The sequence below is a fragment of the Clarias gariepinus genome, chromosome 5, assembly GCF_024256425.1.
Source record: "Clarias gariepinus isolate MV-2021 ecotype Netherlands chromosome 5, CGAR_prim_01v2, whole genome shotgun sequence".
NCBI lineage: Eukaryota > Metazoa > Chordata > Actinopteri > Siluriformes > Clariidae > Clarias > Clarias gariepinus.
The window spans coordinates 3,911,355-3,974,173 of record NC_071104.1 but is presented as its reverse complement, the minus strand read 5'-3'; the positions used below and the strand labels follow the sequence as shown (position 1 = coordinate 3,974,173).

At 39.9% G+C, this 62,819-nt stretch overlaps 2 protein-coding genes and 1 long non-coding RNA gene across 4 annotated transcripts in view; 2 read left to right on the top strand and 1 right to left on the bottom strand.

Moving 5' to 3' along the window:
• Positions 1 to 2,223: 2,223 nt before the first annotated feature.
• On the bottom strand, positions 2,224 to 5,106 carry LOC128523914 (uncharacterized). Of its 2 annotated transcripts, XR_008360471.1 has the most exons (5): positions 5,050 to 5,106; positions 4,187 to 4,310; positions 3,386 to 3,469; positions 2,502 to 2,643; positions 2,224 to 2,322 (listed from the first exon to the last, which is right to left on the bottom strand). It is a non-coding gene; the product is annotated as an uncharacterized LOC128523914 (long non-coding RNA). The 2 variants fall into 2 exon arrangements; XR_008360472.1 differs by lacking the exon at positions 4,187 to 4,310.
• Positions 5,107 to 10,831: 5,725 nt separating this feature from the next.
• lcp1 (lymphocyte cytosolic protein 1 (L-plastin)) lies at positions 10,832 to 26,856 on the top strand. Its single transcript, XM_053496099.1, has 16 exons — positions 10,832 to 10,978; positions 15,903 to 15,968; positions 18,051 to 18,214; positions 18,988 to 19,111; positions 19,237 to 19,369; positions 19,667 to 19,748; positions 20,806 to 20,971; positions 21,205 to 21,347; positions 22,214 to 22,309; positions 22,437 to 22,632; positions 22,963 to 23,041; positions 23,138 to 23,252; positions 23,426 to 23,559; positions 25,457 to 25,577; positions 25,834 to 25,958; positions 26,378 to 26,856. Exons 2-16 carry the CDS (start codon positions 15,908 to 15,910, stop codon positions 26,508 to 26,510), a joined length of 1,872 nt encoding a protein of 623 aa, XP_053352074.1. The 5' UTR covers positions 10,832 to 10,978; positions 15,903 to 15,907; the 3' UTR covers positions 26,511 to 26,856.
• A 15,615-nt stretch (positions 26,857 to 42,471) lies between these two features.
• LOC128524461 (nuclear factor 7, brain-like) overlaps positions 42,472 to 62,819 on the top strand; it is a 561,325-nt gene continuing 540,977 nt past the window's right edge. The window contains exons 1-5 of the mRNA XM_053497039.1: positions 42,472 to 42,929; positions 60,617 to 60,712; positions 60,805 to 61,035; positions 61,164 to 61,186; positions 61,273 to 61,391. Of these exons, the coding sequence (XP_053353014.1) occupies positions 42,531 to 42,929; positions 60,617 to 60,712; positions 60,805 to 61,035; positions 61,164 to 61,186; positions 61,273 to 61,391 (868 nt within the window). The 5' untranslated portion in view covers positions 42,472 to 42,530. The remainder of the gene's footprint in view (positions 42,930 to 60,616; positions 60,713 to 60,804; positions 61,036 to 61,163; positions 61,187 to 61,272; positions 61,392 to 62,819) is intronic.

Genomic DNA, 62,819 nt, shown 5'->3' with positions numbered 1-62,819 from the left:
AGTCATTGAAAATGACTGTTCAGGTGAAACCGGGACTTGTGATGATTTTCTGGTGTATGAAGGTTTGAACCTCATAGATTGACATTTACAGAAGACTTCAAGCACAGTAGAGTTATGAGACTCTTAGCCGCAGTAAAACGTTTGAGTGGTTCAAGGCCGTATATCCATGAATGACGAACCCGGCTGAGGTGGATCAGAGCCCACTGCAGTCGTTCCTGGGATCAGTCAGGGTGTGGAACGGCTGATCACTGAAAATCAATGGATAATTTGGTTCCAACTTGAGAAAATAAGACACGCATCTGTCTGTGTGAACTCTACACACACTCCTTCATTAACATTACTCACACTTTACAGGAACTCGGCTGGGAGTAATTGACATTTCCACATGTTTGGGGTCATTAAAGGAGTTCCTGGGAGGCCGGCGTTTCAGACCGGCCTCAGTGTGATGTCAAAACAATACGTTAAATGTACTGTGCTGGCGATCACATACATCCTCCTAGGAGGAGTGATTGGTTGATATTACTAAATACTAAAAGTTTGATATGATTAACACCCAGAGTATAAATATCAATAAAAGGGGTGAAAGGGTTTAGTATTGGATTTTGAGCAAGTTTTGCTGTTACATGTGTTACACGAATGTTACAGGCTGCTTTAGATTACTGGACAGTAGTGATCTTCTCTCTGGCCTTTCGCCTTCAGAACTATTAAGTTTGGCAGTTAAAATGCCTAAAAGGGCTTTTTACGCAACAAAGATTAAAAAGAAGAGTTGTGAGCTACCAGAGCTGGTGATCTACAGTAACAATCAGCAACACAACGTTGTCAGAGAGCGTGATATGAAAATGTTGTGCCTGACTGTATTCAAATTAGAAGCAAAGTGGGATTACGGGACTGAGGTTAGGATCCATCTGAACTCCTCCACTGCACCATTAATAAACCCAATTTATTTATTGTTTCAGTAAAATATAACAGTATGACTGTGATGGATCGGAGTAGGCTCCAGGCTACACACATGGGTGAAAAAATGCTTTTCTGCTCACATTTCACACCAGGGCATCTACGCTTGAATTTAAATGTGTAAAAGGTGTCCCCGGCTGGTACCACAACCACGTCATCCCTGGGTAAATGTTTTACTGGTACAGTAGGGGGCGTTTGCTGAGGACCCCGGCGTGCTCACACAAGACAGAATCCAGTTTATTGCTCAATGTGTGGGAAGAGCTTCTTGTTCCTGTAATAAGTTTTATTTTTAGACATTTCTGTGACGACTCTCAGTTATCCAGGTGAGTTTATCTGGAAGATGAGTCATGTCAACAGGACTTCCTTTCATTTTATCTGGAAACGTGTTACTACTCATCTAAGTAGCTTCTTCAGTCTAAGGTATGTTGATAAGTTCCTCATATTTGACTCCTCCAAGATCAAAGGATCCTCTGCTGAGCGCAGGAGGGAGGGGCGTTAGAGAGAGTGGGCGGCAGACAGGGCTGAGTTTGTAATGAATTACATGTAATACATTTAGTGTATACGAGTTTCACTTTTTAAATGAAGTTACAAAAGAAAATTAAGTTTAGATATTCATGTTTTATGACTGTTTTTGGAACTGAACTGTACAGTACATTGCTATGCAACTTTAAAGAATAAAAGTGTTTGTTTCATTTATCTTCATTTGTTTGTCTATGTTTTATACCGTTATTTATACCGTATTATTTTACCCGTCTACTTGAGTGTGTCTCTCACGCCTATGCCCGTAAATTGCACTCAGTTATTTTTTTTTAAGGATATGAAGCTAAATTTGAATTCAATAAAATTCACGGTGTAACTCTTCAGTCAATAAGAGACTACTGGGAATATTCTTGCAGCTCCTGTCGAGGGGTTGACACATCGGACCACCAGATAAACCACACCATTCAGGTGAGGAGCCACGTCAGTGCAGGAGTAGGTTCATGCATGAGAGAAGCTCGCTTGTTGCTCAGAATACGGATGAAACATCAGTCATTCAACCGTATTAAAGAAGCACGGATGTGCCTCAACAACATCTAATATCGGTGTGCTAGATCAGGAAACATGATGTTCTTTATCGCGGCCCAAAAAAAAAAATGAGGTGCAGAAATCCTTACGATCAGTGCTTTCCTGCTACTGTGTATAAGCATTTGTTTATGGCCACAAGGGGGCACTATAAGAATGCACATGACTAGCATTGGTATACAATTATTATTTTATTATATATTTAAATTTCGGAGGAGAGAAACAAATTAAACACACTGTTAAAATGTAAATAAATTAATAGAGAAAGCTGGGCAGAGTGAGCGGCTACAGGCACACAGGGCATGTCTGAAACAGAGACGGAGGTTAAAGGTTACACAAAGGCAATGACCCACAAACAGGCACAGACATAATATAAGAAATTATAAAATCAATGTCTGACAGGTTACAAATGCAGCATTCGCATTTTTTTGCGTGTTTTATTGTGTACTTTATTGTGTACTGAATATGTGTGTGTGTTTGTGTACCTGGTGAGAGTGTGTGTTCTGCTGTGACAGCCGTGAGTGTGTTCCACCCATGTCTAGTTTTAGATGAGTGAGAGGGAGACGAAGCAGGCCAGCTGGTAGATCCGTCAACTGATTTCCCTGTATGTTTAAATATCGCAGTGATCTACACACACACACACACACACACACACACAAAAAAAAACATCTGTTCACTAACTGCTACAGGTTTTATCTTATATTATTATATATATAACTGTAAATGCACGCCACACCTTTAGAGACAGACCAAAAAGGACCTGCGACTATAATTACAGTAAAAGGTGCTTCTATAGAGTACTCATTTTCCTTCCACTTTACAGTTACTGTATGTGCCGCTGTGTGTTGGTCCGTCACATAAAATCTCAACACAATACGTTTCTGTTTGTGGCTGTTACATGACAAAATGTGGGAAAGTTCAACGGGTGTGAATACTTTTGCAAGGCACTGTATACTGCAGGTGTGTGTACCGTATGTAAGGAGACGTCTGACATGCACTACTATTTGTGGTATAACTAATTATCTTGATTTCTACTCAGAGGTCACCTCCACTAAAAAGACTCTCACTGGCCAGTTTATTAGGAACATGCAGTAGCAGTGGAACTGAAACCTGTGTGTGTGATTATGTGTTGGGGGTTTTGTTGGTGTTGCCATGAATAAACCAGGGGCTGGAGTTTATAAACAACCCTCAGGAGTCTCAGCCGAACCCGTGCTGTGGTCAGAACCTGACACTGATGCAAGCTGAAGGAGGATCAGCTGAACATGTGCAGTGAAACAGATGAGCTTTGGCTTCTAACTCTACAAGAATAAAAAGGAAGACGAGTGCAATAAATATCCAGAGCTTTCTTTTATCTGACTGTGTTTTCCACCTGAGGTTCCTGATGTCGTCACTCAGATGGCTAATGATGTTGTGTGAGATGTCCAGGTGCTGCAGCAAGGGCAGGTGGTATAACCTACAAAACACACACAATACTGTTATTTAAGAATTATGACGAATGTGCAAAGTGTGCATATTTTAAAAATGAATTAATGAGCTGATTATTTTTGACCCTGTTTACAGTGAAGAATGTAGAATTATTCTATTGTGGAGCGCAGTGCGGCAGTGTTCAGGGTGGACTACTGGAGCCAAGTGTATAATCCTTCACCAGGTTTATCATACAATGTTCTGTGTACTGCACGTAGATTGATGTAGTTGTCAGAAATGCACACAAGTGTTAAAAAGATCGAAGTATTTAATTTAATTTTACTTTATTTTGATACTTTCTCTCATAGGTTCAAGCCTTTTAGTGCTTTTTTCCCCATAGTCGGTGTGGGAACTTTTAATCTGTACAAACTGTTCCTTACAAATTTTGGCAGAGGACAATCTTTAAAACAGCACACACAGAGTTGTATTTGTATTAGTTAAATAATGTACAGTGTTACCTCTGCATACGAGTTGAATCCGTTCCGGAGGCGAGTTCTTAAGGTGAAATTTTGCACTGTGAAACACATTGTCTCATAGAAAATAATGTAAATGCAGATAATCCGTTCCAGCCACCCAAAAACATTAACAATTTGACCAATTTCCAACACTATAATCATATTTTTGCATATAAAAACAATCAAAACATTGAGAGTAGACATGTACATTATTAAAATCTGAAATAAGTAAATATTAAACCTCACTTAACCTTAATTTATGATTCCTCTCGGCACCGGATGCTTTGAAAACCAAACCGAAAGCGGCTCCCTTTTCTTCTTGCTACCGTCCTTAATAACATTCTTGGGACCCATGGTGCTACGTCTTCACTTAGTCTTACACAAAATGCAAAAAAAAAAAACAGAAAAAATGATGTAAACTTGCTATGCTTGGCTTTCCACCAGCTCCTAGATATACTGTAGGCGTAACTGCAGTTCAGCTCAGCTCAGTCGCGTATGTAGAAAATGCTTCGGATGCTGAGGGAAATTTCTTGAAAAGTTCTTAAGGCAAAAATTTGCAAGGCGCGGTGTTTGTATGCCGAAGTACCGCCGTTATGGTATTTGCTTTAAACTCAAATATGGACAGTGGTGTACAGTGTATATTTCATATAGGCTGTTTAAAAGCTAAACTTCATGTATTCATTAATTGTCTACAGCGCTGATCCTGTACAGGGTCACTGGAACCTCGGAGCTAACCCCTGAGTTGGGACACGAGGTGAAATTCTGCTTCTTGGACCCTTGATTTTTGAGGTGATACTTTATTCTTAAAATCAGAGGAGAGATGGAATTCCATGTTCATGCTTTTATCATTTCTCTTGCTTGTAATAACAGGTTCATTATAGGGTGACAGCGGTGATATTTATTTCTCCTTCTGCCAACCTCGCTCATCTTCTCCTGCTTCAAGCTTACATTGCACTTTAACCATGTCTTCTCTGTCGTGTCTCTTCACCACTGATTCTCAGGATCCATATTTTAAAATGGCATCATAGATGTAGCACTTGATCAGTTTACTTCCGTTTTCATATTTACTGTAAATGTGTGTATATTTATGTATGTGCGTGTGTGTTGCGATTACTGAGACGGCAGAGCAGTGAGTTTGCAGAATGAGATCACCAGCGTCTTGAGGTGGATCTCGGCTGGGATTTCCTCAATCGGGTTGTCTCTCAGCTTCAGCACCTCCAGTTTCATCAGCTCACACACCTGACACACCGCGGGGAAGGAAACGAGAGCGGGAATGGAACAAAGAGGCCAGCGTAAAGGGACGATGGAGCCAACATGACAAAAAAAATATTTTTAATATATTTTGTTATTGTTATGTACGTCCTCTTCACACTGCATATATTAATGCATTCTCGCAGAAAGATAAACAATTTTTTTTCGTCTAAAAAATCTGACTCACCTTTACAGGAAACAAACTGAAATCATTAAAGGAAAGGTTTAGGTAGCACAGAGTCGCAATAAGAGGAGACAGGTCAGGTAGCTGGTGTATAAAATGAGCCTGCGGGAGCACACACAAACACACACACACACACACATGACGTGAGGAAACAATCAACAATGTGTCTTTAAACCCGTCTCGGATCATTAAACACATGGATACGTCCAATTCTCCACGCAAACAAAAGGGCTAAAGACAGACTCTCGTTGTTGGTGTGAGAGTGAAGTGAAAGCAGAGCGTGCAGAAGTGCTGCACTTCCTCTATTTCTCTTCATTTCCCAAAACAGAGATGGAGCTCGCTGATACACGGCACTGAAGTACAATGAACTAAAGCAGACCTGAGCACCGACCGGACGCAACAGGAAGGAGCTTTCCTATCTCTCCTTCACACACACACACACCTTGAGGTTGAGGTTGGAGCCGCCTTTCTTGAGGCACTCCCCCACCGCATGTTCAGATGGGCTGATGGGAGCGAGGGAAGGGGAGTGTGACCGACACACACCACCCTGGAAGCTCAGGACAACTGAGGAAGAGACACGAGAGACCAGACTTCATAACGTTCACATGACATTAACTGACACTTTGTAACTTAAAACTTTATTTATTGTCTAATAAAAAGACACCAGACACATTGCATGCCTGGAGTGTTTGCACTGACTGTGTGTGTGTATGCGTGTGTGCATGCGTGTGTGTGTGTGTGTGAGTGTTCGTGTCTTGCCTGGGTCCGTGTCAGCTTGTGTCTCATCCGCTGTATACAAAAGTTTGTCATCTCTCTGATGCCTCACACACAGCCGTACCCTATCCGCTGCGGCCGACTCTGGATGGACACACACACACACACACACATACACACACACACACACACACACACACACACACACACACACACAGAGCCACCAGCTGTTTGTGTTCCTCCTTTTGTCAGTATTCTAGTGTATTCTGCGTGTGTGTGTGTGTGTGTGTGTGTGTGTGTGTGTGTTACCGCACACACTCTGCCACTGCGGGACCCTGCGCTCTACCTGCAGCAGCTGCTCACACCTCAGAACCTGTCTCGCCACCTCTCTCTGCCTTCCGTCATGCAGCTCAGACAGGAAGTGGTCCACGAACTTCCTGTAGTTGCACCGTGACAGGTACTGGACCCCCTGCGTTTCTGATTGGCTGGTCTGGCCTGGACCACTCTCTGACCCTGTGGGAAGCAGGAAGTCCGGGGGAGGCCGTGTGTAACGAGGGTCGTCTGTCAGAAAATCTAAAGTGAGGGATTTGTGGTTGACTTTTGGAGGTCGGGAAGGGAAGGAGTTGATGATTTGGTAAGGCATGATGGGAAATTCAACAGGGAGGAAATCCCGGAGTGAAGACAGAAGGCTATTATAGTGTGGAGGAGCGTTGTCATGGTTACCACACTCATTTTCCTCTTCTTGGAGTTGTGAAGGAATAGTATTCGCTCTTGTACCTGTGAGGAGCACAAGAAACATCTAAGATGACAGATTATCTACATCCCTTTCTTATGTTCATTCATTCATTCATTCATTGAATATACTGCTTGTCCTGTATACAGGGTTGCGGGGGTCCTGGAGCCAATCCCAGGAGTGGATGGGGTGCCAATCCATCACAGGGTGGGCACACACACACACACACAATTTGGAAACTCCAATCAGTCACCTGCATGTCTTTGCAGGAAACTCACCAAGCATGGGGAGAACATGCAAACTCCATGCATGCACGCCCGAGGTGGGAATCGAACCCAGACCCTGGAGGAGCAAGGTGACAGTGCTAGCCACTCTTATGTCCTCAAGTGCAGTTGACTGCATCGACTTAACATGACTGTAGAGTTCTTTAGGTCTTGAGGTGGTTTTGAAGGACACTTCAGAACATCTGCACTATGAAGCTCCATCTAGTGGGTTTTGAAACATGCGGCTGCAGATTATTAAGCAATTTGTACAAGTCCATTAGCAGAGGAGCTTTACCAAGCTGATGCTGTTCACTCGCTTCAGGATAAGGAAGAACATGAACATGATTCATCACTATCATTTTAATCACTGCTGGGGTTTTTTGCTCTACATTTAGCTACATTACTACACCTTATGTTTCAAAAGAAAGTAATAATCTATTTCACAGTATCTTTAAGCCTTTAAAGTGTTAAGGCTAGAGAGGACGATGCAGATTGAGCACTATTCAGGTCAAAGAAAAACATCACTCAAGCTGAGAAAGTCCCTGAGCAACCCTCAAGACGGGAACTTTGGGTGGATTACAAGGGGAACTCAAAGAAGGAGCATTTTAATAAATGTGAGATTGAGCAGTGATGTGATAATAGACGTGTCTAATGAAAATAAACACTGCTGGTAACTCGCAGTGTGAATCATTATTAATGACTTTTATTTATATTTTTATTTAATGCCATGAATAACCCATAAGCAAGCTAACTCCACTCATTTTTCTTTTTTAAACAACACTTGTTTTTTAATCAGATTCTGTAAATCTCCGTAAGAGAATTAATAATACAGTAGTATAATTAAACTAGGGTTAATCATTGCTGACATTCTGACCAATCAGATACGAGAATTTAACAGCGCTGCGGTGTATTTGTGACTTGGACGTATCTAATGCTGTGTTTATGATGAATTCATTAATAAGCATTTCTCATATCAGCTTCCGTTAACTGTTACATCCTGAACTGGACTTCAGAAGATTTCTGAAATCTCATACACATTACCAGCGCAGGGTTACGACCCTATAACGTCTGTACGTGTCTGATGAACATAAACACTGCTGATAACTTACAGTATCTCTTTAGGAGGGCGTGGTCTCTGATAACTCACAGTATGAAGGCGTGTCTTTGGGAGGGCGTGGTCTCTGATAACTCACAGTGTGAAGGCGTGTCTTTGGGAGGGCGTGGTCTCTGATAACTCACAGTGTGAAGGCGTGTCTTTAGGGGGGCGTGGTCTCTGATAACTCACAGTGTGAAGGCGTGTCTTTGGGAGGGCGTGGTCTCTGATAACTCACAGTGTGAAGGCGTGTCTTTAGGGGGGCGTGGTCTCTGATAACTCACAGTGTGAAGGCGTGTCTTTAGGGGGTGTGGTGTCTGATAACTCACAGTGTGAAGGTGTGTCTTTGGGAGGGCGTGGTCTCTGATAACTCACAGTGTGAAGGCGTGTCTTTAGGGGGGCGTGGCCTCTGATAACTCACAGTGTGAAGGCGTGTCTTTAGGGGGGCGTGGCCTCTGATAACTCACAGTGTGAAAGCGTGTCTTTAGGGGGGCGTGGTGTCTGATAACTCACAGTGTGAAAGCGTGTCTTTAGGGGGGCGTGGCCTCTGATAACTCACAGTGTGAAAGCGTGTCTTTAGGGGGGCGTGGTGTCTGATAACTCACAGTGTGAAGGTGTGTCTTTAGGGGGGCGTGGTCTCCTCAGAAGCTGGACGTCTCAAGAAGACATTCTCTGGTTCCTGAAGGATGAATAAAATGCACATAACCTGATTAATGGTAATAAGGATAACATATCTATACTAATTATTGTAATATAAACAGTTATATCTTATAATATAGGAATTATTGGAATGGAAATAATTATTTATTAAATAATAATATTAACTAAGTAATTAATTCAATAATACTAGAAAGGAACTTAATTTTGGACAGTTGTCTTGTGTTTTGTTTAGTTTTGTTCTTTTCTCCACCTGACACTGATCCACACCCTGGACACTGAGAGACTGACACTGACTTCCGGGTTTGTTTCCGGAAGCCATAGCAACCGTTGCCAAGTGTCTTCAGAAGCGCTTTATAGAGTTGTGTTACACCTCTTATTTATTCCAAATTGAATTTAAAAAGTTACTCCTTTATTTTTATCATTAATTTCTTTATGGTCTTGTGGATGAGACTCGCTCTGTTTAAAGTTAAACCTGAAATAAACGGAACGATGTATAACGGGTTGCCAGATTGGCCTCAATTCACTCCTGTTTCTCTGAAACTTTTCTGTACAGACAGGATCTAATATTTTTATAAACTCAGTTTGTATTATATTAAGTATTGTAATTTATTGTTGTATTGTAAAGTTTCAGCCGCCCAAAATTATTACCAATTTCCAACATCATATTTTTCATATAAAACAATCAGAACATTGAGAAAAGAGATGTAACTGAGGTAAAATATAAAATAAATAAACATTAAACCTCACTTAACCTTTAATTATGATTCCTCTTGGCACCAGATGCTTTAAAACCCAAAGTGAAAGCGGCTCCCTTTTCCTCTTGCTACACGCGGTGCTGTATGATCAATAACTTATGTATGTAAACTTAACTCCACTAAAACAGGTAACTTTAGCCAGGGTTCGGTTCGTTCGGCCGTATGCAAAAAATGCCTCATATGGTGAGGCGAATTTCTCGCAAAATTTCAGTTCTTAACCTAAAACCTTGAGGCGAGGCGTTTGTACCACTGTATACGTGTTTCTCGTTACTTGTTCTGGATCTAAACTTTCTAAAACAAACTCCATCACTTTGTTAAGAAGCATGACGTTGGAGCGGAGAAAACATCTAACCTATTCAAGGGCAGAGGGAGTATTAGACCTAACACAAGAAACACTCTGTTTTCAATTTGTTATAATTTTTTTTTTTTTTAAATAATCACGCAGTGGTGTGGTGTTATAGGAAAATAATCAAGGACAAGATGCCAATGATTATAATCTGAATACTGTACATTCAATTATTAATAAATAGTTAAAGTGTCTTAAGAAGTGTTCTGAATATTGTCATTTAAAGCCATGGATAACCCATAACCAAGCTAACTCCTGAAGTCTTCTGTCTTTTTTTTTTTTTTTTTTATAGTTAAATGACACGCTTTAAAATCAGCTATAGAATGTGTGAATTCCTGTATGAGAGTTACTAATACAGTATTAAAATGAGTGCCTTAATATAAACCTATGGTTAATCATTTCTGATAGTCTGACCAATCAGATACGAGAATTCAACAGCGCTGCGGTACATTTGTGACTCAGATGTGTCTAATGCTGTGTTTATAATAATGAATCCAGCACACATTAATAAATGCTTCTCATATCAGCTGGTGTTGGCTGTTATGTCCTTCTGAGAGCAGAAGATTCCTTAAATCTCATACACACCGTCTGCACAGGAATAGGACCTTTATAACGTCCATCTGTGTGTGTAACGTCTGTGTATGGAGGCTTGGCCTGTAGTTCTCGTTTTAAAGCAAGTCACATGGCAAATACAGAATTTCAAAAAATTTTTACTCCAAAGCAGTTTTTTAAATGAATCTTTTGTTGAACAAAAAGAAACCTCGTAGCCTTCTAAGGTAAGGTCTTGTGAAGCATTACCGCCCATCATGAGGGCCTTCGTCCAGAGGCCCTGACTTAAAGCGGTGACATTTTTTGAAAGTCCTTTACCTTTGCCTTGCAGATTGCCTTATAAAGCCATGACGAGCAACGTTCCTGTTTTCGCTCGATTGTCACTTCCTTCCTCTCTCATTTGAATAGATCTGTCGTTCCTCGCTGCTCTGCACACTGCTCGTGTATAGCAGAGAGAGAAAGAGCGAGAAAGAGACTCACGCTTACCTTTCTCAGGTAAGAATTGAATTACATCTAAATTAACGTTTGTGTGTATCTATGTATGTAACTACGCATGTATGTATATACGCATATAGGTGTTGGGTGTGTGTGTGATCAGGGAAATCTTGAGAGACCATGCATAGGTCAGTAACGGTGCATGGATTATCAACCACTGAGTGTGTTTTTAACTTTCTCTCCGTTATGTCGTCAGAGTCGTCGTATTATACAGCTGATTTTATTTCTCTTTTTTACAATGAACGTTTACATCAGTCTGACTTCATGCAAAGGTCATAAAGGCCTCGGCCTCATCAATTATATTTGGTAATGAGCACATGTAAGATACACACACACACACACACACACACACACACACACACACACACAATCGATTATTTAATACTTCTTGACAACATATTGTGTGTGTGTGTGTGTGTGTGTGTGTGTGTGTGTGTGTGTGTGTGTGTGCCAATGAGCAGTATAAAGTAGAAGTTAAAGCTTTGCTGTGCAGTCAGAGTGCAACAGGAAGTTGTGGTTAAGCTCACTGCTCTCTCGACATGTATCTCCTCTACGTTCTTTATCAGAGCCATGAAGGCAGTGACGGCAATGAAGTTGATCATTGGCGCCGTCCTTTTGTCTCAGAGGTGGAATTGTATGAAAAAGTGTGAAACATCTAATAGAACAGCTTTTAATGTATAACTCTTCACAGTTAAATTATACACTTAATGTGTCATTACAGTGAAGTGTTATGCACTTTGTTAGAAGGCAGACTTAAGGTGTGATGTAGTGCTTGTAATTATCTTGAAGTAGGTTGTGAAGAAGACAGAACACTTAGGTATTCTGAACTGAGATATTAATGATAAGACCGGGCCGTCCTACAGCGCCTCGGTCCTCTGGAACTCGAGTTAATCTCTTTCAGGCTCTGTTAAACAGTGCTGCTCTTCTGCACAACATAACCCACAACTTTTCTTGCATTTCATTAAACGCAGTGAGCAGGATTAGGAAAATTGACTTTTATTAAGGTGACCTGATTGTAGGAGAAAAAAAGGGGAAAAAAGAAAAGCGCCATGGTGCCTCAGGTTTATCGAGTATACAGTATGCAAAATGTCTTCTTTTTTTAATCTGATCAGTTATGGATGAATACAAATGTGGTAATGAAAAGGAAGAAGATTTGCATATGAACACACAATAAGTGCTACAGCACTGGAATTAATCTCCATTTACAAATAAAGGAGGTCGGTCGCTAACAACTCTTTAAAAAGGCCCCATGAGGAGTTAACACGTTGCATGAACGGAAACAGGATGCAAATCTGGCAACCCGATATATTATTTGAAAATTATTTGTTTTTTACTGAACTTTCTGAACACCCTTTAAATAAGTCGACTATAACATAAATACGAACTTTGAGATCCTAAATGCTTTGTTTTTTTTATTGTAATGTGATATCACAACACTTCTAGTCAAACAGTTTTTAAGACGGTTGCTATGGAGTCCGGAAACGGAAATCACCCGGAAGTTCTTTAACTCAAACCAAACCAAGCATCAGGCATAAATTAAACCAAAAGAATGACACGTCACTTTAAGTTCATTAAACGTCTTAGTGTGTCTCCCTACAGTGCAAACTCTCTCTCTCTCTCTCTATACACACTACTTTAACAGCTGTGGCTAATGCTCTCCAAGTGAAATATCATTATGGCAGTAATGTGTAGTATTATGTTTCCTCTACAGATCTCAGTCTTTACACCATGTGACCATTAGAATATACTTTAAACTCTGATTATAGCCTGCAGTAATAAGTTTGTCTGAGCATCAACAGATGTCAAAAAAAGAAAATGACGTCACTAATGTTATAAATGCAGTGTGTTAGGACCAGTACGGTCTTCAGGCGAGTGTTTTTTTTTTTTTTTTGGAGAAGCAGTGGAGAAACAGAACCCCTAACTTTCGCTTCTGCTTTGGCACTCTGTGTGTGTGTGTGTGTGTGTGTGTGTGTGTGTGTGTGTGTGTGTGTGTGTGTGTGTGTGTGTGTGTGTGTGTGTGTGTGTGTGACATATTTTGCCACCTTCCTTAAAAGGGGATGAATCATGTTTAAAGGGAACCACAGAAACTGAGTTAGTGAATATCATGATCAGACTAGAACATGTCCGAGTTCTTGTTCCTTCCTGCGCCCAGTCCTTTAGCTTTCAAATGATGCCGTCCGTTTCTCTCCCATGCAAAGTAGTAGACTTCTCCTTCATGCTTGCTGAAGTTTGTTGTGGAGACCCCTCAGTGTGCACGGTTCTCTCGCAGCAGCAGGAGCTCATCGAGCAGAACCTCAATTATATGATTCTTCCTGTTCGTGCTCTTAGGATTTGAGCAGACATCCTCCTGCTGACTGCAAACGTTTCTGCAAAGCTGACAGGAACTTGTTAGGTGCAAAACTGCACAGTGGAAAAGTGCATTACTCATTGGTGATGAAGTGTTTGTCATTTGTCAACAGTTCTGTAAGAATCATCTAGATTATCCTCAAAACACTACAGGACTTGCACTCTTGTCTTCTAGTTAAAACAGTCTATAAACGACATAATACTTTTTCTATATTGAATCATAGGATTATTATTTTATTTATTTAATTATTTATTTTTTATAAATAATGCTAACATCTTTATTTAATAGAGTGTACATAAGTGTCAAAAGGTCATCTCTTCTGAGAAAGCGAAAGTGGCAAGCCACACCCTAAAAAAAAAAAGAACACCTGATCACAGGTAAAGTGCAAAAAATCTAGCCAGCGCTGCTACTGATATATAACAGAAATTGATAGGAATGGGCTGGTACATGAAGGCGTTTTATTATACACAGCAAAATTTAATGGACCTGGTTGGATTTCTATAGAGTTCATGGCTGTTTTATGGCACTCCTTACAGCTCTAATGGGGAATTTAAACTGTAGTTAGAGCTGTATAAAATTTTAAACCTAGAGGTTTATACACACACACAAACTTCAGGCAATTTGGAAACGTCAGTGCATGCGTTTGGAGGAAATGTACCGAGCATGAGGAGGACATGCACGCACACACACACACACACACAAAGTGGAGATGGAGGTGGCGGTGACAGAGCTAACCGCTAACCCACTATGTGTCTATTTATGTAGAACTGAGGTAATGTTAATAAGCTGGGTTGTGAGAAATCAGACTGAACTTGTCAGGCTACAACCCCCCAACACCCCCCCCCCCCCATCCGCTTCATCGGGGTGAGCGGGGGTGCATTTAGCAAAGTGTCAAATATGTGCATCATGTAAAAAAAGGTCCCTGTGCTGGCTGCTTTGAAATGTCGTGTAACGGGGTGTGAAACCGAAATGGTAATAGCACACAAACATAAATGAATAAATAAAAAATCTTTAGACTTAGACTTGAGTCTAAAGAAATTGCAACAACAATTGCTGTGATGAAACTGTAATTTTAATGAGTTATTTTAAACATTAACTTTGGGCATGTTGTTGGCCAACACTTTGTTCGAAGAATCCTAAAAACACGGCAAAAACAAACAAAAGTTTATTAAACTTACTTTTTAGACATTATTAGGCTTTAATATTCTTAATCTATTGCTACAAATAATTTGCTAAATGATCTGCTCATAGGATTATTCTACATATTTCAAGCCTGACATTCGTAACAATCAAGTTTATTAACCTCATATTTGGTTTATTCTAATCTTATTATAGAGATAGTATTCGACTATTCGACTATATTCGGTCACTTTTTTTGCATTAAAACACTCACAATCAGAAACTTCCAGGCATAGAAAGTCCAACATTTTTCCTACCACTTTAAACTTACACACTTTTATGATTACATTTAGTGTAGCATCTGAACAGTATGTAATATTGCATGAATATTATTATAATAATACGATTTTAACCTTTAACGATAACTCTAATCCAAATGCAGAACCGAAGAACGACACATATCAAGCAAAAAGAGAATAAATCAGAAATGAAACCAACATTAATGTTACACAGTTAAAGTCTCTTTAACTCCTGAGATTTACACTGAGCGACACTCTGGTCAGTAACACACGGCTCTAACAGTCAAGACGGAACTTCCTCAAACTGCTGAGCGGTTGTTGATCGCTGGGTAAGAAAGAAAAATTCCCCTGTGTGAAAATGAAACGCTTGCTGCATAGCTTGAGAAACCTATGTGCAAGAGCAGCGGAAGCACACACACACACACACACACACACACATTACTCATCGTCTCATGACTAACCACTAAACTTCTGCCTTGAATGATGGATTTACATCAGTGCTTTTTAGACTTTTATTTATGTTGCATGTTTAATCGTTCTTTAAGGCCAAAAGTATGTGCACCCCAACCATCACACACATTTTCTTTACTTCCCGCTTGGTTTTATAATGCGTTCCACTCCTCTCTTCTGAGAAGGCTTTGCATTAGATATTGGAGTCTGGCTGTGGGGATTTGTCTTCGTTCACCAATCTACAGGAGCGTCAGGTAGCTAAAGTCAGGATGAGGAGGAGGATGCGGATCCTCCAGTTTGTCTCAGAGTGGTTGTGTTCAGTCAGAGCTCTGTGCAAGACCCTTGAGCTATTCCACACCGACTTCAACCTCACACTGGTCTTGCTGGACAAGGGGTTTTGCTTTCTTAAGTTCTTAGAAACATTGTAATGGTACAGCATACAAACATATTCTGTGTAATTAAACCTTGTGGTTACAGTTTAGAGAAGAACCATACATGGTTGTGATGGTTTGTGGTGCACATACTCTGGTGATATATACAGTACCCTACAATTCTAGGATGAAGTCGTGTATAACAGCATTAACACCACAGAAGTCTTATTGGACCTCTCGTTGGTCAGAGTTACTCCATTATTCCTTTATTCTGTAACTCATAATGAGCATGTTGTAATGTTTTATAAAGTCATTGATGTGTTTAATGTGTTCAACAGAAAAGATGGCCGAAACAATTTCAAATGAAGAGATGGAGGATCTGCGGGAGGCCTTCAGCAAAGTCGGTAAGTCAGGAGATACCTGCAGTACACAGATACACAGTTACAGCTCAATCTGTTGAAGTGAAATGACTTCATAGTTGTTGGCAGAACATCTTTGGCTATGTGGCAGAATATAAAAGGAAACGGGAACTTCCAGCTATGGCACTTTTTAGGTTTCAGTTCTCAAAATACTGCGATGGATTGGCAAACTGTCCAGGGTGTACCCCGCCTCGTGCCCTAAGTCTCCTGGGATAAGCTCCAGGGCTCCGTGACCCTGAATACAGAATAAAGCGGTATAGACGATGAGTGAGTGAGTGAGTGAGTTCTTAAAATATAACATTAGTCAGTATACAGTACCGCAGTATCTGCTTTTACAAAATCTTTTACAGAAGACAAATGCAGCGTTATATGACAGGCAGGGTGATCAATCTGATCAGCTCCATCTATACATACTGTATTCTCCAAACACTAAATAATTTTTAAAGTATGTCCATAATTTTCCTTTGATTTTGTTAACATGACATCTGTTTGTGATGAACGCTAATAAACACGCTATTTAAATTTTAGAATTAGAATATTAGATATTTTAATTGAATTGAACCTGATTCTCCCATGACACTTACCTTTAGTAGCTTCAGTAGTAAAAACAAGGGAAACTAATGATTAATGACTAATTGATAAACTGCAATTAAGAATTACATTTTTAATTAAACATTTTCTTAATTCCTGAACACCGTGCACAGTATTTGTATTTTTAACAGCTTCACTTTTGCTTGAAGACAGAGAGAAGAGTCGTGTTTTCATCAGCATTATTTTTTGCTTTGACTTTATTCTAACTAATTTGCTAGAATTTGTGCTGCTAGTTTTATAAGAAACTTTACACAAAAAATCCCCGAAAAATATGCGTCTTGTAATCTTTAATTATCAATGAAAAATCAATTATTGATCATTAACTATTAATTATGAAACTTTTGCAGCCCCATTAGAACCCACACTTTCTCTCGTTACGACTTGTTTACTTGGAAATGTGTGTAACTAGTTCAGATGTAGAAATCACAGTATACAGTATTTCCTATAGATTTCTGTCCACCAGCCAGCTTTACCTTATTACACAACAGATAGATGTTGCAGAAGTTAAACAGATAGATGTTGACACGTGCTTCCCCCGAGTCACGTGACGCCTGACATCTGGATGTTTATGACCTGCTGTTCCTTCTGCACTCAGAGGAAACTGCTATCTGCCCTCTTCTGCATTACTGAGCACATAGAGACCCAGACTGAGAGAGAGAGAGAGAGAGAGAGAGAGAGAATATGCCCTGTAATATCTGTGGCCGCGACCTCATTCGTGTGGAATTTAATTGCACAGTCATAAGTGCGTATTAAAAAATGTACAGCGCCATCTGTTGAATTTTGAGATATTTTTTTAAGGTCGCTTTTGTATTTTTTAATGATATGACGGCATTTTCCATTTAAATTGCAAATTATCATATTTTATCAATTGCGATGAAACAAGGTCTATATGTTACCTCAAGCGTGACCAGATACACCTGTGAAATCCCCATTAAAATTCGTTCAGTAGTTGTTATGTGATGCTGCACAGACAAACTGACAAACACTCCAAAAACCATCTTGATGTGTCTCTATTACTCAGCTTACATCCCCCCAAAAATCTTTTGCAAATATCTTCATTGTACAGACAGGCTTTTAATATGTGGTGTAAAACTGATTATCACCTTCTAGTGTGACTTTGAATCACTTGCAGCTTGGTTGCGTTGGGGCCTAAACCCCATAACCCTGTGATCAGCAGCCCAGAGCATTAACGTTTTAGCCACAGACTGGTCCCCCTCATAAGCAGTGGTGGTCACCCGTTCAGAGGCCTCTGGGTTACTACAGATCAGGTCAGATGTTCTGCCCCAGCACCACCAAGCTTAGTATGTTTGGATCTTAAGTGTTTCTGCCCCCAAGACACCGTATCATATCTGACCTCGGCTTCACAACATGCTGGAATATGAGAAGAAACCAGTTCCACTGTGCTGTGATGTACTGTATGTATGAACAAACACTGATGATTTCTTCTACTTGTTGTTCTATGAACCTTTTATCCAGATCTGGACTCTAACGGCTACATCAGCACAGATGAACTGAACGAGCTGTTTAAAGTGGCTAATCTTCCTCTGCCTGGATACCGAATTCGTGAAATCATCCAGCAGCTCAGTCAGACCATGGACCAAGACAATGACGGCAAGATCACATTCGACGAGTTTGTAAAAGTAAATAAGAATGAGTTTAAACTTCTCCCTGTATGGCGTAGTTGTTTATAATGTCTCATCTTGTACAGAACATAAAAACACCTTTAGATTTAAATAAGAAAGTATTTAAGAACTTACAGACAGAATTCTGAGAAAGTAAGAGGATTTGGAAGTGATGGGCGTGTCAGGGTGAGAAGGGAAGGACATGAAGCGATGCTCCCATCATGCATAGTGTCCACTGTACAAGCCTCTAGAGACAGTGTTATGATCTGGGGTTGATCAGTTACTCAGGTCTGGACTCAGTAACGTTATGGGGCAATAAAATGACCTTAACAAAACTGAGTATTCAGGATGTGCAGAAGAGGGCTTTACAGAGCGGTTCGACTCTCCTGTCATGAATACATACAAAGCACCTTAGAGATCATATAGTAAAGAAATGATAGTAATAATCAGTCTGAATCCATGTGCATGGATTCTAACCTCTTTATATAAATATAATATAATTCATGTGACCAATAGGGGCCTCCATAAACACAAGATCCTGAACAGAGATTAAAGTAGCTCCGGACAAGATAAAGTGTGTTGTTGTATAAGGATTTTAAAATAGTGGAATTAGTGAATTCATGCTGAATGTAAAGCTAAAGTCGCTCCAACAAATATTAGTGTTTAAACTGTTTTTGTTGTTGACCAGCAAGTTTATACTTAGACTTGATTGATGAACAGTCAGAGAGCTGTTTTGACTTGTAAAGCTCATATTGTGCTCATTAGTTTGTTCATCTCATCCCTCGTTCCAGGTCTTCCATGGGCTGAAGAGCTCAGAGGTGGCCAAAACTTTCCGTAAAGCCATCAACAAGAAGGAGGGGATCTGTGCCATAGCAGGAACTTCAGAGCAATCGGGCACGCAGCACTCGTACTCAGGTGTGGGACACAAACAGCAGTGTAGGACAAGAGATCAGGATATGGGTGCTAATACTTGTGGAACTATGAACAATTTGTATTTAAGTATATGTTATTGATCTGTGTGTGTGTGTGTGTGTGTGCAGAGGAGGAGAAGGTGGCGTTTGTGAACTGGATCAACAAGGCCTTGGAGAAAGACCCCGACTGTAAACACGTCCTCCCCATGGACCCGAGCTCACACGACCTGTTCACAGCTGTGGGAGACGGCATTGTGCTCTGGTACACACACGCACACACACACACACACACACACACGCACACACACACACACACACACACAAACATATATATATATTTTAATTATAATGAATTCATTTGATCAGAAACACTAATCAGAGAAAAAAATCTATATCACATTCATGTAGAAAGTGGAGTGTGGGAATTTCCAAGAAGCTCGCTTTAGCTTTATTGTGTAATAATAATTATTAATTAATTAATTTATTTACTTATAATTAAACAGTAGTAGTAAAAGTAATTATTATTCTTATATTATTAATATATTGTTTTATTTTATGGTAAAATGATTAACTTGTCCGTCCCCGACACCATCAATGAGAGAACCATCAATAAGAGGAGGCTCACACCTTTCACCATCCAGGTACTAACACACACACACACACACACACACACACACACACACACACACACTCAGCCAATCAGGTCTCTCCAGACCCCCGGCTGCGAGAGGCTACAGCATCACCCGGGCTTCACCACTGCATCACCAGGTGTTTTTGTTTAGATTAGCATGTTTTAAGTGTTTGCTTGTCAATCTAAGATACACAGTTTCATTTTGACCAGGGGTCCATTCTTCGTACGTCGCTAACTCAGTTAGCTGGATTTGATTGTTGTGGATTTGTCCTGATCTTGGATTGTTTCGTTCTTCGATGCGCTTCTAGCATTTGTTGTCATAGCAACATATCCGTAAGCTTGAACCTGCTCGGGAGCAGGTTTATTTCATGTAAACAGGATTTAGCCTGCGCTCCTGCCAGGTTATTATTGGTTGAAATGGCGAGGTCACATCTGATTGGTTAAAAAGCACGACTGACTCACGTAAAAAAAGAAAAGTAAATGCCCCCTGCCATGGACCCCAACACACACACACATAATCGCTATCAAATATTATATATGAACATATTTCATATAACAGATTTCAGCGCATAACCATGTTACAAAAATAAGTTGAGCCGCTCTTTTTCCATTTCGTCAACCAATCAAAGGGTTTGTGATCAGGTGTTTCTACTGTCGATGCATATCGCCTTTTAAACCAACGCACGAACTCGCAATAATCCTAGACAACTCAGTCCAGCTATACTAATCATCAACAACAGGTGAGCTCGAAGAACCGAATTAGCAGGATCGTAATTAGCACGATGATCTCATCTTAGATGTGTCAGTTTATCTCGGATGTGTCAAGCGACGTACGAAGAACGGGCCCCAGATCATGTGCTCACACCAGAACTTTTATTTACAATCATCCTCACACTGAGTGTGACCTCCTTTGACCCTCTACACTGATATGATGTATAAACCAAATTTCTGGTGTAACACAGAAGAAAATTCCTTCTCTCACCTCTCTGACTTACTGATAAAGTCTAAATCTGTATCTGGACTTTTTATTGTGGCCATCGTTAAAACTTGAGCGTGTGTGTTTGTAGGAAAATCTAAACCTGGCCCTGAACTCCTCCTCGGCTATCGGTTGCCATGTTGTGAATATCGGAGCAGTGGACCTGAAGGAAGGCCGGCCACATCTGGTTCTCGGTCTCCTCTGGCAGGTCATCAAAATCGGCCTGTTAGCTGATATTGAGATCAGCAGGAACGAAGGTATGAACACACACACACACACACACACACACACACACTTGTTTAATTGTAATAAAGGTTTTTTTTGTCCATGTTCTACAAACTTTATTTGTGTGATAATCTGACAATCTAACTAACATGAGCTAGAATTTCTGTTAAAGATAATGAAAGGATGTTTACATGACTATGAGCACATGCCTATTTGTGTGTGTTTGTGTGTGTGTGTGTGTGTGTGTGTGTGTGTGTGTCTGTAGCCTTGATTGCTTTGCTGAGGGATGGTGAGAGTCTGGAGGATCTGATGAAGCTTTCCCCTGAAGAGCTGCTCCTGCGATGGGCCAACTACCACCTGGAGCAGGCCGGCTGCCAGAAAATCAACAATTTCAGCTCTGATATTAAGGTACAAACATGATGCATGTACTTTAAATATACACACTATGTATAGTGTGTGTGTGTGTTCCAAAAGATTTAGTATTGACACTAAAATTGGTGTAAGCTTCTAGAAGCGTATGACCTCTAAAATTATCGCTAAAATTAAAATATTTTGTGCAAAATTAATGACCCCCCCAAACAATCAAAAGTGTCAATTTTGCATTTTTATTAAAAAAAAGAAAAAAAAAAGAAACTTTTTTATGTTTATGTTTTTTATGTGAAATCTAAATTGGCCAAGTTTCATGGAAATTACAAGATTATTGTAAGATTTGAATAAAAAAAAGTTACAGACACTAAAGACATAAAAGGGCATGAAATTGTATGTAGCAAATGTGTTTCTTTTTATCTGATGAAAAAATATAAATGTCTATGCATGCTTACAAAAACGAAGCATGGATCAGGAGATAAAAAGCATTTTTTTTTTTTGAAAAATGGTGTTATTTGATCCTGTCTGAAAATTCACTTTTAGCACCGATACCAAGTTTTGCCAGATATGCACACAGAGTCAGCCAAAAATATGTATACATGCTTCAGGAAAAGATAAATGACACCACTCTTGTGGGGTATTCTTTTTTCTGAAGATCAGCAATCATCAATTGTAACAAAGTGCAAAAAATATTTATCAGAAAGGTGGCATAATTATTGGTTTTAATGTTACTGTTGATCTCTCTGTAACTTTAGATGTGTTTTTGAATCGTGCTTACTCCTGAAGTTTTACAGAACTCCCCAATTCCTGTGCTGATTTCTTTAGCCCGGACTGAATCAATAGAGTTAATTTTGTGTGTGTGTGTGTAGTATTTTATAATTAAAAGCATGTGTTATTTCTTCTTCCAGGATTCCAAGGCTTACTACAACATCCTGGACCAGGTGGCTCCTAAGGGAGATGAAGAAGGCATCCCGCCCATCGCTATCGACCTGTCTGGACTGAGGGTAACGCTATAGGGGTTAAAGATCCGCAAACAGAGTTTCCCTGACTCTCCTGCATGTCCTGATTGTGTGACATAAACATGTCCTTGGACTGCTGTAGCCATCATATGACGTCTCTGTTTCTCTACAGGAAAAGGACGACTTGAAGAGAGCAGATCTGATGCTGGAGCAGGCCGATCGCCTTGGCTGTCGCCAGTTTGTCATGCCGAACGATGTCGTGCGAGGAAATCCTAAGCTTAACCTGGCATTCGTGGCCAACCTTTTCAACAAATATCCTGCTCTGAAGAAGCCAGAGAACCAGGACATCGACTGGAGCTCTATCGAGGGTACGTTCCTGCACAAATCTAGCACATGTTTGAGCATTAAAAGACTCTGTGGAAGGTAGCGTTGCTGTCTGACAGATAGGAGGGTCTCAGTCCTGACCCTGGGGTACTTCTTGTGTGGATTGTCACATGTTCCCCTTCCTCTCATCTCCTATGGATGGATTTAGTGACTCAAACCGGCCCTTAGAGGTGTAAATGTGAGTGCGTTTAAGTGTAAGGGTGTATTCCCAACTTGTGACTGGCTTTGGGTCCACTGTGACTCTAATCAGGATGAAGACTTACTGAATTAGTGAAATCCGTTAGTTTTTGATAGTTTTTTATTTCCCTCACCAGGAGAGACCAGGGAGGAACGCACTTTCCGTAACTGGATGAACTCCCTTGGAGTCAATCCTCGTGTCAACCATCTCTACGGGTAAGAAAACCAAATTTTTCCACCAACCTATCAGCTAAACAATAGAAGGATAAAGAATAAATAGTGTGTGTTTCTGCGTACATGTGTGTCTTACAGGGACCTGGCCGACGCTCTGGTCATCTTCCAGCTCTATGAGAAGATCAAAGTGCCTGTAGATTGGGACAGAGTGAACAAGCCTCCGTATCCCAAACTCGGCAGCAACATGAAGAAGGTGAGGTCAGAGTCGTCTATAAGAGGACGGGTTTACACTTGTTTCAATGCAATAAAGGTTCTAAATGCAAGGTTTTTTTTGTTAATTGATTTTAATCATTATTTTATTACATGTTTTACAATAATGCTTACCCCTCCACACACACTGTTTGTTGGCCTGGTGTTGATTGGCAGCTGGAGAATTGTAACTACGCAGTGGAACTGGGAAAGAAGGAGGCGAAGTTTTCTCTGGTGGGCATTGCTGGGCAGGACCTGAACGAGGGCAACCGCACACTCACTCTTGCTCTACTTTGGCAACTCATGAGGAGGTGAGCTTTAACATGACGTTGTATTAGTCTGACTGAAATTGTACTAAATCCAACTTCTGAAAGTTGGACCAGCACACACAGATAATGTAGTTGGGAGTCCAGCTGCTCCTACACGTTTAGCTCAACCAGACACAGAAATCAGCCCAGGTGCTCTGAGCATGCTCCACATTTTCCCACCATGGGCTTTGAACCAGAAGTCCATATCAAAATACATAAGGGTGGAAGAACCTACTAACAATGATCATGAGGAATAGAGTGCATCTCATTTGTACAAAAAGTAAAGCGTACAGCATATACGAAAATGTACAGAGCTGTAAAGTTTTCCTTGCTGGACATGACATCCAGTTTGATGCTTACTAACTTGTTTGTGGAGTGTTTGGTTTGTAACAGAATTTGTCAACTGGGGGCATGATGCTAACAAGCTAAAAGAGGCATATTGCTACCTATCGTAACAGAATCTGACATAATCCAGTCAATAAACTGATGCCCCTGCCTGTTGGTATAACAGGACAAGAACAATAACCCAGGTAAAACCTGGTGTAGTCTTGTTGTATGAGGAAGTCTGGAGTGGCAGAGAAGTATGTTAGAGTGGTGCAGGACATGTATGAGAGCTGTAAGACTGTGATGAGATGTGCTGTAGGTGTGACAGAAGAGTTCAAGTTGGAGACGGCTCTGACCCCTTTTTTGTTTGCTCTGGTAATTGACAGGATGACAGATAAGGTAAGACAGGAGTCTCCATGGACTATGACGTTTGCAGATGACATTGTGCTTTGTAGCGAGAGCAGGGAACAGGTGGAGGAAAATTTGGAGAGATTGAGGTATGCTCTGGAAAGCAAAGGAATAAAGGTTAGCCGCAGCAAGACAGAATACATGTGTGTGAATGAGAGGAACTTAAAAGGGACGGTGAGGCTACAGGGAGCAGAGGTAAAGAAGGTGCAGGATTTTAAGTACTTAGGTTTAACTGTCCAGAGCAACGGAGAGTGTAAAAAGGAGGTGAAGAGGCGGGTACAGGCAGGTTGGAATGGGTGGAGAAAAGTTTCAGGTGTGTTGTGTGATAAAAGAGTATCAGCGAGAATAAAAGGAAAGGTGTACAGGACAGTGGTGAGACCAGCAATGCTCTACGGCTTAGAGACAGTGGCACTCAAGAAAAGACAGGAGGCAGAGCTAGAGGTAGCAAAGCTGAAGTTGTTGAGGTTCTCTTTGGGAGTGACAAGGATGGATAGGATCGAGAATAGGTTAATCAGAGGGACAGCCCATGTTAGATGTTTTGGAGATGAAGTCAGAGAGGCCAGATTGAGGTGGTTTGGACATGTTCAGAGGAGAGATTGTGAATTTATCGGTAGAAGGATGCTGAGGTTGGAACTGCCAGGCAGAAGGTCTAGAGAAAGACCAAAGAGGAGATTTATGGATGCAGTGAGAGAGGACATAAAGTTAGTTGGTGTAAGAGAAGAGGATGCAGGGGATAGGGTTAGATGGAGGCAGATGATTCGCTGTGGCGACCCCTGAAAGGGAACAGCCGAAAGACAAAGAAGAGTCAAGCTGTGCATGTTAATGTACTGACAGAGAGAAAACATTTATATGTTTTGGTCAATTGAAAAGATTTTGGATGGAATTTTCCCCCTATTTATTTAAGAAACATGCAGCCAGTCAACTGCATCTCTTTAAACTGCTGCTTATGCAACATCAAGGGAACATGCACACAGGGTAAAGCACTATCCACCCACTTCCTCTTATTCATCCTTTACATCCTGTGTTTCCATCCCTGGCATCAGGAACATCCCTAAGCATTAACAGGATTATTATAACATCGAAAGGCTGAGTTACTCAAATGAGCTGAATCTTTGACTTGTTAATTATATGCCTTCTTTAAATTGGTAAATTTGGCTCTGTTCCTCAGGTACACTCTGAACATTCTGGAAGATCTTGGAGATGGCCAGAAGGTAACTGATGATACCATCGTCCAATGGGTGAACGACATGCTCACACAAGCTGGAAAGAACACCATCTCAGGTTTCAAGGTAACAAATCCAACCTGCCTTCGTTATTACAGTACATGTGTTGAGAAAACATTTACTGTGAGCTTTTGTTGGTTTGAGCCTAAAATGAGGTTCGGGTACTTTGAAGCCATTGTGATTTAAGCTCGCAAATAAAGATTTGTTTAAGTTAAAACTTTTGAAATGATGTGATTAGCCAATGCTTATGAACAAACATCACATGATTTGGCAAAGTCTGTGCAGCGATGTGATGGTTCCCTCTGATCTCTGGTTCCTGCAGGATGGATCCATAAGCAGTAGCTTGCCAGTGTTGGACCTGATTGATGCCATCCAGCCAGGTTCGATTCGATACGATTTGCTCAAGGTTGAAGACCTTACCGATGAAGAGAAACTCAACAATGCCAAGTATGTTCTTCTAACCTGCTGTGACTTTAACTGGTGCTGTTGCGTGTAATGCTGATGAGGGCAGTCTGTCCATCTCCAGTGTTTTTGGGTCAGATAATTTGATTCAGCTCAATTCCCTTTTACATTTGAAACTAAACAGTTTTCAATCATTTGAGCTGTGATTGTTCCTCTTTGCCTAACTTCTGTTTTTAAATAATTGTTAAATCAGCAGGGTACTTCAAATGTGCATTGCACTGTTTTTTTTATACATTAAAAAACTCGGTTTAGACAATTTAAAAGAGTTACGTAGCAAACCTAGCATTTTTTAAAACTTTGTCCTAAAGTGTTTCATTCACTTTCCAAAGCTTTGAGTTAAAAAGTATGTTATTATATTTTGTTTAGTTTGCCACTTATCACACGTATGTGTTTTCCGGTTTCAGGTACGCCATCTCCATGGCCAGGAAGATCGGTGCTCGCGTCTACGCACTTCCTGAAGACTTGGTGGAAGTCAAGCCCAAAATGGTGATGACCGTCTTCGCCTGCCTCATGGCCCGAGGAATGAAGCGAGTGTAGAGCAAGGAGCTACCCGAGGGGAAGAAATAAAAAAAATACATATTAATGTCTGCTTATTATTTTCCAAAACCTTTGTTTTCCATTTCCTCTGCATTCCGTTTGTCAGAGGAAAAATAAAACAAGTGTGGAGATCGCAGGACTGACTGGACCACCCAGTATTCTCTTTCTCGCTAATATTACCTTTGTCCGATGCTATCCTTTTCACCTAGCGCAACAGAGATGTATTAGTGATTTCAGGAAGCCAAAAAAAAACACTCTCTGTAACCAGTCGAGTGCGGGTGATGTGTGAAATGCACAGGCTGATGTTTTAAAATCAGGAAAAAATAAAACTAGTTTTCTATTACAATGTCTGTGTGACTCCTTTGTGAATTGAAGCTCAAATACATGTGACTGCTACAAATCAGTAACTAACAATGTTTAATTTAAACCTTTAAACATGTAGTGGTACAGAATTTAGTTTTATTTATTCTGTAATAGGTCAATTCAATTCATAATTTTATTTGTATAGGGCAATTGTCATTGTCGCAAAGCAGCTTTACACAATCAAAAAAATTATTTAAGTTTGTATGGAATGTGAATGTGTATGAATCAAAATTGTTAGATCGTCCCTGGTGAGCAAGCCGAGAACGACAGTGGCAAGGAAAAACTCCCTGAGATGGCAATAGAAAGAAACCTTAAGGGGAACCAGACTCAACAGGGAACCCATCCTCATCTGGGTGAAACAGAAAGCAGGAATTGACCTGCATTTATACAGTGTGTTAGGTGGCAGGCAGTTCAGCAAACCAGTTGATGTTAATTGATGTTAATATGGAGTCCAGGTAGTTATTGGAGATGATTGCAATCTTGAACTATCGAGCAACTGCAGCCAAGTCAAGTCCTCAGAGAAACAGCTGTCAACACCAAAGCAAAGCTGTGAAACCGTCCCCAGACACCAGACGCATCCCAAAGAGACACATGGGGCATCCATGTGACGAGATCTCCAACCAGAAGCGGGGCACCAGGATGGGTCAGACAGGTCTGGAGGGCAGAGGGAGTCTGGATCACTGGCAGCTCAGGAACGACATGTGTAGCTCGACAGAGAGAGGAAAGGAGAGAGACAGAAGAGAAAGAGCAGGAGAGAGAGAGCAGAAGAGGAGAGATAACAGTTAGGTCTGGTCACATAAAGTATATTGTGAATGTATATTTACTGTAGAGTGCAAGCAGAGACTCCGGCAGGACTAACTATGACAGCATAACTAAAAGGGAGGAGCCAGAAGGGAACACAGACATGAGGGGGAACTGAGATTTAAAGCAACCAATCACCTCACCGTCAACAAACCTGAGTGATCAATGAGAGTGGGGAGGACAGCATCTAAACATACCTGTTCACCATAATACTCTACATCCATGAGTCGCCCAGATCTGCTCCTTTACCTAAGGCTAATCTATTTATAAAAATAGTGAGTCTGTGGGGTTCCCCAGTGGACCAGTGGTTCGCCAGTTCACTGCTCTGCATATTTGAGTTCTTTCTCAGCTCCCAGCAAAGCTGATTTAACTAATCAGCTTAATAACATTAAGACGTGCGCTTGTGGTAAAGCACAAAAAATACTGAAAGATGCAGCTCAATGATCCTCCAGGAATAAGGTTGTAGAAACACTGCCCTAAACTCAGAGATATTATTGTCGTAGACTAGTATATCCTCCTGGGAGTCAGACTCTACTGGTGTGTACATTCAATTTCTACTGACTACTTTTCTTTATTCATATAACTGATAACTTTAAATGTAATTAATTTCTTCAACCAGGAAGAACTTTGGCAAAAGAATTGTATAGTACATAATTAGACCCAATAGTCCTCATATGAAGGTGGCACAAATATACAGTAAAGTATATAGACAATGAAGTTTGGAGAAAATGTCATACTTTATCTTCATATGAGGACACCTAGGTCAAATGTAAATGCTAGCTATATTCATGTTTTACAGAAAAAGTGGAGTGAGCAGCTTGGATGAATGTTTCCCAAACTTTTTCTTTAGGAACCCACTTTAGATCCCAAAACAAAATGACAAACCAACCAGACCCGACTCACAAAAGGCATAATTTATAAATATGGCAGCACGGTGACTTGAGGTTAACTCTGTCGCCTTGCACCTTTAGGGTTGGAGTTTGATTCCTGCCTCAGGGTCTAAATGCAATGGTCACTGCTGGCCTCTACGGTCCATAGTACTAGATGGATGGATGAATAGATTATTTATAAATATTGAGAAAGGTTTATATGTGCATAAATGAATGTCACGGATCATCTTTATACATCACTTTATTACCTTAATTAGTAACCCAGGCATTTCTGAGATAGGCTACATATGAACAATCACATGTTTACACAATTCACAAACTATCTGATCTGTTGTTTATTTCTTCTGCTTTTATTCTAATTGCAGGCGGAATTATGACAGAAACCGTGACAATGGTAGAAACCTAACTAGGTCCCCCATCTGACTGAAAGGTGTACGGCAGAAATACATCACCACAATGTTGATGTAAATAAAATCTCATTTAACCTGTCTGTGGATCATGAATCAGTGTCTGGGAACCAGCAATTTAGACGGTACCTCCTGCTGTAGGACTCAAATGCTCAAATTGAGAGCAATGGCAACGCTTGGAGGTGCAAGCTTCAGATTACCTTCTTTTTCTTTTAAACAAACAAGGGTTCTTATTCGAGAACTTGGTATCAGGTTGCCTTGAGCCAAATGTTAATGATATGAGGTCACACACTGTTTAATTAAACATTCACTTCTTAAAGGACTATTTCAGCCAAACCAGACGAGGTTGGCGTGTGATTGGACCACATTTAAGTTCTTCATGTACTTCACTTCTGTCCACTCACTTTGTGAGAAAATAGGTAGGCGCGTTTGTGAGAAAATCTATTTTTTTTTTGCAAAGCAAATTATGTTTGTTTGCAAAATTCTGGATTTGTTAGTTTAATTTTGGCACATAAATAACTCCATAACTTACAGGATCTAAATACTTTGTCCTGCACTAAGGCCTTGTTCACACGGTCGTTAAATTTTTGGATAAACAACCGTGTTTTGAACGTCCTTAACGTTTATGTTGCGTTTTGTAGAGGCGCTCGATTGACTTCTATACTGGCGTTCGTTTGTCTCTGTCTAACGCCGCCCTGCAGCCCGAATTGTAGTTTGTGTGTTAACCTGTGGGGGCAGTGTCAGGAACTGGATATGAAAGCCCTTGTCGTTTTATTTCAGGTGCCTCCTTTTAATATGGACCATTTTGCTATATTAGACATGAATCGTCTTGTTTTAAAAATTCTAATTAAATTATTATATTTTTATATAATATATATAAATGCCAGAAAATATTTAAAAAATAATACGCGACGTAGGGAAAGAAAAAATCACCGCCACTACTGGGTTCACCCTCTGACTGCTCAACGTTGGATTTAAAGAAGTTTTTTGTGGTTTATGAAGAAATGCAAATTAATTTTATTTAATTAATAAATTTAATTTTTGTTTTTTTTTCCCCGCATTTCCCTATGTATAGCATGTAGGATCATGGGATATATCCGGTCCTCTGAAGCGTAAAATGGATGCGGAGAAAATGAACTAGACGCGTTTTCCTTGCGTTTGTTGGGATTTGACCGCCAAGAAAAAGCTGCATGCAACATTTTTTTAACGCGGTATAAACGCGCAGCCGGACAAACGCACATCACCAAAGCTTGTGTGAACACTCTCATTGACTCCTATGTGTAGAAAACCCTCGGTGCTTCATCCGCGCTCACCGGACGCTACGAACGACAGAAAAACGCTCGATTTTAACGCCCGTGTGAACAAGGCCTAACATATGTCCAACCTGACTAGAGTGGTCACATGGAGCTTGAAAAGCATGGGTAATGTAGTCAAAAAAAAAAAAGAATTTTAACATTCTTGAAGAAAGAAAATTTAACTATTGTACTTCTACACATTTGTCAGATGTGGAACATTTACAGCTCAGAAGGTATATTTATTTTTTTTTTCATCAAAAAACTGTTACTATTTTGATTAATGATAACTTTCCTTTTATCTTAGATTGAAAAGGACTGAACAGGATCCTGGTGGCAGATTTATTTTGATTACAGATCACATCTTGGGGAAACTTTTAACTGTTTTAAATGTGTATTCCCTGAATGGGGACAGCCCTGACTTTATATCAAAGATGCTCCTATTGTTTAATCCTCACTGTAATGGTCTGGGGACTATGGCTGGGGATTAATTGTGTCATGGATAATAAGTTGAACAGGTCATTTTCTGTAAAATCAACCTCCGGTTCCTCATAAACTATTCAAAATATGTGTCGTGCTTCAGGCTTGGTGGATGTATGAAGAGAACTACATTCAGGTGTCAAAGACTATACCTTCTACACTCCTCCCCATAATTCTTATTTTTAATTAGTCTATCTATACTCAGCAAAAAAAGGAACGTCCTCTGACTTTAAAGTGTTTTTACTTTCAGTAAACTTAATGTGTAAATATTTGTATGAACACTAAAAGAGTCAACACCATAAGACATAAACTAAAAATGTTTCCCAATGTGTCCCTGAATGAAGGGAGGCTCAAAATCAAAAGTACCAGTCAGTATCTGGTGTGGCCACCAGCTGCTTGAAGTACTGCAGTGCATCTCCTCCTCATGGACTTCCTATTGCGGACAGTCTGAGCACTGATGGAGGGATTGTGTGTTCCTGGTGTGACTCGGGCAGTTGTTGTGGCCATGACCATTCCACAGGTGCATGTTGATTAATTGATTATGGTTAATTGAACATGCATGAACAAACATTGTTTAAACCCTTTACAATGAAGATCTGTAAAGTTATTTGGATTTTTACAACATTATTGTTGAAATACACAGTCCTGAAAAGGGGTAAGATCACGTGAAATTGGTCCATTGGTTCTTTCCGATTATGACCCTGTTTATTTAGGTTTAACAGAATTTTCAACCCCTAAATCATCTTATTGAAAATTTTATAGTACTCTACTTAATGACAGTTTGTTTTGCCAGTTCCTTAAAGAAAAAATATTCTAATATTGGCAAGGTAATGAATTTTGTCCAGTAAATAGCGCCACTAAATGGGATGAAGCCAAGGCCACCTTAAGAGGCCACATCATCTCTTTTACTACTTACTCTTTTACTGCATAAAAAACAAAAGGTTGAGAATAGGAAAAAATTAAAGATTGGAACTGCTTCAATAATTTCACCCACACAAAATAATTGGAATCTTCTAACCGGTGCCAGATCTAAATTGAACCTGGACTATGTACAGAACATGTACAAAATTAACCTGCACAAAACATATACAAAAATTAACCTGTACAGAACATGTACAAAAATTAATAACATTTAGTAGGTAAGGTAAGGTTTTACTACTAAGGGAAGTAATTTCATATGATCCGGTTAAAATTAACTCCAGTTTCAAAGATTTTTATGAGAATCTTTCCACTTCCTTATGAGCATCCCAAGACCCCACCATTTTTTTTTGGATAAGATGTCGCTACCTTCGATCTCAGAGGAGGACCAGGCTTTTCTTAACACTCCTCTTACAAGTTAAAGAAATTTTTGCGACTATTCATTTTATGCCTAGTGGGAAGGCATCAGGGTTAGATGGTTTTCCTCTGGAATTTTATATTTAAAACCTTTTGGAAGAGAGTCTTACTCCAGGTTCCTGGAAGACTACCTCTATTAGCTATGGTTCAGACAACGTCTCCTAAATATAATACATCAGTTGAATACAGATGGTGACCCCGCTGCTATAATATCTCTGAAAGCAGAAAAAGCTAATCAAACAGATCAAACAAATGCTTAGATTGTTTTCAAATGATACAGGCTCCTTGTGGATTAGTATGGAATCATTTGCATGTGCCCCGAGAACACTAACATCTCTTCCATTTGTTTTTGTTATTAAATCCCCTTTTGGTCAGAAATATCTCCATCTCCCCAGGAATTTAACCAAGCAATCCCTAATCATTTTGAACCCTGCTTCGTTAGCTAGTTTTGGCCTTCAGACCTGGGTAGAGAAAGGTTTTTTTCATTTTGCCAGTTTATTTACAGATAATGTTGTCAAATCTCCATGTGTCTGTATGTGTGTGGGAAGCCGAGAGGAGGAGGGGGTGGGAGGGGTCCACTGTAAAGGCGAGAGAGAGAGTGTGTGTGTGTATGTCTGTGTGTGTGTGTGTGTTGGTGTGAGTGAAGGAGCACAATGTCAAATTAAACGCGCGCGCACACGCAAACACACACACACACTCTCTCGACTTTATAGTGCCCCCCTCCCACCCCCTTCTTCTTTCGGCTTTACACACACATACAGACGCACTGTGCCTTACACAGAAACTCTGCAATGTCACGATTCTTTTTAAAGGTAAAGTGAAACACTCTGTTACAGAGAGGGAGAGAAAAAAAAGACTATTTACCCTGTAATGAGACTTGCTTTTGCTTTATACGCACGCACACCCGCACACTATACAAACAGGCTTACAAACACAAAATAAAATGTTTCACACACACACACACACACACACACAAACACACAAACACACACACACATATTTAGGCAGACGCTCTTAACCAGAGCGACTTACATTTTTATCTCATTATACACTGAGCAGTTGAGGGTTAAGGGCCTTGCTCAAGGGCCCAACAGTGGCAACTTGGTGGTTGTGGGGTTTGAACCTGGGATCTTCCGAACCGTAGTCCAATGCCTTAACCACTCAGCTACCAATGACCCCACACACACACACACACATGGTCACAGTGTTATAGTAAACAGTACACGTGTGCACGTATGTTGATTATACCAGTAAGAGACAAGCACTAAGACCCAGCAGGGGAGACGATTACCCACAATTCCGCAGCACAAGAGAGATTTAATTTATTAAAAATCTTTGCTCGTCTTGCGGAACACTCATAAACCACGTTACTCCGAATCCGAGGTTTCACTGTATATTTTATGTTTAAACAATACAAATAGAATACAAAACATGTTAAATACAGATGTTACTCATGCGGTATTCTGGTTTTACCGCCACGCCTCATGGTGGCGACATTTGGGTTTGTGCGTTTGCTGACTTCCACCGCTGAGTAGCGCTATATAACTATAGACTGACGCCTAGGGCATCAGTTCATTCTCTGCAGGATTAATGAGCCACAGCTCCGTTAGAGCTGCACATAGTAGCGGATAAAATCAAGTGAAACATTGTAGTTTAACGAATTCATAATCACAGTATTAAAATTACAGTACAAATGTAGAATTTTAATTAAATTAATTAATAAAATTAATAAATTGAAGTAAATGTTAACACAGTGAGCCTTTATATTTTATTATGTGTAACAATCGCGTAGCCAGAAAACTCTGGCTCGTCCGCGAGAGGTTGTGCGCGCCTGGTCCACTGCACATTTGTATATTATGACTGAGATAAGGCATCGGCGTATTTAACACGTATAAATGTGTGTTTGTTATATTTCTGGGAAAGAGAAATCTCTTATAAATCTCTCATATTGGGGTTCACGCATACATTTTACATTCAATAAAAGATTTATTCACAACCACATTTCGGCCATTCACACAAATGCATTGTGCTATGTTGTTTGTACACATTTTTACTTTTCCCCTTCTAATCTCCCCTTTGATCAAAATGCTCCCAATATGAGCCGACACGAGCAGTTTTGTTTTATAAAGAGAGGTGAAATATACTTGATTAAACACTGCATTTTTTTTAAGTGAAAGCGCGCGTGTTGTGAGCAACTTTAATTATTGATCATTAATTAAATCATTAATCAATCATTAAATGGTGGACATAAACAGCAAAAATCAAGATGATTATTATTCTTTAGATTATGATTATCATGTTCTTTTGCTGTTTGGGTTCGGCGTTAAATTATTATTTGAAACTGAAGCGCCTTGTGTAGATTTATGCCACGAGTCATTTTATCATACAAAGATTATTACGTTGTGCTCAAACCACTGACTCCAAAATTGACATTTTTACCGTTAAAAAAATATATATATTTTTTTTTACAAGCCCTTGAGCTGTTGTTTTTTGCTGTTTTCTTTAATAATAACAATAGACAGATAGAAACAGAGAGTCTGTCTAAACAAAATTAATTGCAGCCGTTTTGCAAAATGTCCCTTTGCACCACCTGGGGGTCATTTCACAAATTACTTTGAATTGCGACTGATTTATTTTGGCTGTTGCCGTCATAGACATTCCGCTTGTGTTACCACTGTATTTTGCTTAAGGGTCATTAAAATACCCGAATAACACCAGCTGCTTATCAGTCTCTATGGTTCTTTTATATTAAAATATCAATTTTAAAAAACGATTAAAGATAGAACAGTTTGAGTCTTTGTTTCCTCCAAAGTATCAGACGTTTTGTAATTCTATGTTTAGAATATAGACCTGACCAAACATCATTCTAAAGCTGTTGCACTGTGACGTCATTCCTACTACAGCTCCCTCCAGTAGCTCCAAAAGGCCAGCCATCACCCGTCTGACCCTAATACTCCACAGTGGAGCTCTGCTTAAAGAGTACAGGAGAATTTAGTAAAGACAAAGATAAATAAACTTTACAGAATCTAGTTGTAATAAAAATAAAAGATATTAGTAAACCTACACCACAGAGTGTGTAAAATACTGTTTTGAGGAATTCTGGAATGTAAATAAACTGTGCTAATGTTAACCAGTTAACTTTTTAAGCGTTAACCCTGGTCTGTCTGTATTATCATCTGCATTAAATTAACAGAGAATTTACTTAATGTGCTTTTCATACAAATAAGTTAAGCGATATAACACTGGCATATGAGCATTAGTTTATCTCTGAAGCCAAACTTTAACTTACCGAGTACTAAAGTGAGTGACATTGTGAGTTTGTGACACTGACAGTAAACTGTAATGTTAACTCCAGACTTGGTAAACAGATCATTAAGTTATCTAAAGTTACATCTGACCGCTGCTGGTGCTGCCAGTGATTTTCAAAACGGCCAATAAAAAACTAAACTGGGAAATAAACTGTAAACTACCCCAAACAAATTGTATAAAATAAAACACCACTTACCGCGAATAGTCCATTAAGCCGCCATCTTCATCTTTGTAGTGCAGTTTGGTAGCGTCAGTTCGGTGGGAGTGGGTTGTAAAAATCATGTTATTGCAACTCAGCGCAGCTAAATTGCTGGCTTGTGTTAACGTGTTCTTGACAACAAAGCGCCATCTAGTGGTGGCACCAGGAAAATGAATAAATAGGGCTTGAATGGGCGTGTTTACTGTGAAATCTTGACGCCTTTCTGGCAGTAGAGGGAGGGGTATCACGGCGTGCAAAGGGCAGCCGCACGCCATTCGCACGCCATTCACATAAATCTTACTCTTCACACAGTAGTACAAACTTGTAGGTTAAGCAAACATCCTGGTTGAGCAGCAAACAAATGTTTCCCAAACCAGGATCCTCTAGAAAAGTAGCATCTACCATGAGATAACAACTGAATCTGCCTCTCGTTCTACTGCTTCATTCACCGTTACATCTCTCCCCCTTCATTTGGAAACGTTACTCAGAGTACCATAGAAAGGCTTTAGATTTTGTACATGATGGGTATCAACCTGATCAGGATCATCAATGAAAGAAATAGAATAATTAACGGGGCCAAGACATTTTACAATCCTAGCAGGACCTTTCCACTTGACAGCAAGTTTAGCCATAAATCCCTCACTAGCACGTGACAAAGGATGAGTGCGAACATAAACCAAATCTCCAACTTGGTAATAAGCAGTCTTTCTCCGGAGATCATGGTATCGTCTTTGCTTTGCCTGAGCCCGTTCCACATTCCTTTGCACAGTTTTTATCAGCTCCCTCTGTCTCTCCAACACAAGGTATGCTGGACTGTCTGGGTCAGGAGGTCTATAAATAGCTCTCTCTAGTTCTTTTAGTTTCCTGCCTAGCGCAACTTCCGCTGGAGTGAAGCCAGTACTTTCCTGCCAAGCGATGTTCATGGCAAAACTAAACTCTGCCAACCATCTGTCCCAGTGCCGATGGTGGTCTCGGACATAGGACAAATGATCATTTAAGTGTACGGTTGACCCTTTCTGTGAGGTTAGTCTGGGGATGTGCTGTAGTAGCCAACTTCTGGATGACATTCCATTGCTTACATACTAGACTGAGGAGATGGGAAGTAAATTGGGTTCCTCGATCAGACACTAAATACATTGGAGTTCTCCACCTGGTAAAGATTTTCTCTATTAAAATGCGAGCAATCTGAGGTGCTTTAGCCACCCGCAGAGGGAACAACTTCACCCATTTCGAACAGTAGTCTACAACAACAAGGAGATGTTTGAGAACTTTGAACTCTTCGGAAATGGCCCCATTAGATCGATCCCTAGCATCTGTCTAGGTTCTACCACTGGGGTTGACTGCATACGCCCGGCCAGTTTAAAAATTGAGGGTTTGTGTTGTTGACAAACCTGACACTCTTTGCAGTTTTTCCAGATGTCCGAACGTAGTGTGGGCCAATAACAGATGTCTACCAACCTCAGTAGAGTCTTTAACCTGCCAAGGTACCCACATAAGGGGTTATCATGTGCATACCTGTATTTGATGAAGTCTTTTCGTAGGCGAGCCGAAATGACTAGCTGTAATTTGGGTCCTTTCTGCCCATCAGGCATGCTTCGACTTTCGATTTTTTAACAGGTAATGTATTTGTGTTGGATCTGGATCCTTAAGTGACTTGGCTTTAGTAGTGAGTTCCTGCACTTCTGGATCATTCTGTTGTGCTTTAGCAATGTCAGACCAATCAATTGGAAAGCTAGAAAAAGACGTGGCTGAGTCTTGTGGTTTGATATGGGCTATGAAGGGGAGCAAAGCAGGATCTAAAACACTATGTGAAAGAGTGTCTGGTACAATGTTGCACTGCCCTTTGCGATACTTGACACTGAAATCAAATTCCTGTAGTTGAATAGCTCATCGAGTCTAATCTAATTAAACATCCATGTGAGAGCCACGTGATCAGTTATCACTTCAAATGGCCTGCCTTCTAAATAAGGTCTCCATTTCTCTACAACCCATATAACTGCACAGCACTCCTTTTCTGAAACAGAATATGACCTTTCAGCCCCTTGCAACAGGCGTGAAGCATATGCAATGATGTGTTCGACCCCTTCTATCTTTTGTGTCAGCACAGCTCCCAAGCCAACATTGCTAGCATCGGTTTGAACTTTAAAAGGCCTTGTCAAATCAGGAGCAATCAAAATAGGTGCCCTAATCAGTTCTTGTTTGATCAACTCAAATGACATTTGACATTCTTCAGTCCAGGTCCAAGTTGCCCCTTTTCTTTTTAAAGCATGCAATGGGGCAGCTTTCTCATAAAAATTTGAAATAAACCTTTGATACCATCCTGCAAGTCCCAAAAACCGTTGTACATCCTACATTGAGGGACAGGAAACTGAGTAACAGCTTCTACCTTAGCCGGGTCAGTTTGAATTCCGTTCCTGGATATCACATGTCCCAAAAACATCTAAGACTTCTGCATAAGGTTGCACTTCTGTAGATTCAGCGTGAGCCCTGCTTTGAAAAGACAGTGAAATACCCCCTGCAAGTGGGTTAAATGTTCTTCTTCAGTCTTAGAATAGACCACAATGTCATTGATATAGACGAAACAACTTTTTCCCTTTACGTCCTTTAGTACCAACTCCATCAATCGCTGAAAAAAAGCAGCAGCATTTTTTAGCCTTAAAGGTAAACGAAGAAATTCAAATAAACCAGATGAGGTCACGAAAGCAGTCTTGGGAATGCTTTCAAGTTCCATCTCAACCTGCCAATACCCACTTTTAAGATCTAGGGTACTGAAAATTGCAGCTCCATGAAGAGACTCGAGGATATCCTGTATCTGTGGCATAGGATATGCGTCTAGTAAAGTCTTTGAGTTCAATCCCCTAAAGTCAACACAGAGTCTTTGTCCTCCCCCTTTTTTAGGTACAAGGACAATTGGAGCAGCCCAGGGAGATGTTGAAGGCTAAATTATTTTCCTATCAAGCATCATATTTATCTCTTGATCGATAAAGAGCTGTTTCTCAGAAGATACTCGATAGGCTTTCCTGTGAACAAGTACTTCATTAGTGGTTATGATGCGATGTTTGACTACATTGGTATGACCGATCTCAGGGGTGCATACTGTGGGCCAATCTTTCATGAGCTGTTCCAGTTTTGACTTTTGTTCCAAAGATGTATCTGCCTTGATGATTAATTGATGGATAAGTGAGTGGGTTTCAGGTGACTCTTCTCGTATTGGTAAGGCTTAGTAAAAAGACAACAAAGCATTGATATAACAGACAGGTAAACTAGTAGAACAGGCAGGGAGGAATGGAAATGCTTCTTCTTGGTATTCTTTTGTGGCAGACAGAATATACCGAGATTTATATAAATCCAAACAAATTCCAGCTGACATAAGGAAATCCATTCCTAAGATTATAGGCACAGTAAGATCCACATCCCTCATTACATACAAGGTCAGTGCAAGTTTCCTCTGCTGTAATTCACAGTCACATCTCAACACTCCTAAGGCATTTAAAACTTGTCCATTGGCTTGTTGAAAAGTTTGCCCACGACTAGGCTCCAACTGTTCCCAATACTTTAACTGATTCCAACAAGATTCTTGCATTAGAGTCAGTGAACTCCCTGTGTCGACCATAGCTTGAAAATATCTTCCAGGAATTACCAATGGTAGGGTCACCATCCTCAAATTGATCTGAGCAGGGGTGTGAAAAGGCTGAATGATACGTGTGCTTAAGGGGTTTGACTTTGAGTGACTGTCTCTTTCAGTTGGGACTTTTCTTTTCTGTACATCGGCATTTACCTGACTCCAATACTTCTTAGCTTCTTCCAGATCTCTTTCAACTTGTGTTCCAATCCTTACCAACTCCCGGACGTCTTTGACAGTTCCCCTCAAAAGACTAACCAACCGTGGATTGCAGTTTCTTAAAATGGACTGGACGATCTCTTTCTCCTTCATCTCTTTCTTCCAGCACAGACAAAGAACTCGGTAATGGTAGGCGAAGTCACGAATAGACTCTTTAGGACCCTGTTTTCTCTCCGAAAGCCATTTAGCAGCTTCTGCCTCATATTCATTATTCAAGAAAGCTTGCAAGAAATTTTCCCTGAATTGGCTCCACGTGAAGATAAATCTGCGTTCTGCCAGTCACCAATCCTTGGTCGCTCCTTTTAAAACGGAATTAAGAGAGGCTAATATCTCAGAATCAGTAAGAGGTCTTAGCGCAAGGTAATCTTTACAACGTTTTACAAAAGAAATAGGATCACTTTCTTCATCTGAATCAAACTGTGGAAATTCAACTCTGACAGGAGGACAATATTGAGAAACATGAACGCTATCCGGTTTGGCAGGTACATGTGATTGAGACTGAGCATTAAAAGTTTGGTACTGTGGTATAGTAGGAGTTAAAGTTGGAGGCACAATAGGAGTAGACATGACGGGAGTAAGATATTTTAGCTTAGCATAAATTTGTACATCTCTTCTCTTTAAACAGTCCACTACTGATTTGCCTAGATCCTGAATATCCATCTGAAGAAGGCTTTTTACCCTCTCACATTCTCGTTCGATTTTATAACTCAATTTATGTTCCAATGAACAGCATCGGTCAATAAAATCTGTCTTTAAGCAGCATGAACTTACTTTCTGCACACAATCATAAAGATCTTCCTCCACTGTTACAATGTGTTGGGTTAGCTTTTCTGTTGACTAAGGTAGGAATTGTAGATCAGAAACATCAGGAGGTGGTGGAGGAAATGGCTCTTCTCCTGGGGGATCAGAATCATTATCTTCTTCCGAATTGATATACAGTTCACTAAAAGTTGTAATGAGCTCTTGTAGAGGAGGTGGTTCCCTTCGAGTGACAAAAGGTCCAGCGGTGAAATCTGGATTGTGTTCACCCTCATCCCCCGCCACATGTGAAGAGATTGACATTTTGCACGACACGTCTTATTACCCACAAAACACTCTTAAACACTTATTTTGCAAAAGGCCCCACATTGGGCGTCAATCTATAACTGTTCCGGCTCTTTAAACCAGTTTTGTTATAAGAAAATAAAAGGGGGTCCAACTTTGCAATAACCTAGAAGGCAGTGTTACAAGTATTACCAAAATATATAATGCACCAGAATAAACGAAAGTCATTTGCCAGCATATATTAAATCTTTACATATACATAAGAACATACAAAATCCAATTCTATGAAACATTCTCAAACAGTATGATCAATGTCCAACATGAGTATATGGTCATATAAATGTCCATCTCAGATCTTAGGTGAGAAATCCCATTGACAAAGAGTAAAGTCTTATCTGTTGTAGGGTAGATTGATGAATTAATGAAAACACAGATTTAAATGGTTGTCTTCCTTGGGATAGGCCAAAAGTCCATTAGGTAAAGTTCTTGGGCAGTTGCAATCTTGCTCCCAAACTCGCAAATACTACTCTCCACACAATAGTACAAACTTGTAGGTTAAGCAAAAATCCTGGTTGAGCAGCAAACAAATGTTTCCCAAACCAGGATCCTCTAGAAAAGTAGCATGTACCATGAGATAAAAACTGAATCTGCCTCTCGTTCTACTGCTTCCTCTTTTATTTAAACCAGCGAGTTGCTATTGGTGCCCCTAGTGGTCAGGATGAACATACCACATACACATTAAACCATGTAACAAGACGTGACCATTACAACCATTAACCATGACTAAATGTTAGACATATAGCGGCTGTTAAAGTACAGTACTAAATGTGGTTTTGAACCATATAATGATTCAAAGTAAGTTCGCGTTGCATTTCATTCATTCATACAGTGGTGTGCCATAAAACAAGTATGTATACAGTATTGCAAAACTCTGTTTCTCCGCCTCTAATCTTTTACGGACAATAGAAAAGATACAGTAAACAGTCTTGGTTTTATGAATTCTTTGGCCAAACAATGCCCGCTTTCATTCTCCGCCATTATATGTAGGGTTTACATAATAAAGACTACGAATGACGTCACGTTGTTCACTAATAAATGTGGACATTTTAATGTGGACACAATGCCAACGCATCCTTCACCATTAATATGTAATGTTTAGCTCTGGGTCAGAGTTGTATCAAATCTTTAACGATTCGGGTTAATTTGATTAACTGAATCAAAATTTATAATGTACACTTTATCGACTACCCGTCTAGAATTTAGCACCATTTAGTATATCTTACCAGTTCTGCTTAACAACTGGCCAACAATGATACACAAAATCTAGTATTTAGCAATTATGAGCAAGATAAGATCTGGGCAAGTTTTTAGACTTTAAAATACATGACCAAGACAACAGTTCTTTATAAAGAAACGAGACCACACATGTATTTGACTAATCTACGATACATGAAACTATGCTACTTAAACGCACACACACACACACACACACACACACACACACACACACACACAGTTTGGAAGGTGAAAATTAATGAAGTTATTATAGTACTGTCTAGTACATCTGGTTGGAGTTTTTAATACTTTATATAAAGTAAATTTGCATGAGCTCTGATCATGCTACCAATTTCTCATGTTTACCAACGTTTTTTGAATAAAGCCAGCTTTAAATTAACATCAAACATTACATATTTTACCCAATCATTCTTAACTTTATTTAATAAAAGGGGTTTGTAAATTCTGATTACACCTTTAAAGTTATGCAGAATAATCAAACATATACACGGGAATAAAAGATACTGAGTAAATATATGTAAATACATTTTGCCCAACTGGCACACCTTAAAGATGTTTAAAATAGTGTATGCCTTTGTTCATTAAAAGGCATGTGCTCTGGAGGTCAATGAGTGTCTCTGTAAAAGGAAGTGATTATTTACTCAAGGCCATGTTTTGTATCCTGAAAAAAAAAAAAAAAAAATCACGGTGTGATTACTTTTTACTAAAGTGAAAGTGAAACTCTGAGCATTTCGACTGGCGAGAACAAAAGCAGCTAAATAAAATGGCTTCTAAGTTTTCCGAGGAGGATTTCTCCTGTCCTGTGTGCTGTGAAATCTTCAAAGATCCTGTTGTTCTGCTCTGCAGTCACAGTATGTGTAAAGTGTGTTTGCAGCAGTTCTGGGAGACCAAAGGATCCAGAGAATGTCCTGTTTGTAGGAGGAAGTCGTCTATTGATAATCCTCCCATGAGCCTGGCTTTAAGGAACCTGTGTGAGACTTTCTTACAGGAGAAAAGTCAAAGATCTTCATCAGCGTCAGAAACAGTCTGCAGTCTGCACAGTGAGAAACTCAAACTCTTCTGTCTAGACGATCAACAGCCGGTGTGTGTGGTGTGTCGGACTTCAAGAAAACACACCAACCATAAATTCCGCCCCATTGACGAGGAAGTAACATACTGTAAGGTAAATATTACAGCGAGTGCAGAATTATTAGGCAAATGAGTATTTTGTCCACATCATTCGCTTTATGCATGTTGTCTTACTCCAAGCTGTATAGGCTTGAAAGCCTACTACCAATTAAGCATATTAGGTGATGTGCATCTCTGTAATAAGAAGGGGTGTGGTCTAATGACATCAACACCCTGTATCAGGTGTGCATAATTATTAGGCAACTTCCTTTCCTTTGGCAAAATGGGTCAAAAGAAGGACTTGACAGGCTCAGAAAAGTCAAAAATAGTGAGATATCATGCAGTGGGATGCAGCACTCTTAAAATTGCAAAGCTTCTAAATCGTGATCATCGAACAATCAAGCGTTTCATTCAAAATAGTCTCAGGGTTGCAAGAAGCGTGTGGAAAAACCAAGGCGCAAAATAACTGCCCATGAACTGAGAAAAGTCAAGCGTGCAGCTGCCAAGATGCCACTTGCCACCAGTTTGGCCATATTTCAGAGCTGCAACATCACTGGAGTGCCCAAAAGCACAAGGTGTGCAATACTCAGAGACATGGCCAAGGTAAGAAAGGCTGAAAGACGACCACCACTGAACAAGACACAAGCTGAAACGTCAAGACTGGGCCAAGAAATATCTCAAGACTGATTTTTCTAAGGTTTTATGGACTGATAAAATGAGAGTGAGTCTTGATGGGCCAGATGGATGGGCCCGTGGCTGGACTGGTAAAGAGCAGAGAGCTCCAGTCCGACTCAGACGCCAGCAAGGTGGAGGTGGAGTACTGGTTTGGGCTGGTATCATCAAAGATGAGCTTGTGGGGCCTTTTCGGGTTGAGGATGGAGTCAAGCTCAACTCCCAGTCCTACTGCCAGTTTCTGGAAGACACCTACTTCAAGCAGAGGTACAGGAAGAAGTCTGCATCCTTCAAGAAAAACATGATTTTCATGCAGGACAATGCTCCATCACACGCGTCCAAGTACTCCACAGCGTGGCTGGCAAGAAAGGGTATAAAAGAAGAAAAACTAATGACATGGCCCCCTTGTTCACCTGATCTGAACCACATTGAGAACCTGTGGTCCATCATCAAATGTGAGATTTATAAGGAGGGAAAACAGTACACCTCTCTGAACAGTGTCTGGGAGTATGAGGCGCCGTATAGGGCTTAAATCAAACTTTACTCACGCACACACATATGAAACACTTGCATACACATATATGAAACACTCACACATACATATATACTACTAACTGCTCAAACAACTACATATGAAACACTTGCATACACATATATGAAACACTCACACATACATATATACTACTAACTGCTCAAACAACTACATATGAAATGCGCGCGCACATACATACATACTTTCCGCGCACATACATACATACTTTCCGCGCATATACATACATACTTTCCGCGCACATACATACATACTTTCCGCGCACATACATACATACATACTTTCCGCGCATATACATACACACTTTCCGCGCACACGCACGCACACACACACATACATACTTTCTGTGCACGCGCACAAAGCCAACTGTAGCGGTGTAGGGAACGAGTGAACAACGGATCTTTAGTTTAGCGGAAAAGGGAATGGATAATTTCCTATAAGTCATTACATATCGCTGGAGTGTGAAAAAATTTTACTCGAAAAAGAATTTATATTTTTATTATAATTATTATCGAGGCGAGGACATCATATAAATAGGACACAATAATTTACATTTTGATTTAATAAAGAAACCATTCGTATTATATAGGCTAGTAATCTGTAAAAATAAATAAATAAATAATACGTTTTATTTTTTTTATGGTATCAGTTTTTGTTTCAATAAATAATCTATATTTAATGTCCGTAGCGTGAAATTTCCACAGCAGCAGGTATCTGAGGTGCTTGTGTTACCATGGTAACGCAAAGAGGAAGTGACGTTACATGGTGTTCTGAATGGTGGAATTTTGTAGAGTGAAGTTCCCTTTTCAGACATTTCCTGCGCAGGGAGTAGGGTGTAGGGAGTAGTCATTTCAATGTATATGAACTTCATTCTCCCTGATTAGTAGTAGCGTTTCTTAAATAGACCGTTAATGGACAGTTTAGAAGACAACGAGTGATTTATTTATCACCACAAAAGTGGGTGATATGGGGGGTCGGAACAATGTTTGTCCCGTGGGATTCCGATGAGTTATTGTTCATATTAGCGAAGGCGAGGAAACACATTTCACAAAACAGTATTTCTTTCTGTTGTAGGATCCGACATATTAGCCACAGATTCCGTGCTTTAATTTTCTTTTTGCAAATCATCACCTGCGTTTTCTGCCGCTGAAATATTCAGACATTATGTGGATAGTTCTGAATACGCCATGTGATTGAGCAGTGATGATACAAACCAGTACTACCATTCAGGGAGAATGAAGCGACAAGTCCGTCTACACTGAAATGCCTTCCGGTTACACTGAAATGCCTTCCTTTTACACTGAAATGCCTTCCGGTTACACTGAAATGCCTTTCTTTTACACTGAAATGCCTTCCGGTTACACTGAAATGCCTTCCTTTTACACTGAAATGCCTTCCGGTTACACTGAGAATCTCATAGGTGAATGTGCGAGAAGAGTTTGTATGTGTGTGCGCGGAAAGTATGTATGTATGTGCGTGAAAAGTATGTATGTATGTGCGCGGAAAGTATGTATGTGTGTGCGTGAAAAGTATGTATGTATGTGCGCGGAAAGTATGTATGTGTGTGCGCGGAAAGTATGTATGTGTGTGCGCGGAAAGTATGTATGTATGTGCGCGCGCATTTCATATGTAGTTGTAGGTGCATGTTATTCACAAGTTCTGACGCGTGTCTTTTGTTACACAGTGTCACTGACGACATCAGACGTTTCGTTGATTTCTTTGTCTCTTGTTTATTTTCAACATCAAAAACAACGGTTGTTACAGTTTCTTGCATAAATCCACTGTAGTCACGACAAGTCGCTTGCTGTGTTCTGTAGCTTCGATAAATTACAGTTACAACAACTTATTTTACTGTATTCCTTTTAGCTTACTGTCTCATGTTATCACGGTCAAAAGCTTGTGTGCTCCACACCTTTCTATATCCTTCCGTGTCTTAACAACAACTACAACTAACGTGCGTGATAGACATGGAACTGCATAACTGTGGGATGATGTCACAGAACAACCCATGAAATGATGTCACAATACAAATTATATGTATGATACTTAATGCTTAATGCTTAACTAATAAACTGAAATAAGACAAACATAACAACAAATCACAAGAATGAAATATGGCCCTTACATTTCCAGCCCCTAATTGACAGGCAGGAAGACTGACAATTACACACATTTTTTGTTTTGTTGTTTTTTCTTTTTTTTACAATTGGGCCACAACATTTACTATTGGAGTAAAATTTGAATTAACTTTCTTAACACTTTAGACATTTGTTAACGGTTTAACTTAAGGTATTCATATCGCTGCGTACCAAATGAAAGGAACATGACTACTTTATTAGGTAATTAACAGTCCATTTTACATATCAGGCACAGCTTATCGATGGGTCTTTCCAGGGTACTGGTTTTTGTTCTGACCAGTACACGTCTCACAAGTCCTTTTTTATCAGGGAACAATTTCGTGATCCGTCCGACGACCCGTGAATTTCTTGGAGAAGACTCATCAATTATTAGAACTACGTCTCCAATCGAGAGGTTTTTTCTCACCTGAGACCATTTTTGGCGCTCCTGAAGCAAGGGCAAGTATTCACGCACCCATTGCTTCCAGAATAGGTCGGCAAGGTACTGAATTTGCTTCCACTTGCGACGTGCGTAAATGTCCTCTTTTTTGAAAAGACCAGGAGGCAAGTTTGGCTGTTTTTTCATCAGCAGCAGGTGGTTAGGTGTCAGGGGCTCCAGGTCTGTGGGATCGTCTGTAGCGGTGGTAAGGGGACGGTCATTCATTATAGCTTCCACCTCACACAGGAATGTATGCAAGCTCTCATCGTTTAGTGTTTGTTCTTTTAGTACAGACCTCAAGATTTTTTTAACTGACCTTATCTGCCTTTCCCATATTCCACCGAAGTGAGACCCAGCAGGAGGATTAAATATCCATTGTATCCCCTTTTGCATGAGGACGCCTTCAATTTTTGACTGATTCCACTGTTGGATAGCTTTACGCAATTCAGTCTCAGCGCCTATGAAGTTTGTTCCATTATCACTTCTCATAACTGACACCTGGCCTCTTCTGCACATGAAGCGTCGAATAGCATTTAAGCAGGAGTCTGTATCTAATGACTGCGCGACTTCAATGTGCACGGCTCTTGTTGTCAGACAAGTAAACAATACGCCATATGTTTTAACATTACTTCTACCCCGTTTGACCTCGAAGGGTCCAAAATAGTCAACTCCTACGTTAGTGAACGGTGGGTGATCTGGTGTTATTCTATCGCGTGGCAGTTCTGACATTTTTTGTTCACTATTCTTCGCTCTGATCTTTCTGCATGTCACACAACTGGACAAAAACTTTCTCACAAGGGAATTTGCTGTCGGAATCCAGTATTTCTGCCGCAATTTTGAAAGCATATAATTCCTTCCACAATGTACGACTATTACTTGCCCACTTGGTGAGGTGAAACCCTCCACTTGCGCACAGTTTGGTGAGATTACTATATAGCGCAACTGCTTGACTATGACTAGAGACAGACTTCAAGCAGTCGTCTACATAAAAGTTTTTAAGTACTGTGTTGACTGCCTCGGCAGATGCATTGCTGCGGTTTTCTTCTGCTGTTTTCCTAAGGGCGAAGTTAGCTACACTTGGAGATGATTTTGCACCAAACAAATGAACAACCATTTTATACTCAACCAAGTCCTGACTCACGTCTCCATTCGGCCACCACAGAAAACGCAACAAGTCTGTGTCCTTTTCCGGAACTCTGACCTGATAGTACATGGCTTCCACATCTGCCATCATGGCAACTTCTTCTTGTCTAAAGCGTGCGAGCACCCCAATGAGTGAGTTTGTCAGGTCGGGTCCCTGCAGAAGCTCGCTATTTAATGATATTCCCTGATAGCTGGCAGCACAGTCAAAGACTACCCATAGCTTTTTCTTTTGAGGATGGTACACACCATGGTGAGGTATGTACCACACTTGCCCGTCTTGTCGACTTAGGTGAGGTGTGGGGACCTTGACTGCATGACCCTTCTCAAACATGTCATTCATGAAGTTTAAATACTCTTTGTGAAAGGAGCGGTTATGCTTAAACTTCCGTTTGAGGTTCAGTGCACGCTGCATGGCTGCGCTTCGGTTATTGGGCATTTGAATAGCTGCTTTCTTAAATGGGAGACCGATGTAGAAGTGATTATCGGTAAATTGCAGGGAGTTAGTTACAGAGTCTAAAAACTGATAGTCCTCTTGTGACAACTCAGCTTTGTCATCACAGTTCCGTTCAGGAAAATCATGGTTGTACTGTTGTATCAGCATTTGTTCCACACTTTCGATGGAGACTCTGTTGACTGCAACGCTCACTTGCTCATTGTCACATGTGCCTTCCTCGACCGACTCTCGAAGAGGTCCATTTATGGTCCATCCAAGAGCAGTCTTTACTGCATATGGCCCATTGTGCCTGCTGTTAATTACTCGCCATGGTTCTAGGAGCCTGTGCTCTTTGTTACCTATGATAATTTCAACTCCAGCATTAATGTAAGGCAGTTTTACTTCGCTGAGGTATGGCCACTTATCAATGTCGTGCTGTTGTGGAATATTTTCCACTGAGACTGGGATACTCTTTTGTGTGAACACTTTGGGGAGTTCAACAAAGGTGTTTTCTTCCAGACTGCTAACCTCTAGATCAGTAAGCACATAACTTTCTACTTGTTTCCTCGCGTTCATGGTGCTTAACATGATGTCAATTTTTTTACCTTGTACGTTTAATCGCCTTGCTAGTGACTCTGTACAAAAGGTAGCAGAGCTACCTGGGTCCATAAAGGCGTATACTTTTACTGTCTTGTTGCCTTTCTTGGACTTTATTTTTACAGGTACTATGGAGAGAATACAGTCATCTCCAGCCCCGATACACGCACTCGTTTCGTGAATTGCTGTAACAGGCAATGTTTGAACTGGTTCGGTTTCGTCAGCCTTTACGATCGCTTGAGCTGTGTCCTTTGCTGCAATGTGTAGCATGCGAGGATGTTTCTTTGAGCACAACTGACATGTAATTTTCTTCGTGCAGTCTTTGCTTAAATGTCCTTTTACTAAACAGCCAAAGCAGAATCCATTCTTTTTTAGAAAGTCCAATTTGACCTTATATGTCTCATTGTTAAACTTGTGGCATTCGTCTAGGGTATGATCTTGCTTACAGGATGCACAAGGTTTAGTGAAGGCACTAATAACTAACGCACCACTACTCTTTACTGTAATTAAGTCTCTATGATTTTTACCAACCTGTTTTACGCCGGTCGCAAAGCTGCTACCTCTCTTTTCTTCCATTTTTTGCTTGAATCCTGAAGGGGATTTGTTGCTGTGCTTTTTACCACTAGTCGTTGTACCACTAGTCGAAACGTTCAGGTCTCCAAAAAGTGGGTTAGACATTACCTTTGCTTCCCGTTCTACGAATTTCATCAGCTGCACGAACTTAGCTGTTTCTTCATTGCGCTCTTCGTACTCGTATACGTGGCTTCTCCATTTTTCACGCAATTTGTAGGGCAGTTTTGAGGCAACACTCCTCAAGTTGGTAGCATTGTCTAGCTCATCCATGTAGTTAATGCTTGACATGGTATTGTAACATTTTACTAGGAACAGGGAAAAAGTTTTGTGCGACTTTCCGTCCTCTGACTTTATTTCCGGCCAGTTGAGTGCCTTTTGCATCAGCGTTGTAGCGATTATTTGTCTATTTCCGAAATTATCATGTAACAGTTTCATAGCCTCTGCGTAACCACGATGTTCTGGCATGAGCTGGCAGCTTCTCACTAGGTCCTTAGGCTGTCCTTCAGTATACTGCTCGAGGAAGAACAGCCTTTCATGATTGCTATCAGTGTTGGTCTCGAGGGCATATTTAAAAGCTCTTACGAAGGACGTGAACTCAAGAGGGTCACCATAGAATGGAGGAACGTTGCGCGGAGGTAAGGAATGTTGCCTCTGACTCTTTGCAAACATTTCTGTAAAATCTGCCTGAAGTGGCATCCTACCCTGAGGCTCCACTATGTCAGTGTTGTAAAGTGAGTGTTCGTTACCTTGGGTGGGCCGTTCCATTAGGGTGCTTGACATTATGGGTTTGGTACTCACTGGCATGCTTAAGTGGGTTGCTCGGAGGCGTGATGGCAGCTCGAGGTATTCCGTTGCCGAACTGTGGTTGCAGTGGTCGTTTTTCTCTGGTTCCGGGGGGCGTGCACCACTCGTTTCGACGACCACGCTCCGTCTGGCAGGATGTTGTTTTTTGCGGTTCTGGTAAGAATTTAGTTCAGCATCGGCCATTGCAAGCGCCGTTTCCATTTCCAGCCTTTCCTTTTGTGCCTTTAATTGTGCTTGTTTAGCCTTTAGTTGTGCTTCCTCCAGCTCCAGCCGATCTCTCAAAGTTGCTGCTTTAGCCAGCAAAGCTGCTCTGTTGGCTTCTGCCTTTTTTAGTCGAGCTTCGGATGCTGCTGACGTTAAGGACCTCTTGGATGCCGCTGACGTTACCCTTCCGTGCCTTTGGGGGGCGGGCGTCTTGCGCTCCACCATTGACACACTGTCGTTTGGCGAAACTCCATCGTCACCTGTTTGAGACAACTTAAAGCGATTACTAGTGTCCGCGATCCACGACTCCACTCTTACCATGAATTCTGAGCAGCGCGTTAATCTAGGGTGAAACCAGTGGTGCTGATCGGTTTCACGCTCTTCATCCTTTGCGCACGATCGCACTGTTACATTACTTTCAATAAAGTCATTTAGCAGCGCTTTGTATTGGCGGCGCTTGGCTTTAACGTCATTCAAATTACAAGCATTGTCCATAAGCGCCTCTAGTTCATTGTATAATACAGTCAACTGACTCCACTTGCCTTCTCTGGCGCTCTTCAGTTCGTCGAGCACCATCACCTGCTCAGATTCGGCGATAGCGGCGTTGTCCTCGCCGTGTGACATGGTGAAGTTTAAGGCAGGCAAGTCCTCTTCTCGCTTTCGGTTTCGGTTGATGCGCGTTTTTGAAGTCGCACGCGCGCTCTTCACAATCTTAAATCACTTATCTTCATTTCTGCGGCGGAGCCAAGCTTTTGACTTTAATGTAGGTGCATGTTATTCACAAGTTCTGACGCGTGTCTTTTGTTACACAGTGTCACTGACGACATCAGACGTTTCGTTGATTTCTTTGTCTCTTGTTTATTTTCAACATCAAAAACAACGGTTGTTACAGTTTCTTGCATAAATCCACTGTAGTCACGACAAGTCGCTTGCTGTGTTCTGTAGCTTCGATAAATTACAGTTACAACAACTTATTTTACTGTATTCCTTTTAGCTTACTGTCTCATGTTATCACGGTCAAAAGCTTGTGTGCTCCACACCTTTCTATATCCTTCCGTGTCTTAACAACAACTACAACTAACATGCGTGATAGACATGGAACTGTGTGTGAGTGTTTCATATATGTGTGAGTGTTTCATATATGTGTATGCAAGTGTTTCATATGTAGTTGTTTGAGCAGTTAGTAGTATATATGTATGTGTGAGTGTTTCATATATGTGTATGCAAGTGTTTCATATGTGTGTGCATGAGTAAAGTTTGATTTAAGCCCTATACGGCGCCTCATATGGGAGGCTGTGGATGCTGCTGCACGCAATGTTGATGGTGAACAGATCAAAACACAATCCATGACAGAATCCATGGATGGCAGGCTTTTGAGTGTCCTTGCAAAGAAAGGTGGCTATATTGGTCACTGATTTGGTCACTGATTTGTTTTTGTTTTGTTTTTGAATGTCAGAAATGTATATTTGTGAATGTGGAGATGTTATATTAGTTTCACTGGTAAAAATAAATAATTGAAATGGGTATATATTTGTTTTTTGTTAAGTTGCCTAATAATTATGCACAGTAATGGTCACCTGCACACACAGATATCCCCCTAAAATAGCTAATACTAAAAACAAACTAAAAGCTACTTCCAAAAATATTCAACTTTGATATAAATGAGTTTTTTGGGTTCATTGAGAACATGGTTGTTCAATAATAAAATTATTCCTCAAAAATACAACTTGCCTAATAATTCTGCACTCCCTGTATATACCTGTGAATTTATTTGTCATATGATAAATAAAGGAAAAAGAACCTTTATCCTCCCTAAATTATCTACAATGTAAAAGTAAAAAAATAAGGTGTGATAATTAAATGACATAATTTTTTTCTTTTTATTAGTTTATTCATATGATAACTACACTCTAAAAAGAAATGTTTAGACTTAACAAAAAAAATTAACGCAACGTTTTGCATTAGTCTTTTTAAGTTATGACAACTTCATTTGAAATTATTTTGAACCAACAAGCTTTTTTTGCGTTGGGGGAATTAGCTTTTCCTCTTCAGTCAAAGATTTTAATTACCCCTTACTTATTATCTGTTAGACAAAAGGCAAGTTTTTAAGTTGATAACTCGTATAAATTATGTTGCTCCAAATGGCTTTACCATAATGTTTTAAAGCAATTTTATATGTTGTTTTATTACTATAATAATTTATACAAAATTTCAAATAGCAACCATTTAAAAAATTAAGTGACTCCAAATAGATTTTTTTTTTCAGGTTTCTTTTTATGTAGGGTTTTTTGGTTTTTGTTAATGTAGTAGATAAAAAAAAGACATTAGTTCAACTATTATTTTTGTGCAATTAGCTTTTATTTTCAACTGCAGTTGAGTATGTGAACAAATTATATATAAATCTTGCACAAAATGCAAATAAAAAACTCTAAATTCAACTGGTCCTCATTAAGAATAACTAAGCATAATAAATTATGCTATCACAAAAAAGTTAGGCAAATCTCTATAAATATAACAGTCAAAAGTCAAGTAGCATGTCATAGAACATTCCAAAAGACTAAGCTCTGAATGACACCAGTCATTTCCAATGAGAGAGATAAATTTACAGTTTGCACTCACAGCCCATTTTTTAAAACAATATTGACAAACTTAACACACTAATCTAATTAGATTGATAATGTCTATTGAATAACTATTGATGCAAAATATTAATTTCAGGTGGACACATACACCTCAGTGATACTGTCAGAATCACAATGCTAACATTTTACATACCCTTTAATGTTATGAAAAATACCACAAAACCCAGACAAATATTAACGTTGAATTGTATTATATTATAAAAGTAACTAAAATACAGGCAAACTAAAATAAAAGAAACACTCTGCTTTTACTTCTTTGCTACTACAATTTGCCTACGGTGGAAGCACACAGCCATCTATGTGAATAAACAAAAGACTTTTAAAAACTGTGGCTGTGACTGAAATTAGTTAACATTATGTAGCTTACAGTCAAATGGTCAAATTAGCAAAACTTGAATAATGTTTTTCCAAACAGCTCTCTTGCTGAGCAGATATCTCAATGAAACAAGTGCAAATTCATTACCTTAGTAGAACTATTAGATGTAAATTGAAGTGTTACTCACCATGAAATTCTGTTTATATTGAGTTTGGTTAGCCTATAAGTCTGCTAACAAACAATCTTACCACTGGAACACGTCCAGGCATAGGGGGTAGGATATAACTTAAAAAAAATTTACTTATTATGGCAACTTTTTAAAGTTAAGACAACTTAAATTTTGTTTTCAACCCATTAACAATTCAATTTGAGTTTAAATTACATGCAAAATTAAGTTAATATAATTACCAGCATTATTATTTGATCACAACTTATAAAAATAAAGTTTGCAACTTAGAAAGTTCATCTAAATCAATTAATTAGAATGTTTAACTGTCACGAACTGGGTGTATTGGCAGGTGTTGAACGCCGTGGGCGGAAGGAGCAGGCATAGAGGCAGAGGGGTTGTGTAATCAAAAGGAGTCTTTTAATTATGGTTAAACACAAAGTATAAATAAAGACACAAACAAAGGAACAAACAAACTCAAACAATACTTAACCTTGTGCTAACAGGGGCTCTCTGGCTAAACACATAACAGGACACAAACGGTGCGTGGAGCTGAAACTGGACGAGAGGGGGAAGGGAGACGCGAGAGGGGGAAGGGAGACGCAAGAGGGGGAAGGGAGACGCGTAGAGACGCTAGAGGGAGACGCGTAGAGACGCTAGAGGGAGACGCGTAGAGACGCTAGAGGGAGACGCGTAGAGACGCTAGAGGGAGACGCGTAGAGACGCTAGAGGGAGACGCGTAGAGACACTAGACCAAGAGAGAGACGGGACGAGGGCTAAAGACATGGCAATCAGCTAGGCATGGCTTTTAGCTAAACATGGTTAAGCAGTGCTTAACCATGGCAGTTAGCTACACATACACCTAGCTAAGCATGTCTTTAGCTTAACACACACTAGAGAATGGGGGCACAGAAACACAGACAGAGGATACCCAGTGGCTAGGCGAGGCAGCCCTCCAAGACTAAGCGAGGCGGCACTAACAAGCTAGTCGGTACTCCAAAGCTAGGAGGGGCAGCACTCTAAAGCTAGGCGCACTGGGACACTAGGGGGAGAGGAAACACAGGACAGCTAGAGACACAAAGGGGCTATGGCTAAAAGCATGCTAGTTACTGTAACTCAACATAGATCTTAGCTAAACACGCTCCTAGCCAAACACACACCTAACTACTTACCTGCTCTAGCTAAACACAAGAACACAGGAGGACAGGACTGAATCAGCTCCACTAACACAGACACACTGTGTTAGATACACAGAAACATTGCCAATAAGAGAGCCCAGGTCAACACAACTAAAATCAAAGTACAAACTAAACAAATAACAAAACAGAACAAAATGCCCACACAAATGACAGTGGTGTTACCAAAAATGCTCGACCCAGTTTCTTCTTCTTCTTCTGGTGTTTTATGGCGGTTGGCAAACCAGCTTTATGGTGCATTACCGCCACCAACTGGACTGGAGTGTGGATCAGGATGTATGCATTTATTAATATGATGGGTATAGAAATGTATTATGTATATTCTATATTATTTTACTTAATTCACATTCTTGTATAAACTTGATAATATCATCGTATATCTTATTAGCTGTTTTCCCCAATAAACCAGGTAAAGAAAAGTCCTGCTGATTCGCCTTTTTCATTGACTAAAAAGGCGATATCTCTCTTTGTTATATTTGGTACATTGGAGTAGAACATGTTCAACTGTTTCTTGTTGATTACAGTGTCTACATTCCCCAGTCGGGTGCTTGCCAATTCTATATAATGTGCTGTTGAGTCCAGTGTGTCCAATTCTAAGGCGTGTAATGATATTTTCTTCCCTACGATTCCTACTCCCTATTCTCCCGGCATCTACTGATTTTTGTATATTGTGTAAGTGTCTGCCTGTTTCATGGTCATCCCAATATGTCTGCCAAACGGATTGTGTATATTTCCTGATGTATACTTTCGCTTCGGCTTTACTTAACGGAACACACAGATCTATTTCCTTTATTCTTAGGGATTGTTTGGCCAGAATATCCACCTTCTCATTTCCCTCCACTCCAGTATGAGCAGGAACCCAAATGAATTGTGTAGATATGCCCTTAACTTTCAGATCGTACATTTTGCAAAATATATTATAGACAATATCCATCCTGGCTGATGACCTACCAGATTTTATACTTTCAAGTGCTGAAAAACTGTCAGATGCAATGACACTATTATGTATTTCCATTTCTTCTATCCAATTTAGGGCCAGTAGTATTGCCAGTAACTCTGTAGTGTATACTGAGAGATGGTTGGTTACTCTTTTCTTAACATAGCCCTCACACATTGGTACATACACTGCTGCACCTGCACATCCTGTTTCAGGATCTTTAGATCCATCTGTAAATACAACCAGAGACTGTGGGAAATGCTCCTCAAAATACTTCTGCACTATATACCATTTTGGAATGTTATTAGGATTGTCATTTAGCTTCTGCTGTATTTGAAGATCTACTGCTGGCAAAGGAAATAACCAGGGAGGAATGGGAGAGAGTGGGACTGTATCACTATACTGCAATTGATGTAGTCCTACGTTTCTTGCTTTCGCATCACCTATCCGCATCCACCCAAAACTTGTGTATTTCGTTTCATTGTGTTCCCAGCACTCTTTTAATATACTTTTGACAGGATGTTTTTCATTTTGTCCTTGGAGACTGACCCAATATGCCATCATTAGTTTTATCCTTCTGATTCTTAATGGCATTTCTCCCATTTCCACTTGCATTGATGACACCGGGGATGATTTAAATGCCCCACTGCATATTCTCAGGGCCTGAGCTTGCAATACATCTAATTCCCTGGGGTTTGATTCTGCCGCCGACATGTCAAGAACAGATCTCAAAAGTGCCCAATATATGCTTTGTAGAGATGTTTTACTTGCACCCCATTCTTGCCCTCATAGGCACCGAAGCATATTGATGACCTTTTTACACTTGTCCTTAATTTTGTTCAGATGCACTTTCCATGTCAATTTTTCATCAAACCAAACCCCAAGGAACCTAACAACTTTTACTTGCTCTAGTTGTTGTCTATATAGATATAAGGAAAGAGGTGAAATTTTGGGTCGCCTAGAGAAACATATAACCTGTGTTTTTGCAATAGATAATTTAAATCCCCATTTATTAGTCCACTTTTCCACTTCATCAATTGCGGCTTGCATTTTCTTATTGACATATGGTATATTCCTGCCTCTAATCCACAAAGCCCCATCATCAGCGTATAAAGATTTTCCTATGTTTTGTTCGACCTGAGTGAATATATCATTAATCATTATATTGAATAATAATGGACTACACACACTACCTTGTGGGGTACCATTCTCTGCAGTATATACTCTGGAGTATTCTTCACCTACCCTCACTTGTATTTTCCTATTAAATGAAAAATCCAGAACCCAATTATATGTTCTACCATTGATTCCCAAAGATTTTAATTTTATCAATATTCCTTCCTTCCAAAGCATATCATATGCCTTCTCCACATCAAAGAATACTGCAATTACTACTTCTTTGTTGGTCTGTGCTTTCCTTATATCTGACTCAAGACATAATACAGAATCCATAGTATTTCGACCTTTACGAAACCCACTCTGATATGTAGATATAAGATATCTGCTTTCCAGGTAGTACGTAATTCTTTCTGTAATTATCCGTTCTATGATTTTGCATAAATGTGAAGTCAGGGCAATTGGTCTGTAACTAGAAGGATCTGTTGGGTCTTTCCCTGGTTTAAGGATAGGTATTATTATTGCTTGTTTCCAGATTGAAGGCAGTTGTCCAGTGTCCCAAATTTGGTTAAACAAAATTAAGATTATTTCTAATGTGTTCTCCGTCATGTGTGCCAACATTTTATAACATACTTCATCCTTCCCTGGAGTAGTTTGTCGAGCACTAATTATGGCTCTTTTTAACTCAAACATGTTAAGCGGCAAATCTAAGGGGTTTTCTGACATCTCGTCTTTTTGTAAAATATTAGGGAATTCCAGTAAGGTTCTGATCCTACTCTGTCTGGCCTCTACTGTAAGATTATCAGAGCTATGGACTCTCAAAAATGTTTGAACTAAAAGTTCTGCTTTTTCCTGATTGCTAACAGCCGTTTTATCTCTATTACTTATCACTGGTATTTCATAATTTTTCCTGATCCCCCCCATTCTTTTGATCATGCCCCAAACATCTGACAATTGTACTTCTCTCCCAATACTACAACAATATTGTCTCCAATATGTACGTTTTTGTATTTTAATTGTTTTCCTAACTTTTGCTTGAGCCCTTTTATATAGAATCAAAGCCTCCAGAGAATGTTGTTTTTTGAGTTTCCTAAATGTTTTATTTCTTGCTTTTATAGCTTCTTTGCATTCATTATTCCACCAGGGTACACTCTTAGGACGTCTAACCCCTCTGCTTTTAGGTATTATTTCCTCTGCTGACTGAATAATTTTCTTAACTAATTTATTATTAAATACATTTGTATCCCTTTGATTCTCCTCTCGAAGATTCACCAATCTTTTTTCATAACTTACTTCAAAAGCTTCCTAATTTACATTCTCTAGTTTCCATCTAGGAATTCCCTTCTCTTTTTCAAAACATATTTCTGTACCAACTTTAATCATTATCGGGTAATGATCACTCCCTACAGTATTATCTTTTAATACACCTGCTAATCCCTGCTATTGAGCTAGATACAAATGTTAGGTCAAGAACGGCTTCTGTATTATGTATATTATTATATCGCGTTCCTTCTCCATTATTAATACATACTAGATATTTATCATTGATAAATTCTTCAATAAGTAGGCCGTTTGCATCAGTACTCTTGCTTCCCCATAGTGAATTATGCGAATTAAAATTCCCACACCATATAACGCTATTTTGTTGTGATCCCACAACCTCTTCTAAAATACTTTGACTCAGTTTTTCACATGGATTATAATAATTTATTATATCTATACAACCTCTTTCAGTCCATATCTTACTTCTAATTGACTTGAAATTTAAATTTATTTGTTCTACCTTATATTTCATACCATTCTGTATAAATGTTGCTATTCCTCCTCCTCTGCCGGATTTTCTGTCCCTTCTAACTACATTATAACCGTTTATACTAAAATCTAACTGTGGTTTCATCCATGTCTCCTGTATACATATTACATTAGGTTTGTCTGCTAAATCATCTATATATTTCTTAAACTCTTGACCATTTGCTATTAGGCTTCTTGCATTCCACTGTATAATGGACAACACCATTATGTTGGTCCAGCCCAAGTCTGAGAGGATTGGGTTTCTTCATTAAGGGTATCTCTGACTGTTTCCCAGGGCAACTCTTTTACATTTAGATACTTCTCTGCTGATTTGACAATTATTTTAATCCTTTCATTTCAGCTCTTCGTCTGTGCAGAACAGTTAATTATTTTCGCCATAAACAATACAAAATCATTCTTCTTCACTATAAGAGTCTCTTCTTTTAACTTATCACATCCTTGACATTTTTCCAATTCTTTTTGAACACTTTCATTTTGTTTTGCCATTTTTATATCCCCTGAAACCTTCTTTGCTGCCTCTGCATAGCTGATTCCCTGAGTCACCTTAATTCTTTGTACAACAGCCTGCCTCTTGCTGACTTCAAAGCCACGATATGCTGTGCTATGCTGTCCTCCACAATTACAGCATTTCAGTTTGGCACCCTCTTCACATTTGCCATACTCGTGTTCTCCACTACATTTACCACATCTTTGTTTCCCCTTGCATACCGCCGCTACATGTCCAAACCTCTGACATTTAAAACATCTAAGTGGTGGAGGTATGTATAGCCTTACATTGTAACACATGTATCCAATGTATATCTTTACTGGGAGAACTTCCCCTTCAAAGGTGATCAAAATCGAGGTACTATCATTTAAACTTCCATTCCTGTTTGTTTTCAGATGTTTGATTTCTTTTACATTTGCATTTGTTATGTTTTGTTTCACATCTTCTACCGATATATTAATCGGGATTCCTGTAACCACTCCTTTTATAAATTTCCTCCTGTTGGCCTTAGAACATTCCACTTTCTTTCCATTTATCCTGATCATTTTGATTGCTTTCTCTTGCTGTTTTGAGTCTCTACAAATAATCAACAACAATCCGTTTCTAAGTATTTTAGCACTCTTTATTTCTCCAATTTCTTTATTTAACGCTTTTGTCAACAGTATTGGATTCATACCTTCAAATAAGTCTCCATCATGCATAAATTTTGCAAACACTTTGTATTCCTCTCTCGTTTCTTCTACAGTTGATCCCCTGTCAGAGTTACTTTCATCTGATTTATTCTGTCGCTTTTTTTTCCGTTTATTACTCCTAACCATATCCCATTTTTCATAATTCTCGCCACTTACTTCCATGCTTCCTAGTTCGTTTCCTGATTCGTCACTTCCCTCAGCATACTCCAGTCCATTCACAGTCCAGTTTTTGCCAACCGCCTTGCAATCCAATTGTCTTGCCATCCTCCGGGTTCCAGCAGCCGTAGTCAGCCAGCTCCCTTTCTCGACCCAGTTTCCCAGTCTAAACAGCTATTTATAGATTGATTGATGGCTACCTCGGTTCAGGTGTGCACTCGCATCACCTGACCGAGGTGCCTGCTGGGAAACTGAGTCGGCCAACAAAAACTACAAAATAAAAACAGTGGCCTCTAGTGGCGGACCCTTACATTAACTTGCATCCATGTATTAAATCAAGTAGTGGTAAAAGGTCCTCTGAGTTAGTTTTTAGAGTGTACCAAACATATTAGTCTACTATTTTATTATATACAGTACATACGTTTATAATTTTGTTTATAATCTGAAATCTCACCTGTAAAAACAACCAACATCTAAACTTTTTATAAATTCTATCTGAAGTTTAAAAAGCCTGAGTGGTTATAAAAGAGAACATAACTACAGTATTACAGTTAAAAGCCGTATTAAATACTTAGAGTTTAAGTATTATAGAGATACATAGAGTTAAATCCTGTCAGTGATCTGAGTTAATGATGTGTAAAATAAGAGCCGAAACACAGAGTCTCCATGCAGTGTGTTGATTTGTTTCAGGAGAAGCTCAAAACTGCACTTAAGCCCCTACAGGAGAAACTGAAGATCTTTAACGACTGTAAACTGAACTGGAGTCGGACTGCAGAACATATAAAGGTTAGAATCAATAACATGGTTTTAATATTAGAATTATATTCTGCATCATTGTATAATTAGTTATATATCATTTAATTTTCTTTTCATTGCAGAATCAGACCCTACGCACAGAGCGTCAGATTAAGGAGGAGTTTGAGAAGCTTTACCAGTTTCTGCGAGATGAAGAAGCAGCCAGGATCACTGCACTGAGAGAGGAAGAGCAGCAGAAGAGTCAGATGATGAAGGAAAAGATTGAGAAGCTGAGCAGAGACATATCATCTCTTTCAGACACAATCAGAGCCATAGAAGAGGAGATGAGAGCTGAAGACGTCTCGTTCTTACAAGTAAGGATCATTTAGTCAGTATTTATACTGTGAGAAAGTCAAACTTCTGTCCATCATCAGAAACATCACATTTCAGTGGAGTAAAAATGTAAATCATATCCACTGATGTTTGCTTTGTTGTTTTACAGAACTATGAGGCCACTGTGAAAAGGTGAGTGATGTGCTTCCTGTCTCTCTCATTCTCTGTGTTTCTAAATCCATACCCACAGCAACACTGGCTCCTGAATGTTTTTGCAGAGCCCAGAGCACACTGTGGTATCCAGGGAAGCTTTCAGGAGCACTGATCCATGTGGCCAAACATCTGGCCAACCAGAAGTTCAGAGTCTGGGAGAAGATGCAGCACACTGTCCAATACTGTAAGATTTAGTTTTATCTTTGTGTGTGTTGTTGTTGTTGTTGATTATGATGATGAGGATGATGATAATAATGATGATGATCTGTTCACTTTTGAATGTAATGTAACAGAACTTTTTTTAAAGGCTTTGATTGCTGTCAGACTGTTCAATAATTGAAATGCATTAGTTACAATTTTTTAAAATATGGTTTACATTTGTAACTAAAACACATCAAAAGGGCACAAGGCATGATGTAAGTTATATATGTTATTAAGTTAATTTATTTGTTAATATTTAGGCTAATTTTAGCCAATATTACCATAACATTATGTTTAAGTTAGCTTAATGCCACCACTGGGGGAGGGGTGCAATCCAGTGTCTTCTTGTGCCAGTTCCAAGTCTGGATAAATGCAGAGGGTTGTGTCAGGAAGGGCACCTGACATAAAAACATTTGCATAAAACAATCAATGATGTGAATCACAAATATCATTTAAATACTGGATCGGTCGTGGCCCGGGTCAACAACGACCGCCACCGGTGCAGTTGACCTACAGGGTGCCGATGGAAATTGGGCTACTGTTGGTCAAAGATGGAGAGTAGGAAGGCGTGTTCGAAAACAGAGAGAGAAAAGGAAAGGCAAGAGTTTTGAAGTGATAGTCGGGACTTTGAATGTTGGGACTATGACAAGGAAGGCAAGAGAGTTGGTTGATATGATGCAGAGAAGGAAGGTGGATATACTGTGCATCCAGGAGACCAGGTGGAAAGGTAGCAAGGCTAGAAGCTTAGGATCAGGGTTCAAATTGTTTTACCATGGTGTGGATAGGGAACAAAATGGAGTAGGAGTTATCCTGAAAGAGGAGTTTGTTAGGAATGTTCTAGAGGTGAAAAGAGTATCAGACAGGTTGATATGTATGAAGCTGGATATTGGTGAAGTTAAATGATGTTAGTGGCTATGCCCCTTAGGTAGGATGTGAGTTAGAAGAGAAGGAGACATTCTGGAGTGAGTTAGATGAAGTGATGCAGAGCATCCCCAGACGTGAGAGAGTGGTGATTGGTGCAGACTTCAATGGACATGTTGGGGAAGGGAACAGAGGTGACAGGGACAGATGGTGGTGGACTTTGCAAAGAGGATGAAATGGCAGTAGTAAATACTTTCTTCCAGAAGAGGCAGGAACATAGGGTGACATATAAGAGTGGAGGCAGAGCAGAGGACAAAGTGGTGGAAGCTGAGAAAGGAAGAATGTTATGTAGTCTTCAGGGAGGAGTTGAGACAGGCTATGGGTGGTCATGAGGTGCTTTCAGTTAACTGGACAACTACAGCCAATGTGATCAGGGAGACAGGTAGGAGGGTACTTGGTGTATCATCAGGTAAGGCAAAAGTGGACAAGGAGACTTGGTGGTGGAACGAGGAAGTCCAGGAGTATATACAGGGAAAGAGGTTAGCTAAGA

Bases quoted from the DNA above. Each gene is read 5' to 3' on its own strand.
- lcp1 (XM_053496099.1), top strand. From the start codon at position 15,908: ATGGCCGAAACAATTTCAAATGAAGAGATGGAGGATCTGCGGGAGGCC. The intron at 22,310-22,436 runs GTAACGCTATAG...GTTTCTCTACAG, and splicing joins TCGACCTGTCTGGACTGAGG to GAAAAGGACGACTTGAAGAG. The intron at 23,253-23,425 runs GTGAGGTCAGAG...GTTGATTGGCAG, and splicing joins TCGGCAGCAACATGAAGAAG to CTGGAGAATTGTAACTACGC.